Source organism: Mirounga leonina, unplaced genomic scaffold (assembly GCF_011800145.1).
Source record: "Mirounga leonina isolate KUSES-001 unplaced genomic scaffold, KU_Mleo_1.0 Mir_154, whole genome shotgun sequence".
NCBI lineage: Eukaryota > Metazoa > Chordata > Mammalia > Carnivora > Phocidae > Mirounga > Mirounga leonina.
Window position 1 is genome coordinate 54,737,797 of NW_023270389.1, and position 72,089 is coordinate 54,809,885.

The window sequence follows — 72,089 nt, forward strand, 5'->3', positions numbered from 1 at the left end:
TCCTCATTTGTAAAATGGGACATAATGCTATTCATTCTTGTGGGACATAGTAGGCATTCAATGAAGAATATCCACTTTTATGGGAAAAATGACTCTAGGAACGAAGGGGGAAATTGCACGGAGCACTATGATACTTTTAGCTGTGTGCAAAGCATGCTGGCCCTATAGAGACAGGGGGTCTGATTATAGCAAGATGCCTGGGCCCTCAGCAGGAGACCAGGAAACAAAGCAGTTTCCTTCCGTGTAAGGGGAGTATGTACAGCCATTTGCAGTAACTGGACTAAAAAAGAGCCTGGGTAATTTCCTGAGCTTGGCTCCACTGAAACTAGAGGTCAGCAGGGGGAGATCTAACTTCCCTGGAGAGAGGCTAGTCGGTGTCTATCTTGTATAATGTGTCCAGGGCAGGTCCCAGGCAGGAAGAATGGGCTCTTGGGAGAGCAAAAACCAGTGTGTATGTTTTGTTGACTAGGATGTTGTAGTTCAGGGACATACTGCTGAATGAAAGTACCATGCTGATTCTGTAAGAAGAAAGGCACCCATAACATTGTATGCCAATGACGCTTCAGTAATAAATTTAAAAAGAAGGAGAAGAAGGAGGAGGAGAAATGCATCCATTCCAACACTTAGCTTGGTCAGAGGGAGGACCAGCCAGAGACCTGGCTTCCTGTGAACTAACCGTGGAGGCCTTGGGCAAGAAAATCAGCTGTATTGGGCTCACTTTGCAAAAGAAGCTAAAGTGTTAACTCTTACTCCAAGGGCCTGACTCAGTTCTGTAAACATTTGCCTATAAACATTTGAGGGATCATTGCAAACAGAAGGATTAGATTTAAGGCCAGTGGGGGAACTGAAGACGTTAGATGAAGGTAAATTCTAGCTCAATATAAGCACTTCCTAGTATTTCAGGCTCTGATACTTGTTCAGATGGAGTCCGTATGATGATTTTTTTGGGGGGGAGAAATATTGTAAGTAGGAGATTAGGTAGAGGGTGGAATCAAATGCCCTATAGGGTTCTGTCAACTCAGATTCTGTGATTCATTCTCAGATTAGTTCAGCCATCAAACACTCAATGAGGGGCTTCTATGATCCTAAGTCCTAGGCAAGGTATTTGCGGTGCAAAAGATGAATAAGGTGTGATGCTTTCTTTAGAGTCGCTATCACTCTGGTGGAGAAGTCAGACTGATAAATAAATCATTACAACATTCTGTGTCTTGTGTTAAGACAGAGATGTGTATTCTGTACACATTGCAATAAAAGCATGAAGGAAGAGGCTCGTATTGTGACTTTGGGATGATGGGAAAGCAATACTGAGGAATACTAGTTGCTTTAGGGTTTAAAGAACCCTAGTGAACAGAACACCAGTGGGCAGAAGATGGGAAGAAATGAGCGCCAGAGACAGCAGCAAGAGTAGGGGCCAGAGATGGTCCATAACGTCATCTACCACTGCTCAGCTCCGTAACGAGCTTGTCATCCCCTTGATACCTACAGGAAGTAGCATATTCCCCACAAGAGGAGACTAACACGGTGTTGATTCACTGGAACATGTCTGTTAATCTTCTCTCTGCTTAAGGCTATACGTTTCCCCAAAATAGGACATTTTCTTTGACTCATCTCTTATTTTCCCTTTTTCTTATTTTCTAGAGTGGCACCCTTGGACTGTGCTCATAGTTGCATAAATACTAGGCAATGCGTTGATTTCCTGGTGGGTAAATGAATGAATTCATCACCATATACTCTCTGCAATGAAAAAAAAACTAATTGAGCAGATATTTACTGGGAGCTAATATCCTGGGTCAGAATTCCCTTCTTCAAAAGGACTATCAAATGCACAATAAACAGAAATCCTCTCCCTAGCCGTCATGGCAACTCAGCGTGGACCAGATCCAGCCAGCATCCTCTGAACGGTGTATCTCCTCACCAGACAGTCGGGAAGTTGGGAGTCAGACCTGGGTGAGAAGTTCAGTGCTGGCCAATTACCAGCATATGAGTTTAGGCCACTAATCTGTTTCAGTGTCTTGGTTTCCTTTTCTCTAAAGTGAAGCTAGAAGTAGAACCTGTTCTAAAATGAATCAACTAATGTATAAACAGCATTTAGCCCAGCATGTGGGACATATATGTTACTATGTTATTTTTACAGCTTCAGGAGATTTTTCCTTAATCTGACATTTTTGTAGATATCTACCCTGGCAATTTGGGGTTTATTTACAGAGACAAAGTTACAGCATATTTGGAATCAGATCTGTGAGGGTAAACTAGAAATGTGTATCTGAAGGTTGTCTCCCAGCAAGAGAAGGAAATGAGTAGGGAAATAGAGAAGGAGAGAAAAAGAAAAAGAAGAGCACAAAACAGGCTTCAAGGTCACCTCCTTTCCTGTGGTGTTTGTCTGATTCACATCTGCTTGCTATCTCCCCAAGGTGTCAGGAGGGTTGTTCCCATGTTTGCAAAGGCAAACTTGTAAGACCACATGAACACATCAGTGCACGAGGTAGTTGCTGCCTTCCAGTGCTGGGAACAAGGAGGGCTTCCCACCTCTTGGTCGAGTATGGGTGAATACATGAAACCAAAGCGTGATCAAAAAAATTTAAGTAGGGACACCTGGGTGGCTCAATCAGTTAAGCTTTGGCTCAGGCTTCCACGGGAAGCCTGCTTCTCCTCTCCCACTCCCCCTGCTTGTGTTCCTTCTCTTGCTGTCTGTCTCTGTCAAATAAATAAATAAAATCTTAAAAGAAATAAAAAAATAAAAAAAACTTGCCCTCTTTTATTTCAGACAGAGTGATCAACGACAGATAGGCAATTTCACTAGGGCGGAAAGGACACTGAAGCCACTGATTATGGGGGAGCTATTTTACATGCTAATGCAAAAAATGACATTTAAAATGTTGTTGCTCCTTATGTGAATATTCGGTAAAAACTGGGCCATTCCTTTGTTGGCAGGTTCTAAAGCAACATTATTATTATTTTTATGACGAAAGCCCCCTCAAAGCTGACTAAATCCAAAAGAAATAAACAATCAAAATTAAGAAAATATAACTGACTTGGCAAAGTAGGTCTAGTCACTGGTGGAAAGTTGAATTTATTTTTTATGAAGTGGGTTTATAAAAAATAACAAGTGAAATGACCTAAGCAACATGAAATTCCTAAGTGAATTGGGAATCCCTGTTAGTTGCATCAAAGTTCCCAATTTTTAAGCAGGGGCTTAGAAACTTGTTTTTTGTCCCCCTGGGCATTCTATACTGCTTCCTCTACTTCAAAGAAGGAAAAGGCAAATATGTAATGTGCCGAAGTCAGATGGAGTGTTCAGTTAGGTTTCCTAGGATAAGGTAGGGGGTCAGCAGATGAGGCTAGGCCTGCCAGTCCCAAAATGGTATGCAGAGGCTCTCCGAGTTATTTTATTATTTTTTTTTAAAAGATTTTTTATGTACTTATTTGGCAGAGAGAGAGGCACAAACGAGAGAGGGAACATAGCAGGGGGAGTGGGAGAGGGAGAGGGAGAAGCAGGCCTCCTGCTGAGCAGGGAGCCCGATGTGGGGCTCAATCCCAGGACCCTGGGATCATGACCCGAGCCAAAGGCAGATGCCCAACGACTGAGCCACCCAGGCGCCCCTCTCTGAGTTATTTTAAAATAGCAAGGAAAGCACATGTTTATTGAGTGAGGAGCAAAAGCAGAGATAGTTGATAGTTTGAGTATCAGTTAGGGCTGTGTTCCATCAGATGGCGGCACATCTTTGCAATGCTGGGTTGTTGGCAGTTGCAAGGTTAAAAAGCAAGTAGCGCATGAACATTGGTTGAGGTGGAAAGGGAAACGAAGGGACGATGTCCCATCTGATTCTAAGGATTGAGAAACTGTACTGTGTCTAGCAGGCACATACACGGCATTATTAAGTAATTGTGGTTATTCAAGAAGGAAATAAAATGATTATTTGTCTTTCAATTCGTGTATTATTTTTCAAAAACTACAAAGACATAAGAACAGAAATAATTTGTTTGGACCTGACTACTGACACACTATAGGGCCTCTTGGATCTAGAAAGTTTGGGAACCTCTGGGTTAGAGTCTTACCTTCCAGCTATATTTTATTGTATTTATTTTTTAAGTAGGCTCCATGCCCATTGTGGGGCTCGAACTCATGACCCTAGGACCAAGAGTAAGATGCCCTATCGACTGAGCCAGCCAGACATGCTGGATGTTTTTTTTTTTTTTTTTTTATTGACCTGGGGACCTTATCTATTGGTATCAGGAAAATGCAGGTGATCCCATATCTGAGTCTAGCACTGTGTCCATTAAGTAGTGTTTTTTAACTATCTCCATAACTTACCTGTATGTTTCCTAGCATGCCATCTCTACTGGTGCTGTCAGACTTGCATCCAGACCTTTACTTATACATTCCCCATCCCTCTCTCCTTCTTCCCTTTTCTCTCTGTCTCTGTCTCTGTCTCTCTCTTACACACACACACACCCCATCTTGGCCCATGGGTTCTGGCACTGACTGCACAATGATACACTATCCTTAAGGGCTGTGCATTTCAGGAGTAATCAGAGATAAGTACACTTAGCTGGATGGATGACAATCAGAGGTGCATGAGGGTGCCTACTTAGCCCCTGGGAACAAATGAGCACAAACTGGTAAGAAACTCAGGTCAGAGCAGCGCCATGCTCTGTGATTCCTATCTCCCAGCAGCCAAAGTTCCCTGCCTCCTCAAGCCCGTTCCTAACCACATAAGAAAAATTCTGCTACGATTTACATTTATCTTGCCAGTAACAAGGCTACAGATGTTCCCTAAGCTGGAGGAGAAACTAAGAAATAATACAGGACTGAGACTTAGTTTCTCTGTCTGTAAATCAGACAGCATTAAACTAGTTATCCACAAAAGATTTCCAAAACCTTTGAAACGTATAGTGAATTCAGCTGGGAGTGGGGTTAACAAAAGAGATCTGATAATAGAAACTCAAGAAACTTTGTCATAGCGCATAGAAGGGAGCACTTTTAACCACAGGGAGAAGGACAGCATACCGGCATAAATTAGATTCTAGAGGGGGGTTACCTCTCTCTCCCAACTTGGCCAAAGACAAACCCCCAGACCATGTCTGACACCATGTTAGAAGATATTATATTAATGGAAGCACTTATGAAAAATTACTGATTTCTCTTTGCATTAGGAATCCAAGTTTTCCCTTTTGATTCACTGCTTAATAATCTACCAGCGGCGTACTTACCAGTGTATGCAGAACTCTTGTATAAAGAAGACTTTACGGTCCCTTTGCAAATACTCAAGCTTTGAACAGTCTCTGTACTTGGGGGCAGGGAGGGGCTTTATAGTTCCTCCCAGGTCACAGACTGAGAGGGGGATGTGAGGGGGGACATTCTGCCGAAGTGATTCTGTCCTGAAGCACAATAACAAAACAGGAAGAGTCTGGGCCCCACCTCCCTGACTCAAAGAAATCAGAGATTGTATCTGGTCACTTACTTTATCTACTTACTTTATGTACGTGGAATTCTGAAAGCCCCCCATCACAATTTGGACTCTGGAGCTAGTAGAAATTCAAATGGGTGAGGGGGGAGCCAGTGTTGGCGTGGGAGTCCCCAGCACACAGGACAGCTGGGTTTAAGAGATAAGGAATGTCATGTGGAATTTGGGACCTAAGGTTAGTCATTGTTTACATTTTAATTTGACTAATGGTAATCATGAAATGCTAAGAGCAATATTGCCTGGTGGGTGATGATGTGGAGAACAAAGGTAAAAGAAATGTAGGAAAATTAAATTTCCTTACAACTTACAGCTCATTGACAAGTGCTAGAGACAGGCAGAGTGACCTTCCTCCAGGAACTCAACTGCCTTATCTTAGTATTTGCTAGAGGCAAAAGGCACCTCAGCTTGACGTTAGACTCATCTCCAGGATCCTGTAAGTCTTTTTTAATGTATAAAAAAATCTCTTTGGGGTGCCTGGGTGGCTCAGTCTAAGTGTCCCAACTGTTGATCTCAGTTTAGGTCATGAGTTCAAGTCCCATGTTGGGCTCTGCATTGGGTGTGGAGCCTACTTAAAAAAATCCCTTTGGAAACTTACTTTGTCTCTGCCCCCCAAGATATATGTTAGCAATCATCCTCTTTCTGCCCACGGGTCCTGTCCCCACGCTTTAATAAAACCACCTTTTTTGCACTGAAGATGTCTCAAGAATTCTTTCTTGACTGTTCACTCCCAGACCCCAACATTTCACATTGGGTGATATGCTCTTTAGGCGCACACTTCTCCCTGAAAAATAGAAATTAACTTAAGGAGTCACAGCAGCATCTTCATTGTTCATCAATTTCACTCTTCAAAGGGAGCAAATAAAATAAGATAATCATGTCAGCAGCTGCTACACCAAATATTCACCTTTAAGGTTTTGGTCCATTTCACATTTAGAGAGAATTGTTATTTTTAAACCACATTGTCAAATTAATCTTTAAAAGCCTTTTTTTTTTAAGTGCAGATGATTGCCCAGACATTTGGGAAATGTAACAAATACATGGGCAGATCATGACCTTTGGAGTCACAAGTCCTGGATTCGAGTATTGTCTTTACCAGTTGTTATCAGAATAATCTTGGGAAAATTATATAACTTTTTGAAGTTTCAGTTTCCTCAATTAAATTATGATAATACCCAATTCAGAAGTTGTGGTGGGGATCAAGTGGGAGAAGCCATGCAGAGTCTTGTACCTAGTAAACACCGTGATCGTCTATGAGGATGATGATGTCATTTCCAGGCCAGATAAGGTGTCTTGATTATTGAATCATAATATTGAAATGACTTCCACAGGCACAGAGAGTAAACTCCAGGATAGATGGGTCAGACTGAAGCAGGGGGAAGGTTCTGGAAGAATAAATCTCTTTTTCCTGATTTCATTATAGTATAACCGTTAAGCTCTGTATCCAGAGGGACTTGCATATCACGAATCTGTTGCTTGCTCATTAGGCGTACCTTTTACCTTATTTCTGGCTAATTGAAGACTTGGCATGGAGACAGCATCGCTCACTGTGTTGAGTTCAGCTGCCTTCCTGCAGCTACGAAGATGATAATATTTGGATGATTTCAAAGCTTAGTTTTCACCCAGAAAGAAAACCTTCAAAACTATTATTAGTTCAAGCATGTTTCTAAAAACCAAAATATCTTTGACATTGAGTCAGGGACACCTTGAGAGCTGGGGCCACAATTAGTGTCTGGAACCCCAGTACTCAGGCACTTACCCTGATACGCACATGCATCTTTGGTACACACCTAGTGGGTCACCGGGCCTGACCAGGCATGTTGCTCATATCAGTAGAAACAAAGAACTTAAAATGTTGGTTGAGCACAAACATGATCATTTATCAGATCGTCTCGTTTTCTGTAATTAGCAAGAGACATGTAGTAATTATAAATTGGAAGACTGGGTTTCAGCGGCACCTTTTTCTGCCATTTTTAGCGCTTATTGTAAATCAGCTGTCCTTGAGGCCATGGGATGGGGAAAGCTATCCAGGCCCCTTTTTGAAGTGGACCTATACCCTCAGAAGCCAGATTGGTAGACAATAATGCTCTTTAGAAAATATTTTGGACTTTTTGCCTTCCCAGTGCATAGTAGGATTGAACTTCTTGTCTGTTAGGGTTTGGCTGGGAACATGGGACTAGCTCTGGCCAGTGAACTGTGAGCGAAGGTAATATATGTCCTTTCTGGGCTCAGAGCGGTTAATTGCCAGTATGAGACCCTAGAGCATTTTGTTTGTCTTCAGTGTGTCAACAGCTACTTTCATCAGGGCTGTTCCATTAGCCTGGATGCCTGAGTGACTCTGTTGAGCAGAGCCTGGCCCCAGTGGATACATAACACGAAAAAGAAAGAATCTTTGTCTTATTTCAAGGTTTTGAGATTTGGGAATTGGTGGTTAGTGTACCACACCTAGCTTCTATTGATGGATGCACCAGAGGGATCTTTCTGGCTTTCACTGTATTTCTAAATCATCTTCTGAAGTCTCCCCTCCCTTCCTTCCCCCACCCTGCTCTGATGCATAGCTAGAGCTAGAGAATCTGAGAGCTGAAGGTGAAAATTTACTTAGTTTTAGTCCCAGTTGAAATTAGAACTACCCAGTGCAATTTTTTTCTTTCTCCCTCTAAAAAAGAAACTTAAAACAACCACAAGTCCCTACCTATCATCCCCCACCTGCTAAAAAAAAGTATCAAGAGGCTGCCTACCTAGACAGGTCTTCTCCACAGGTGACTTTCTCGATGGTGATTGATTGATTGATTTTTTTTTTTTTTTGAGAAAGGGCAGAAACTCATGTTTATTTCAATTTAAGGGCCAGTCACTTAAAAATTTTGACTAAAACCAATTTTTTTCTTATTTCAAAAGTATATTTTTAAGGAAGCAGTAGTAGATTTGTTAGTTATGGCTTTGTTTTGTGAAAAATTATAGTGATTTTATCAACAGTATATTGGTAGAATTTTTGTGGAATATTTAAAAACACACAAAAAGTTCAAACTATATAAAATATATTTACTTTTATTAGTAAGATTAAAATAATGTATATTGAGGGGTGCCTGGGTGGCACAGTTGTTAAGTGTCTGCCTTCGGCTCAGGTCATGATCCCAGGGTCCCGGGATCAAGCCCCGCATCAGGCTCCCTGCTCTGCAGGAAGCCTGCTTCTCCCTCTCCCACTCCCCCTGCTTGTGTTCCCTCTCTTGCTATGTCTCTTTCTGTCAAATAAATAAAATCTTAAAAAATATATATATATTAATGGGAGATGGAATTACAGTTGGATTAAGAGCCTACAAAGTACTTTATTTTTTATTTTTATTTTAAAATTTTTATTTAAATTCAATTAATTAACATATAATGTATTATTAGTTTCAGAGAGGCAGAGGTCAGTGATTTATCAGTCTTATATAAAACCCAGTGCTCGGGGTGCCTGGGTGGCTCAGTTGGTTGGACAACTGCCTTCGGCTCGGGTCATGATCTGGGAGTCCCTGGATTGAGTCCCGCATCGGGCTCCCTGCTTGGCGGGGAGTCTGCTTCACCCTCTGACCCTATCCCCTCTCATGTGTTCTTTCTCTCTCATTCTCTCTCTCTCAAATAAATAAATAAAATCTTAAAAAAACAAAAACAAAAACAAAACCCAGTGCTCATTCCATCACGTGCCCTCCTTAATGTCCATCACCCAGTTATCCTATCCACCACCCCACTCCCCTCTAGCAACCCTTAGTTTGTTCCTATGATTAAGAGTCTCTTAAAGTTCATCTCCCTCTCTGATTTCATCTTGTTTTATTTTTTCTTCTCTTCCCCTATGATCCTCTGTTTTGTTTCTTAAGTTCCACATATGAGTGAAATCATATGATAATTATCCTTCTCTGATTGGCTTATTTCACTTAGCATAATACCCTCTAGTTCCACCTATGTCCTTGCAAATGGCAAGATGTCATTTTTTTGATGGCTGAGTAGTATTCCATTGTATATAGGTACCACATCTTTATCCATTCATCTGTTGATGGACATCTGAGCTCTTTCCACAGTTTGGCTATTGTGGACATTGCTGCTATAAACATTGGGATGCAGGTGCCCCTTTGGATCACTACATTTGTATCTTTGGGGTAAATACCCAGTTGTGCAATTGCTGGGTCATAGGGTAGCTCTATTTTCAACTTTTTGAGGAATCTCCATAGTGTTTTCCAGAGTGGCTGCACCAGCTTGCATTCCCACCAACAGTTTAAGAGGGTTCCCCTTTCTCTGCATCCTCGCCAACATCTGTTGTTTCCTGAGTTGTTAATTTTAGCCATTCTGACTGGTGTGAGGTGGTATCTCATTGTCGTTTTGATTTGTATTTCCCTGATGCTGAGTGATGTCGACCATTTTTTCATGTGTCTGTTGGCCACTTGTATGTCTTCTTTGCAGAAATGTCTGTTCATGTCTTCTGCCCATTTTTTGATTGGATTATTTATTCTTTGGGTGTTAAGTTTGATATGTTTATTATAGATTTTGGATAATAGCCCTTTATCTGACATGTCATTTGCAAATATCTTCTCCCATTCTGTCAGTTGTCTTTTGGTTTTGTCAACTGTTTCCTTTGCTGGCCAAAAGCTTTTTATCTTGATGAAGTCCCAATAGTTCATTTTTGTCTTTGTTTCCCTTGCCTTTGGAGATGTGTCTAGCAAGAAGTTGCTGCAGCTGAGGTCATCGAGGTTGCTGCCTGTGTTTTCTTCTAGGATTTTGATGGATTCCTGTCTCATATTTAGGTCTTTCACCCATTTTGAGTCTATTTTTGAGTATGGTGTAAAGAAATGGTCCAGTTTCATTCTTTTTCATGAGACTGTCCAATTTCCCCAACACCATCTGTTGAAGAGACTGTCTTTTTTCTATTGGATATTCTTTCCTGCTTTGTCGAAGATTAGTTGACCATATAGTTGAGGGTCCATTTCTGGGCTCTCTATTCTGTTCCATTGATCTACGTGTCTGTTTTTGTGCCAGTACTGTCTTGATGAGTACAGATTTGTAATAGAGCTTGAAGTCCCAGGTTGTGATGCCATCAGCTTTGGTTTTCCTTTTCAACATTCCTTTGTCTATTTGGGATCTTTTCGGGTTCCATACAAATATTAGGATTATTCCAGCTCTGTGAAAAAAGTTGATGGTATTTTGACAGGGATTGCATTAAATATGTAGATTGCTCTAGGTAGCATAGACTAATTTAACAATATTTATTCTTGGGACGCCTGGGTGGCTCAGTCAGTTAAGCGGCTGCCTTTGGCTCAGGTCATGATCCCGGGGTCCTGGGATCGAGTCCCACATCAGGCTCCTTGCTCAGCAGGGAGCCTGCTTCTCCCTCTGCCTCTGCCTCTCCCCCCTGCTTGTGCTCTCTCTCTCTCTCTCTGACAAATAAATAAAATCTTTAAAAAAAAAAACCAACACAATATTTATTCTTCCAATCCGTGAGCATGGAATGTTTTTCCATTTCTTTGTGTCTTCTTCAATTTCTTTCATGAATGTTCTATAGTTTTATGAATACAGATCCTTTGCCTCTTTGATTAGGTTTATTCCTGGTATCTTACGTTTTTTGGTGCAATTGTAAATGGGATCGCCTCCTTAATTTCTCTTTCTTCTGTCTCATTGTTGGTATAGAAATGCAATTGATTTCTGTGCATTGATTTAATATCCTGCCACTTTACTGAATTCCTGTATGAGTTCTAACAATTTTGGGGTGGAATCTTTTGGGTTATCATGTCTTTTGTGAAGAGTGAGAGTTTGACTTCTTCTTTCCCAATTTGGATGCATTTTATTTCTCTTTGTTGTCTGATTGCTAAGGCTAGGACTTCTAGTACTATGTTGAATAGCAGTGGTGATAGTGGACATCCCTGCCGTGTTCTTGACCTTAGGAGAAAAGCTCTCAGTTTTTCCCTGTTGAGGATGATATTCACTGTGCACTTTTTGTAGATGGCTTTTATGATATTGAGGTATGTTCCCTCTATCCCTAACACTGTGAAGAGTTTTAATCAAGAAAGGATGCTTTCCTTTGTCAAATATTTTTTCTGCACCTATTGAGAGGATCATATGGTTCTTGTCCTTTCTTTTATTAATGTATTGTATCATGGTGATTGATTGTGGATATTGAACCATCCTTGCAGCCCAGAAATAAATCCCACTTGGTTGTGGTGAATAATCCTTTTAATGTACTGTTGGATCCATTGGCTAGTATCTTGGTGAGAATTTTGGCATCCATGTTCATCAGAGATATTGATCTGTAATTCTTTTTGGTGGAGTCTTTGGTTGTCAGATCAAAGTAATGCTGGCTTCATAGAATGAGTTTGAAATTTCTTTCCATTTCTATTTTTTTGAAACAGCTTCAGAAGAATAGGTATTAATTCTTCTTTAAATGTTTAGTAGAATTCCCCTGGGAAGCCATCCAGCCCTGGACTTTTGTTTGTTGGGAGATGTTTGATTACTGCTTCAATTTCTTTGCTGGTTATGGGTCTGTTCAAGTTTTCTATTTCTTCCTGTTTCAGTTTTGGTAGTTTTTTTTTGTCTCTAGGAAAGCATCATTTTCTTCCAGATTGCCTAATTTGTTGGCATGTAGTTGCTCATAATATGTTCTTATAATTGTTTGTATTTCTTTAGTGTTGGTTGTGATCTCTCCTCTTTCATTCATGATTTTATTTATTTGGGTCCTTTCTCTTTTCTGGTCAGGGGTTTATCAATCTTATTAATTCTTTCAGAGAACCAGCTCCTAGTTTCATTGATCTGTTCTACTGTTCATTTGGTTTCTATGTCTCTGATTTCTGCTCTAATCTTTATTTATTCTCTTCTCCTGCTGAGTTTAGGCTTTATTTGCTGTTCTTTCTCCAGCTCCTTTAGGTGTAGGGTTAGGTTGTGTATTTGAGACCTTTCTTGTTTCTTGAGAAAGGCTTGTAGTGCTATATCCTTCTCTCTTAGGACTGCCTTTGCTACATCCCAAAGATTTTGAACAATTGTGTTTTCATTTTCATTTGTTTCCATAATTTAAAAAAAATTCCTTTTTAATTTCCTGGTTGACCTGTTCATTCTTTAGTAGGATGCTCTTTAGCCTTCATGCATTTGAGTTCCTTCCAAATTTCCTCTTGTGATTGAGTTCAAGTTTCAAACATTATGGTCTGAAAATATGCAGGAAATGATCCCAATCTTTTGGTACCAGTTGAGACCTGATTTGTGACTCAGTATGTGATCTATTCTGGAGAACGTTCCATGTGCACTTGAGGAGAATTTGTTTTCTGTTGCTTTAGGATGGAATGCTCTGAATATATCTGTGAAGTCCATCTGGTCCAGTGTACCATTCAAAGCCCTTGTTTCCTTTTGATCTTCTGCTTAGATGATCTGTCCATTACAGGGAGGGGGGTGTTAAAGTCCCCTACTGTTATTGTATTATCATCAATGTGTTTCCTTAATTTTGTTATTAATTGTTTTATATAATTGGCTACTCCCATGTTAGGGGCATAAATATTTACAATTGTTAGATTGTCTTTTTGGAGAGACCCTTTAAGTAGGATATAGTGTCCTTCCTCATCTCTTATTACAGTCTTTGGTTTAAAATCTAATTTTCTCTGCAAGCTTCGTGAAGGCCGTGGGAGTGTTCTGCTGCTCCACAGCCGGCTGGAATCTGGGTCCATCCGTCCTTCCCAAGCCCACGCAGACCCAGCCAAGTTTGCCATGCCTGAGAACGTGGCACCTCGGAGTGGGAGTGCTAAGCTGGGACCCCTCCTTTGTAACCCGGCCTCGCCCTTCTTCCATCCGACCTTCCTTTCTCCTCTTTCTGTTTGTTCTTCATTCAATAAATGTTTCTTGAGCTCCTAAAAAAAAAAAAAAACAAAAAAAAAACAAAAAAAAACCGCTCGGAGTGGGAGTGCCTGCTGGGACTGCCAGCGGTGGCAGCAAAAGTGCCTATCAGGGCCGTGACAAGCTGGCCCAGATCCGCTTCAGCAGCATCTCTATGGCCAAAGCTGTTGCTGATGCTATTAGAACAAGCCTTGGACCAAAAGGAATGGATAAAATGATTCAAGATGGAAAAGGTGGTGTGACCATTACAAATGATGGGGCCACCATTCTGAAACAAATGCAGGTGTTACATTCAGCAGCCAGAATGCTGGTGGAGCTGTCTAAGGCACAAGATATAGAAGCAGGAGATGGCACCACATCAGTAGTCATCATTGCTGGCTCTCTCTTAGATTCCTGTACCAAGCTTCTTCAGAAAGGGATTCATCCAACCATCATTTCTGAGTCATTCCAGAAGGCTTTGGAAAAGGGTATAGAAATCTTGACTGACATGTCTCGACCTGTGCAACTGAGTGACAGAGAATCTTTATTAAATAGTGCCATCACTTCACTGAACTCAAAGGTTGTCTCTCAGTATTCAAGTCTGCTTTCTCCAATGAGTGTAAATGGAGTGATGAAAGTGATTGACCCAGCCATGGCTACTAGTGTAGATCTTAGAGACATTAAAATCGTTAAGAAACTTGGTGGGACAATTGATGACTGTGAACTGGTTGAAAGGCTGGTACTTACTCAAAAGGTGGCAAATTCTGGCATAACCAGAGTTGAAAAGGCTAAGATTGGGCTTACCCAGTTTTGCTTATCTGCTCCCAAAACAGATATGGATAATCAAATAGTAGTTTCTGACTATGTCCAGATGGACCAAGTGCTGTGGGAGGAGAGAGCCTATATTCTCAATTTAGTGAAGCAAATTAAAAAAACAGGATGTAATGTCCTTCTCATACAGAAGTCTATTCTGAGAGGTGCTCTTAGTGATCTTGCATTACATTTCCTAAACAAAATGAAGATTATGGTGGTTAAGGATATTGAAAGAGAAGACATCGAATTCATTTGTAAGACAATTGGAACCAAGCCAGTTGCTCATATTGACCAATTCACTGCTGACGTGCTGGGATCAGCTGAGTTAGCTGAGGAAGTCAATTTAAATGGTTCTGGCAAACTGCTCAAGATTACAGGCTGTACAAGCCCTGGAAAAACAGTTACAGTTGTTGTTTGTGGATCTAACAAATAGGTGATTGAAGAAGCTGAACACTCCATTTATGATGCCCTATGTGTTATTCGCTGTTTAGTGAAGAAGAGAGATCTTATTGCAGGAGGTGGTGCTCCAGAGATAGAATTGGCCCTATGGTTAACTGAATATTCATGAACATTGAGTGGCATGGAATCCTACTGCGTTCGTGCTTTTGCAGATGCTATGGAAGTCATTCCATCTACACTAGCTGAAAATGCAGGCCTGAATCCCATAACAGAACTAAGAAACAGGAATGCCCAAGGAGAAAAAACTACTGGCATTAATGTCCGAAAGGGTGGTATTTCCAACATTTTGGAGGAACTGGTTGTCCAGCCTTTGTTGGTTTCAGTCAGTGCACTGACTCTAGCAACTGAAACTGTCCGGAGCATTCTGAAAATTGATGATGTGGTAAACACTCGGTAACTGGATAAACGCTGGCCAGCTGGCACCACTGTGGCCACTAATAATGCATCTGAAGTGGAAGATCACCTTGGTGTTCCTTGCTGTTTGGAAGATTGTTTCCTTTGTGAATTCCTAGGCCTGGTCTTCAGTTGGTACTTGCTTGAAATTGTATTGACAAAACTTAATTAAAATATTAAATGTTTGGTTTAAAAAAAATAAAATCTAATTTTCTGGTATAAGGATTGCTACCCCAGCTTTCTTTTGATGTCCAGTATCATGATAAATCTGGAGGTGTCTTTGGGTCCAAAATTTGGAAGGAACTCACATACCTGAAGGGATAAGGGTTACTTATTAAGGGATAAGGGATCCTTCCAAATTTCCTCTTGTGATTGAGTTCAAGTTTCAAACATTATGGTCTGAAAATATGCAGGAAATGATCCCAATCTTTTGGTACCAGTTGAGACCTGATTAAAATTAAAATTTTATCTTGGATATAAGACAGATACTGAAAAACAAATAATAAATGACTCCCCCCCTACCCCCCGACTCATTATCTGGTACACTGTCAGATAGCGTAGACTGCAGAGGCCGTGGTGACAGGAAAACCCAGCTGGACCCACTTACAGACCACATAACTTGGGAAGGTCATTTAACTACTCTGAGTCTCCATCTCCTGATGCATAAAATGAGTTTGAAGATTAAAGAAATAAAACTGATTTCATTATAGCACCTACAACATAATAAATGATGAGTAAGTGATGGCTTTTAATTATTTTATCCAAGTTACTTAGGTTGTTAGAAGTAGTTCAACACCAAGAGAAATTGACATCAATTACTTTCCACTGCCCAGCAGCACAAAGTACAGCAATGTCTAAGAATAAAACTGTTTTTAATAGTTGCAATTAAAATCCCTCTCCCAGAATATGTGACATATATAGGTGGACAGTTAGGTGTAAAAATACAAGTTTTAGATACCCATCCACAAGGGTGAAGCAACCAGTCTTTACCGTGGTATGTTCGACCTGTTATTGGAAGAAACATCAGGGACATGACTTGCTATGTGGCCCTAAACAATGCCCAGTTTTCTTATCTGAGAGCATTCTGTTTATCCCCTCCATCCTTAAAATGACCTAAGGACTTGGAGTAACCCTTTGGTTCCAAAGTATAAATCCTATTATTGCATGACCCTGAAGAGTGATAAAGTGTCTTAAGCTCTCTATTTTCCAGAAGTTGGATTTGGTGGCTCCTAGGCATAAAATTGTCATTTTTGCCATTAGTGCCAGCAAAAAGGCAAGAGTGTAAACATTATTGCAGAATTGAAACAAAATAGTTTGGTAATAAAGAGGTGGAGGAGAGGTCTTTTGGCTGGAGGGACTGAGGAAAGCTTGAGGAGAATACCCTCTCACCTAGTGTTGCAGGAATCTCAACTATTGGGGTCTGGGAGGCCATAGTGGGTAGCATGAAGCAAGCCTAAGTGCAGCACTTTTTAGAATGGTGAGGCAGTGGTTAGGTGGTGGGCAGGTATGGGGGCAAAATGGCGGGAGGTAGGGCTGGAAAGGTAGGTTACAGCTAGTGTAGAGAATCTTGAATGACAAAGGAGGTGATGAGGAGCTGCTGAAGGTTTCTGAGAAAAGGAGTCAGAAAGGAAGACCTTACAGCACCTCTTTGTTGGTGCCCTCACAAACACCTTCAGGTCTTGGCTTCTAGGGAACTGGAAGCTTTGGATTAAGGGGAAGGCACACCGATGTCTTAGAGTAGCTGTGGAAGCGACAAATGACTAGGTAGGCAAATTAATTTAAAGCTTGTAATTCAATTAGTTAAAAAATACAAAAAATGACATTATGAGCCTGAGAGTGTGCTTCATGGATCTCTAAGCACAGGTTGTGTAATTGACTAAGGGCTTTAGCTGTTGTGTGTGAGATACATTGTTGCACTTGTGCCCAGGCCCCCTTCCCAGGAGTTGCTGCCAGCCATACACGTGGGAGAGTCAGGATTCTTTGATGGCTTGAGGACTCCCCAGTGGCTCTGCTGCATCTTCCTTGGACTGCACAGCAGTCAGGGATGTTTCTACCCCAACCTTCTTTTGTCTCTCCTTCATTCAGAGGCAGACTCTCTGATGATTACTTCCTGCACTTTCCCTATTTTCCCCCTCATACAGGCATTTTCCTTAATAAAGCCTTGCATGTTCAATCTCATTTCGGCTTCTGACCTGGATTACAAGAATCTAATCCCAGGAGACTTTTTTTTTTTTTTTAAGCTTCATTGATCCATAATCTGGTCATAAGGCAGACCAGACAAGAAAGTGAGTTATGTTCTGTGTAAACACATTCCGCCTCCAGAAAATGGCCAACAGCTCTGCATTGGGGGTTGTACTGGTGTAGCAGCATCTTCCAGGACGAAGGAAGCAGCCAGTTATAAGGAAGGATCTTCCTTTGCCATCCTTACTGTAATATGAACATTGGATTCTTTGTGGGTTAAGCTTTTGAAATCTTTATTATTAGAAATTTTGTTACATGTCGCAGTCCAAGAGTTTTATTTTTAAAATATCTTAACTTTTCTGCAATGAGCAAATGGGACATATTTGGCTTTTGGTAAGAAAAACTGAGTAGCTATCACAGAGAGAAGGGTAGTTAAAATGAAAGGTTAGTAAAGGGAACATCGCAGGGGGAGATTTGGGAGGAGGGTGATAACGTTAACATTCTTTACAGGAGAAGAACATCGTAAATTGCAACTAGAAGCACCAAGGCTGAACCGAAGGGAGAATTTGGCCCTGAGGAGCGGAAAAAGTCATGGACTGATCTCTGAAAGCAGCTTTTTTGGTGATACCTCAAACCAATGGTTTTTAAATTTAATGTGCACAGGAATCTTCTAGGGAGCTTGTCAAGACTGGAAATTCCAGGGGAGACTCTCATTCAGCAGGTCTGAATTATTACTGCATTTGTATTTAAAAATCTGCACTTCTATAAGCTCCCTGAGATATTCTGATGCAGGTAGTCTGTGGGTCGTAGTTTGGAACAAACTATCCTAGTTGGTTTGTCTGGGATAGTTTCCTGTTTCCTGGTGTATAGAGGCAGAAGAATAAACTTGGATGAGTCTTTCTTAGTCATCTCAGACTCTGGAAATGAACTGTTTATGTTTTTTAAAAGATAGAATATTTGGAAAACTTTCAAGAGTTTAAGCTCTTTCTAAAAATTTCAAGGTTATACATTTAATAATAATTTTGTCCTAATGGAGCTATTTTTCCCCACTGATTCGGTATCAACCCGACACTTGTTTCCCAATCTAGTCCACTGTAGGAGTAGGATAATGACCATAGTTACTTCCCTGGGTAGTGGTAATGATGAATGAAGCAAGTCCATTTCAATGGACTTTAAAGAAATAAAGCTTCCACTGACAGAGATTGCCATTACATTGGTCTGGGCACTTTAGAGACAAATCCAGGCCAAAGGAAAGAACAATGTCTGCACAGACTTTGGAAGAGTAAGAGGAGAAATTTGCCTAAATCTTTAATCTCTGACCTTTTCCCTCTTCAAAAGTCCTTGGGCTGGGTTTAGGGCATAGCTTATCTTCCAAAGCACAGTTCATGGAAAGAATGGCTGTAGTGGGTTGATAAACCATCTGTTTATTCTGTTGCTCAATGTCTATTGACACTGAATTGCTTGTATCTTTTTTAGATTTCAGTTCCAAGAAAATGTGTCTAACAAACTGGTATGCTTCCTTTTATCAAATGACGGAGATTACATATTGTTTCACTTTTTGCCTTGTTTACCTATAGGTGAGAGCTAAATACAAGGCTCAATCATTATAATGCTTTTCATCTACTTGGGACATATACTTCGTCCTCAATGCTTGTTTTTTCAAAATGTCAATGATCATCTTAAATGTTCTTGTATAGGTATGTTTCTTTTTTTTTTTTTTTAAAGATTTTATTTATTTATTTGAGAGAGAGAATGAGAGACAGCACAAGAGGGAAGAGGGTCAGAGGGAGAAGCAGACTCCCTGCCGAGCAGGGAGCCCGATGCGGGACTCGATCCCGGGACTCCAGGATCATGACCTGAGCCGAAGGCAGTCGCTTAACCAACTGAGCCACCCAGGCGCCCTAGGTATGTTTCATTGTAAATTCCATCAAATGCTTTTTAGATCTGACTGGACTATAAACCAAAATATTATGAATAAAATTAATTGATCATATTTGCAAGAAGTGTGCTGTTATCTGTGTTAAGTTCCTCCAAAAGCAACATATATGTGATTATAAATAAAATAAACTGTTAGTAAGTACTTTATCTGCAATAGTTGTTTTGTAAATAAGTATATTCTGGGGAAAGGTTATGATCCACAGTTCCAGAATCAAGCAAAACTGGGTTCTAATCCTGGCTGCCCGGCAAGACCAGCTGTATGGTCTTGAACATGTTACCCAACTGCTCTGAGTCTCAGTTTCATCATCTATAAAATGGGTAGAATAGCCTCATCCATCTCACAGAATTATTGTGAGATTTAAATGAAGTTAATACATACAGTGTGCACTGAGCACAATGTCTGGTCTATGGAAAGTACTGAATGTGTATATAGCTGTTACTGCAGGTTTATTTTTATTTTTATAGCAGTGTTTCTGTCAAAACATAAGAAATGTGCCTATTGGCTTTGCTTTCACCATGAGGCCCAAGGAGTCTGTCTGATCATCACCATCGCTTTCGAGTCTAGCCTCTCATATTTTCCTCCAGGATTTTTGAGTGATTCCCTGATAAGGATATGGAGCATGACCTAACACCTGAGAACTTTGTTACCAAAAGAGTCCGGGTAGGAAGACTATCAAGAACATCATGCAAGAGTTTAAATATTTACCCACCATTGAAATTTTCCAATGTTTTAAACCATGGGGCTTGCTTTTCATTCTGCGTATTTCTATTTTTTCCACACAACCCTCTTATATGGGGCCTGGCAACACTATTTAGCCAGTGCTATTTAATTGTCCTTTTGGAGAGTCTGATGAACTTGAGGGAAGGGTGGAGTGGCAAAGAAATTTCATGACACCATTTTAGTGTTTTAACATGGACCTAATTCTGCTAATTCTCTACAACCGCCTCTCTCTGTTCCTCTCGACTCTGAAATATAGAATCTAGATTTCATATTTTTTCTTTGTCTTTTTTTTTTAAGAGGAACTGACTGACACTAAAATCAAAAGCTTTATGCTGACCAATTAGAACCACTGAAGCTGAAAAAAAAGGGCTACAACAATAGCAAGAAGCCCCACAATTTTCAACAGAAAGGAAACCGGGAAATCAGATGAAGCTTTTAGTGCCCGTGTCTTTAAAGGCTTCAGTATCCGTTGTTTCTGGGTGAGGATGGCCCTCTTGGCTCCCTTCCACTGCCCGGGCCCAGTGAGGCGGTACTGGTAGGAGTTGCAGGGTCCAAAATAGAGCTTCACAGCCAGTTTGGGGTCTTTCAGCAAGAGAGATAGGACGTCTGGCTTCGCACCTATCTCTAAGGCGAGCTCATCCAAGTAGTCGATGTAATTGGTCTGAAGTATCTGGCTCTGGTTCTTTCCAAACCTTAATGAAGAAAGTGAAAAAGGGCAGATTTGCAAAATAGGGATGAGTGAGTGAGTAAATGAGGTTTCAGTGAATCTCTGGTGGAAGGTATGAGCTTATCCCATCAGAAGGCCCAGTTCTCAGATTGAGAGTAGGCTGTAAAATAAATAGCCATGAATTCATGGAAGTTTTAGGAATGTGACAAGGTTTATAACCATGATTATTATTTGATATTTAGTAAGCCAGGATTGCTGCAAAGATTCATGAGCTAACACAGATGAAAGCCTAGCTCAGTGTCTTGCACAGAGGAGATGCTTACTATTTGCTTGTTAAATTATTAAAGTAGTTGGCACTCTGGCTGGCATATAATAGGTACTCAATAAATGTTAGATTAATTAGAATTTGACCATGAGACAACCCCTACATGTGATGTCAGGCCCCCAAGTCTACTCTCCAAGGTGCTTGATCACTTTTGAACCCCATTTTACCGTATCACAAAGCATACATCTACTTTCACTTCACACCAATTCCTTCTAATTTCCTTTGATAGGACATCCCCAAACTGACTTTTCAGAGACACCTGGTCACTGTCACTACTGCTGCTCCCAACTCATTTCCTCTCTCACCACAGAAAGTGGGCAGCCTGAGAAGATGTGGAATCTAACACGGACATCATGCAAAACTGAAATAAAATTAAGTCCAGGAAAAATGTCCTGATTTGGTAAAATTTCTATCTTTATGTAGTTGGTTCTTTTTTGTTTTAAAGATTTTATTTATTTACTTGAGAGAGAAAGTGAGAGAGAGCAGAAGCAAGGGGAGGGGTACAGGAAGAAGCAGAAGCAGGCTCCCGGCTGAGCAGGGAACCCGATGCGGATCATGACCTGAACTGAAGGCAGGTGCTTAACCGACTGAGCCACCCAGGCTCATGTAGTTGGTTCTTAAACTAGTATGTATAAGAATCACCTAGGGAGAACATAAAAATACAAATTTCCAGTTTCATCCTGGGGTTCCAATTCAGTTGGTCTGGGTTGTGACCCAGGAATTTGCATTTTTAAGAAACAGGTAGGTGGTTCTTGTGGGTAGTTAGGTCACTATACCCTGAGAAACATTGCTTTATGTAAAGAATTAAAAAAAAATTCTTACAGATCGATTCTTTTTTCATTCCTCTTGATAATGTCTGCCATCATAGTCCTCGCTGAGGGCAAGGTACACAAGCCTAGAAATAAAAGGCTGGTTTGAGTAGTGGGTTTGATTCAATATCATTGCTTTATCTAGTAGTTGGTTCCTACCATTAAACTTGGCCATTTACCCATGTTATGCCAATCAGGGCTGCTGTTTTGTTGAACTCCAGGGTGGGACGAGTTCTATGTGATGCTGCCCTTAAGGTTACAGTGTGAACTCTGAAGTGGAGGGTGTAAGAGAAGAGACTGGAGTAGGAAGGTGAGCCTGAAGAGCTGGAAATCATGTCAGGTGGCTTGAGCTCTATTTTGAAGGTGATGGGAAGCCATGGGAGGGTTTTCTGCAGGTGGTGACAAGATCAGGTTTGCCTTTTGGAAAGATCCTTCTAGTTGGCGAATTTCGGGACATGGGCTCTAGGAAAGAGTCTAAAGGTACCAAGACCAGTTGAGAGGCTGTTGAAGTAAACCTTGTGGGAGTAAAGTTGATCAGTGGGGACAGAGAAGGTAGATTGATGCAGGATTTATCAGTGTGCTTGTGATTCCATCCTTGTCTATGGGTATTCTCAGACATGGTGAAATGTTCAGTTTCTCCTGGATATAGCTAGTCATCAGATATACCAGAGTCAATGAGTCCAAAACAGAGCCCATCACAGAAGCTCTCCTGGTCAGACTTGCATCTTCTTCCATGTCCTCTCCTTATTCCTGGCCCTACTGTCTACCCAGTTCCCATGGCCAGAGATCTGTAAGTCATCTGTGATTCCTCTCTCTCTCTGATTTTCTACATTCAGCTGATCATTATGTCCTGTGGATTTTATCCCTAACTATTTCTCACATTTCTATTGTCTTCTCCACTTTGTCTCTCTGCCTGGCTCAGCTACATCACGTTTCAGCCGGGACTTGCTGTGGCCTTCTCACTGGTCTCAGAGACCCCATTCTTTTCTGCTTTCAAATCTATCTTTCACACTAATGCTGAAATATCTATTGAAAATGTAAATTTGTGATGTCTATTCCTTTCTTATAACCTTTCATTGGGTCCTCCGCCTGAAGAGCTTTCTTTCTTTCTTTCTTTTTTTTTTTTTTGATGATTTTATTTATTTATTTGACAGAGAGAGACCCAGCAAGAGAGGGAACACAAGCAGGGGCAGCAGGAGAGGAAGAAGCAGGCCTCCCGCCAAGCAGGGAGCCCAATGCGGGGCTCAAACCCAGGACTCTGGGATCATGACCTGAGCCGAAGGCAGACACCCAACGACTGAGCCACCCAGGCAGCCCTGAAGAGCTTTCTAAAATGGAGATTCTAGGTCCTCAGGTCAGACTTAATCAGGGTCCCTAAGGATCCAGATGATTTTTTTTTAAAGATTTTATTTATTTATTTATTTGAGAGAGAGAGAATGAGAGAGAGCATGAGAGGGAGGAGGGTCAGAGGGAGAAGCAGACTCCCTGCTGAGCAGGGAGCCCGATGCAGGACTCGGTCCTGGGACTCCAGGATTATGACCTGAGCCGAAGGCAGTCGCTTAACCAACTGAGCCACCCAGGTGCCCAAGATCCAGATGATTTTTATGTGTGGCCAGATTTGGAAAGAACTGATCTACATTTTGTATTGTAAGCCTTTTAGCATGCCTTACAAGGCTCCTGTGGCCTGGCCTTTCTACTGAAAGATTATTCTTTAATAATCTCTCACCCCTCTCTGCCTCACATGTCATGTTCTGGGAATGTCAGATAGCTTGTAATTCTCCATATCCATCATGCCTCTGTGTTTGGCTCAAGTGATTATCTCCTCTGCACCCGAGAAACTTGGTCATCTAGCAAGTTTTCCTTGGCCGCATGCCCTCCTTTATCCCAACATGCTGCAAAGCACCCTTTTTCTTCTTCCCATGCACTCCATGCATCCCTCTACCAAAGCATTTATCTTAGTATGTGGTAATGATCTGTTTAAATTGCTCTCTATCCCACCAGGTTCCAGAACAAAGCTAGGTATTCAATGAGTTCTGGTTGAGCTGAATTGAACCCTGGCGTCAGGGAGATAATAGCCTCCTGAGGAATGCAAAGTGCTATACAGGTACTTAGACAGAAACCTTTCAATAAGTTTATAACTTTCTAAGGATCCGTGAGGTTGAGCTTCTTAACATATTAAGAGTTAATTTGAAGTTAATGTAGAGGCCCTGGGTCTCTAGATTTGCACATATTCAGAGGAAATTATAAACATCATATAGGTAAAACCAGGAGTCAGAGATCTTTCTCTTCTCAACTATTCTTTCATGATTCCAGGAAAAGATATGTATTTAGCTTTATGAAAATTGAAGTTCTCTGAACTTTCTAATATTTCAAAGGGTTGATTACAGCTCTTTATTATTATTATTATCTTATCTCTGTATTTGTTATTTTTCAAATTCTCCACTAACTTTTTAGGATGTTAATCTTGCGAGAGCTGCCTAAGGTGGACCAACTTCTTCCTGGCAGCCTCCTTATCTAAACTTGTTATTGAGCAAACTCCATCAGGTATAAAACCCTCAGCCCCTCACTTTCCCACTCACATACCTTTGAAAACCCTGGTTGCCCAACGAGCTTGAAGTTCAGCAGTTGGGAAAATGGAACCTAGGGGCTGGATGAGACCAATGCACGCCAGAGTTGACTTCTCCAGGTGAGGAGGGAACATGTATTTATACAGTGAGACCATCTTATCCTCTACTTTAACAAGTGAATCTTCAAGGAATGGAAAAGAGAAAGTATATCCCGTTGCAAAGACAATAACATCAATATTCTCCTCCACTGTTCCATCTTCAAAGATGGCAGAAGTTTCTGTGAGCTCTTTCACTCTTGGTTTCACCTTGATGGCTCCATAGAGTATATGACTTGGAAGATCATCATTTATTACAGGTTCTTTCATAAGATATCTAAAACACCAAAAAGAAAACACTTAGAAGGAATATTTAATGATGTTGAGTGAGTCTTGAAACTCTCTTGATATTTTATGGGGTTGGCTTTTCGAATAAAGAGGTTTCTCAAATATCCATAAAGCTTTCTAACTTAACCAGTTGGCCTACCCCAAACCTTACTATCTGACTTCATTCTCATGTCACAAATCTCCCCCTCAACAAAGAAGAGAAAACATGTAGGTGATGTGGGAAAAAGACATTTCAAAAAAGGAGGTTAAACAAATACCAGCGCCTATGGTCAATCCATGAATATTCCAGTCATTGATAGCCCATCGATGTTTCCACTATTGTTTTAATTATCTTGTTGCTCCAATTAATCTCTATCTGATCATAAGTAAGAAAGGAAAATTTTGTTAAATCCCCAATAATTTTGAAAGTTTTATTAAGGGATCAGCATAAAAACTAATGTATAAAATTAAGTTTGGGGATATTTGTTGATCCCAAATATCCATGGAGTCTCTGTATGTGATGGCATGGGTGATAGAGCAAAGTCTGGTTGTATTTATGGAATTCCCCTTTTTGTAGATTTGAGAACCTTTTTTTTTAAAAAAAATAATACATGCCACATGTATCAGATCTCAGAACTGAGTAGTCACATGGCATTTTGTTGAAAGATTCCAAAGTTCTTCTGTTTTTGTATTTTTTTAACGGGAAGGAGTCTGTTATCAACTAAAGAAAAATAAACATTCATACTGTTTGCTTGTGTTTATAAGATCAGTGATATATAACAGTGAGCTCAGTAGAGATTTATTTTTTGGCAAAGAGATAGTGAGTATGTTCTCAAAAGCTGCTCATGGGAAGAATCCTTATGGTGTACAGAATTAACAAAGCATGAGTTATCACATGGAGAATTTGGGACACATTTCCCAACACACCCCTCTGAAAGGAAGGCTGCAATCTCTTAAAGCAGCCTTTTCCAATGTTGGACAGCTTTGGGTATTAGGAAATTCTTCCCATGATCCTAGTTCTGCTTTCTAGAGCAGCTCATAATATTTCTTTTTTAAATTTATTTTTTTATTCATGTATAATTAATATACAGTGTTATATGAGTTTCAGATGTACAATATAATGATTCAAGAATTCTATACATTTCTCAGTGCTCATCTAAGATAAGTGTACTCTTAATTCCTTTTGTCTATTTCATCCATCCCCCCCCGACTCATCTCCTCTCTGGCAACTGTTCTCTGTATTCAAAGTCTGGTTTTTTGTTTCTTTTGTGTCTTAAGTTCCACACCTGAGTCAAATCATATGGTATTTGTCTTCTTCTGACTGACTTATTTCACCTAGCATTACACCCTCTAGGTCCATCAGTGTTGTTGCAAATGGCAGGATTTCATTCTTTTTATGACTGAGTAATCCAATTAAAAATGGGCAGAAGAGCTGAATAGGTGTTTTTCCAAAGAAGACTTACAGATAGCCAATAGACACATGAAAATAAACTTAACATCACTAATCATCAGGGAAAGACAAATTAAAACCACAATGAGATATCATTTTACACCTGTCAGAATGGCTAAGATCAAAAACACAAGAAATAACAATTGTTGGTAAGAATGTGGAGAAAAAGGAACCCTAATGCACTGTTGGTGGGAATGCAAATTGGTGCAACCACTGTGGGAAACAGTGTGCAGGTTCCTCAAAAAATTAAAAATAGAATTTATATGACCCAGTAGTTCCACTACTGGGTATTTACCCAAAGAAAATGAAAACACTAATTTGAAAAGACATATGCACCCCCATGTTCATTGCAGCATTATTTACAATAGCCAAAATATGGAAGCAACCTAATTGTCCATTGATAAATGAGTGGATACAAAACATGTGGTGTATATACACAATGGAATTTTACTCAGCCATAAAAAAGTTCATAATATTTCTACTTCATCTTCTTAAGCATTTACTTTTTAAAAGGTATACAGAACAAATTTGGAATTCAAATTCCAGGATGTCTATGATATTCATACTGTTAGGTTGTAGTTTGAAATACCGCATTAGCAATTTGACTATAAAGAGGAGCCTCTGACAATCTTGCTTACCATACCATAAAAAAGCAAAATAACTCTACTTGTTTTGAAGCTCAAGGCCATAATTTTCATGGTTGAACCACTGATTCATCTGCTGTTCCATCATCCATTTTCGAATTGTTTGTGGCAGGACATTTCGGAGCATGGACCTAAACCGGGTGTGGAACACAATGTCCCAGGGATAGCCATCTTCAGAGATACGGCCCATGACCCAGGAACCATGTCTGGTGCTGATAAATACCTGGTAAGCAAAAAGGAATGCTGTTTAAATCAGGGCATTGTCCCTTTTGGGAGGAATCTACTGTGTAGATGATATATCACATGTATGGCTCGGAGAAGTAAAAGACTTGCTCTGGATTACATGCTGATCAGTGCAGGGCTGGGAGGTAAACCTTGGCTTCCTGATTTCCAGATTTTTTATGATATCTCACTATAGTAACCAACCAATCAACCAACCAACCAAACAACCAACCAACCAATTAATGAGTAATGGAGCCTTGGTTATGTGGCTGGGATTTTCCAATATGCCCTTCCTCCTTTCTCTCCTCCATGGTACAAGAGAAGCAGAGAGCATCATACCTGAGCAGCCTTCTTACTCAGCTCAATGGCAATATCTGAGGCCGAGTTTCCTAGTCCAATCACCAGGATATGTTTCCCTTCAAGTCCCTCTGGGTGCTTGTATTGGCGGCTATGGAAACACTGGCCTTTGAACCTCTCAATACCTTCAGGGGGAAGAAGAGAGAAGTCCATGAATTATGTCAATTTCAATAAAAGTGCACTGTCAGATTTTCTTTTCTGGAGTCAATTATTTGTTTTGCCTCCTCACCTCTTAGGGGAGTTACAATGGCAAGGCCAATTGGCAAACTCAAAGCATAAAGTATATGAGCAATGTTAGCTTATGCATATGGAACAGGACCAAAAGAGTTGATTTCAGAGGTTGCAGCTTACATATTTATTAGAGATTAAACAAATTGTTTTGATGAATAGAGCAGTCAGATGCTGGCTTCCAACTATCCATTATCTTATTTTGGACTGTACAGTAATACTTTAATATCATATAGCACATGTATTCTTTTAAATGTTTTTGAACATATTATGAAGTGTTATTATTGTACTTGTACAGTTGTACTAATATAATTCTAATTATATTAGAATAATATTTATCATTCTCATTTTGTAGAAGCAAACAAAAACTAAAATAAACTGAAAAGCAGGCACATAGATATTGAAGGATGGCTTCCACATCGCAGTATAAGTCAGTAACTTACTGGATAAGCCATTTTTAAAAAATTTTTTTATTGTTATGTTAATTACCATACATTACATCATTAGTTTTAGATGTAGTGTTCCATGATTCATTGCTTATGCATAACACCCAGTACCCCATGCAGAACATGCCCTCTTTAATATCCATCACCAGGCTAACCCATCCTCCAACCCCCCTCCCCTCTAGAACCCTCAGTTTGTTTTTCAGAGTCCATCATCTCTCATGGTTCATCTCCCCCTCTGATTTCCCCCCCTTCATTCTTCCCCTCCTGCTATCTTCTTTTTTTTTTCTTAACATATATTGCATTATTTGTTTCAGAGGTACAGATCTGAGATTCAATAGTTTTGCACAATTCACAGTGCTTACCAGAACATATACCCCCCCAGTGTCTATCACCCAGCCACCCCATCCCTCCCACCTCACCCCCCACTCCAGCAACCCTCAGTTTGTTTCCTGAGATTAAGAATTCCTATCAGTGAGGTCATATGATACATGTCTTTCTCTGATTGACTTATTTCGCTCAGCATAATACCCTCCAGTTCCATCCACGTCATTGCAAATGGCAAGATCTCATTCCTTTTGATGGCTGCATAATGTTCCATTGTTTATATATACCACATCTTCTTTATCCATTCATCTGTCAATGGATATCTTGGCTCTTTCCACAGTTTGGCTATTGTGGACATTGCTGCTATAAACATTGGGGTGCACATACCTCTTCGGATCCCTACATTTGTATTTTTGGGGTAAATACCCAGTAGTGCATTGCTGGATTGTATGGTAGCTGTATTTTCAACTTTTTGACGAGCCTCCATACTGTTTTCCAGAGTGGCTGCACCAGCTTGCATTCCCACCAACTGTATAGGAGGGTTCCCCTTTCTCTGCATCCCTGCAAACATCTATCATTTCCTGACTTGTTAATTTTAGCCATTCTGACTGGTGTGAGGTGGTATCTCATTGAGGTTTTGATTTGGATTTCCCTGATGCCGAGCGATGTTGAGCACTTTTTCATGTGTCTGTTGGCCATTTGGATGTCTTCTTTGGAAAAATGTCTGTTCATGTCTTCTGGCCATTTCTTGATTGTATTCTTTGTTCTTTGGGTGTTGAGTTTGATAAGTTCTTTATAGATTTTGGATACTAGCCCTTTATCTGATATGTCATTTGCAAATATCTTCTCCCATTCTGTCGGTTGTCTTTTGGTTTTGTTGACTGTTTCTTTTGCTGTGCAAAAGCTTTTTATCTTGATGAAGTCCCAATAGTTCATTTTTGCCCTTGCTTCCCTTGCCTTTGGTGATGTTTCAAGGAAGAAGTTGCTGTGGCTGAGGTCGAAGACATTGCTGTCTGTGTTCTCCTTTAGGATTTTGATGGACTCCTGTCTCACATTTAGGTCTTTCAACCATTTGGAGTCTATTTTTGTGTGTGGTGTAAGGAAATGGTCCAGTTTCATTCTTCTGCATGTGGCTGTCCAATTTTCCCAACACCATTTGTTGAAGAGACTGTCTTTTTTTCATTGGACATTCTTTCCTGCTTTGTCAAAGATTAGTTGACTATAGAGTTGAGGGTCCATTTCTGAGCTCTCTATTCTGTTCCATTGATCTATGTGTCTGTTTTTGTGCCAGTACCATACTGTCTTGACAATGACAACTTTGTAATAGAGCTGGAAGTCCGGAATTGTGATGCCACCAGCTTTGCTTTTCTTTTTCAACATTCCTCTGGCTATGTGGGGTCTTTTCTGGTTCCATACAAATTTTGGGATTATTTGTTCCATTTCTTTGAAAAAAGTGGATGGTATTTTGGATGGGGATTGCATTGAATGTGTAGATTGCTCTAGGTAGCATGGACATCTTCACAATATTTGTTCTTCCAATCCATGAGCATGGAAGGTTTTTCCATTTCTTTGTGTCTTCCTCAATTTCTTTCATGAGTATTTTATAGTTTTCTGAGTACAGATCCTTTGTCTCTTTGGTTAGATTTATTCCTAGGTATCTTATGGTTTTGGGTGCAATTGTAAATGGGATCGACTCCTTAATTTCTCTTTCTTCTGTCTTGTTGTTGGTGTATAGGAATGCCACTGATTTCTGTGCATTGATTTTATATCCTGCCACTTTACTGAATTCCTGTATGAGTTCTAGCAGTTTTGGGGTGGAGTCTTGGGTTTTCCACATAAAGTATCATATCATCTGCAAAGAGTGAGAGTTTGACTTCTTCTTTGCTGATTTGGATGCCTTTGATTTCTTTTTGTTGTCTGATTGCTGTGGCTAGGACTTCTAATTCTATGTTGAATAGCAGTGGTGATAGTGGACATCCCTGCCACGTTTCTGACCTTAGGGGGAAAGCTCTCAGTTTTTCCCCATGGAGAATGATATTTGTTGTAGGTTTTTCATAGATGGCCTTTATTATATTGAGGTATGTCCCCTCTATCCCTATACTCTGAAGAGTTTTGATCAAGAAAGGATGCTGTACTTTGTCAAATGCTTTTTCTGCACCTACTGAGAGGATCATATGATTCTTGTTCTCTCTTTCGATAATTTATTGTATCATGTTGATTGATTTGCGGATGTTGAACCAACCTTGCAGCCCAGGGATAAATCTCACTTGGTTGTGGTGAATAATCCTTTTAATGTAAGGTTGGATTCTATTGGCTAGTATTTTGGTGAGAATTTTTGCATCCATGTTCATCAGGAATATTGGTCTGTAATTCTCCTTTTTGATGGGGTCTTTGTCTGGTTTGGGGATCAAGGTAATGCTGGCCTCATAAAATGAGTTTGGGAGTTTCCCTTCCATTTCTATTTTTTGGAACAGTTTCAGAAGAATAGGTATTAATTCTTCTTGAAATGTTTGGTAGAATTCCCCTGGGAAGCCATCTGGCCCTCGGCTTTTGTTTTTTGGGAGATTTTTGATGACTGCTTCAATTTCCTTAGTGGTTATAGGTCTGTTCAGGTTTTCTATTTCATCCTGGTTCAGTTTTGGTAGTTGATACATCTCTAGGAATGCATCCATTTCCTCCAGGTTATCTAATTTGCTGGCATAGAGTTGCTCATAATATGTTCTTATAATTGTGTGTATTTCTTTGGTGTTGGTTGTAATCTCTCTTCTTTCATTGATGATTTTGTTGATTTGGGTCATTTCTTTTTTCTTTTTGTTAAGTCTGGCCAGGGGTTTATCAATCTTGTTAATTCTTTCAAAGAACTAGCTCCTAGTTTCTTTGATCTGTTCTACTGTTCTTTTAGTTTCTATTTCATTGATTTCTGCTCTGATCTTTATTATTTCTCTTCTCCTGCTGGGTTTAGGCTTTATTTGCTGTTCTTTCTCCAGCTCCTCTAGGTGTAGGGTTAGGTTGCGTACTTGAGACCTTTCTTGTTTTTTGAGAAAGGCTTGTATTGCTATATACTTTCCTCTTAGGACTGCCTTTGCTTCATCGCAAAGATTTTGAATAGAAGAATGTGTATTCCATTGCTTTGGGATGGAATGTTCTGAATATGTCTGTGAAGTCCATTTGGTTCAGTGTGTCATTTAAAGTCTATATTTCCTCGTTGATCTTTTGCCTAGTTGATCTGTCCATTTCAGTGAGGGGGTGTTAAAGTCCCCCACTATTATTGTATTGTTGTCGATGTGTTTCTTTGCTTTTGTTATCAATTGCCTTATATAATTGGCTGCTCCCATGTTAGGGGCATAGATATTTACAATTGTTAGATTTAAAGGGAGAGACCCTTTAAGTAGGATATAGTGTCCTTCCTCATCTCTTATTACAGTCTTTGGTTTAAAATCTAATTTGTCTGATATAAGGATTGCCACCCCAGCTTTCTTTTGGTGTCCATTAGCATGGTAAATGGTTTTCCACCCCCTCACTTTCAATCTGGGGGTGTCTTTGGTTCTAAAATGAGTCTCTTGCAGACAGCATATCGATGGGTTTTGTTTTTTAATCCAATCTGATAGTCTGTATTTTTTGATTGGGGCATTTAGCCCATTTACATTCAGGGTAACTATTGAAAGATATGAATTTAATGCCATTGTATTGCCCGTAAGGTGACTGTTACTGTATGTTGTCTGTGTTCCTTTCTGGTCTATGTTGCTTTTAGGCTCTCTCTTTGCTTAGAGGGCCCCTTTCAATATTTCTTGTAGGGCTGGTTTCATGTTTGCAAATTCCTTTAGTTTTTGTTTGTCCTGGAAGCTTTTTATCTCTCCTTCTATTTTCAATGACAGCCTAGCTGGATATAGTATTCTTGGCTGCATATTTTTCTCATTTAGTGCTCTGAATATATCCTGCCAGTCCTTTCTGGCCTGCCAGGTCTCTGTGGATAGGTCTGTTGCCAATGTAATGTTTCTACCCTTGTAGGTTACATATCTCTTGTCCTGAGCTGCTTTCAGAATTGTCTCTTTGTCTCTGAGACTTGTAAGTTTTACTATTAGATGTCAGAGTGTTGACCTATTTTTATTGATTTTGAGAGGGGTTCTCTGTGCTTCCTGGATTTTGATGCCTGTTTCCTTCCCCAAATTAGGGAAGTTCTCTGCTATAATATGCTCCAATATACCTTCTGCCCCTCTCTCTCTTTCTTTCTCTTCTGGGATCCCAATTATTCTAATATTGTTTCGTCTTATGGTATCGCTTATCTCTCGAATTCTGCCCTCGTGATCCAGTAGTTGTTTATCTCTCTTTTTCTCAGCTTCTTTATTTTCCATCGTTTGGTCTTCTATATCACTGATTCTCTCTTCTGCCTCATTTATCCTAGCAGTTAGTGCCCCCATTTTTGATTGCACCTCATTAATAGCCTTTTTGATTTCTACTTGGTTGGATTTTAGTTCTTTTACTTCTCCAGAAAGGGTTTCTCTAATAACTTCCATATTTTTTTCAAGCCCAGCTAGTATCTTTAAATTGATGATTCTGAACTTTAGATCTGACATCGTACTAATGTCTGTATTGAGTAGGTCCCTGGCAGTCGGTACTACCTCTTGTTCTTTTTGTTGAGGTGATTTCTTCCATCTTGTCATTTTGTCCAGAGGAGAATAGATTAATGAGAGAACAAAATGCTAACAGGGTAACAAAGTCCCCAGAAAATATACTCTAAACAAATCAGAAAAGACCTGAAGCAGGGGGAAAAAACGGAAAGAGAGAAAAAAGAAAAAGAAAAAAAAAAGAAAAAGAAAAAGATAAAGATAAAAACAAACGAAAACAGAACAAAACAATAAAAAATCAGAATATGATCAAATATGATCAGGCTGGTACATAGATCAGTGCCACACACTAGATTTTGGGTGTATTTTGGTCTGTTAGAAGAAAGTGCCTCCCAAAATTTTAAAGAAAGAAAAACTTATATATGTACACAAATAAGGGTTGATATGATGAAGGGATGGAATATGACTGTAAAGATGGAAATTATAAAAAATTTTATAAAAGGAATTGATAAGAAGTTGTTTGAAAAAAGAAAGAAGAGGATTTAAAAAAAAAGAAAAGAAAAAAAGGGAGAGAATGTGATCAGGCAGGAGAGTAGAAAAAAACCATACACTAGAGATTTAGGGTATATTTTGATCTGTTAGAAGAAACTATCTCAAAATTTTAAAGAGAGAAAAACTTATATATATATATGCCAAAAATACGGTCACTACTATGAAGGGATAGACTATGACTCTAAAAATGAAAAATAAAAATGTTTTTTAAAAAAGGGATTGATAAGATATTGGTTGAAAAAGGGAAAAAGAAAAGTTCAAAAAAAAAAAAAGACAGTTAAAAAAAAAATTAACTTTGAAAGACTAAAGAATCATGGTAAAAAAGCCATGGATTCTATGTGCAGTATTCCCCTAGCGCTGGAGTTCTGCCGTTCTCATTGATCGGTAAACTTGGTCTTGTCTGGCTGTTCTCATTGATCTTCTGGGGGAGGGGCCGGTTGCTGTGGTTCCCAAATGTCTTTGCTGGAGGTCAAACTGCCCCACCCTTTCCCAGTTGGGCTAAGTAATCTGCTCGCGTTTGCTCTCAGGAGCTTTTGTTACCTGCAAGCTTTCCGTACAGCTTTGGAGGAAGAGAGTGAAAATGGCGGACTCCCAATCTCCACCCTGGAGGAGCCGAGAACTCAGGGCCCCACTCCTCAGTGCGCCCCAGAGAAAAGCAGTCAGTCACTCCCGTCTCCCCGGTCTCTGGCTACACTCCGTGCTCACCTGGCCTGTGACCGAGTGTTTCTATCTCTGGCACCCGACCCCGTGTGGAGTCTCCAAACCCAGCAGATCCCTGTGGTGTGCTCCCGCGCTGCTCCTCCCGGGGGAGGAAGGGGAGTCTCCCTGGATCTGCCGCTTGTTGGGTCCCTGCTGAAGGAGCAGTGGTCCGACTGTGGTGCAGATCATGGTTTATGGCAACCCCGAGCTGAGAGCCCGTGCCTCAGCTCCATCTCTGCAGCCAGCTTCCCCGCTCCGATACCTGGGAGCTCTGCCACACTCAGGTACTCCCGGTCTTTCTGTGACCCCAAGGGTCCTGAGACCACACTGTCCCGCGAGGGTTCCACCCCCAGCTTAGCCACCGGAGTGATGTCCCTCAGCGGAGCCGACTTCTAAAAGTTCTGATTTTGTGCTCCACGGCTCTATCACTTGCCAGAAGTGGCCGACGGAGGCCCTTCCCCCGCCGTCTATCCTCCCGAATATCGCCTCAGATTCACTTCTCCACATGTCCTACCTTCCAGAAAGTGGTTGCTTTTCTGATGAGAGAGTTGTTGCTATTTTTTTCTTCGATCTCCTGTTGAGTTTGTAGGTGTTCAGAATGGTTTGATCCCTATCCATCTGAATTCCTGAGAGGAGACGAAATCCAGGTCTCCTACTCCTCCACCATCGTGTTCCGCCCCCCTGGATAAGCCATTTTGAAGATAAGCTTCGCTGTATCTTTCCCAGGAAAATATGACTTTATTAAATAATTGTCTTTGATGGTGGGTTTCTTGAAAGAACCTTTAGATCATTAGTTTTCAAAGTGTGGTCCTTGGACCAGTGTTTTTAGCTGGAACCTGGGAACTTGTTGGAAAGGCAGAATCTCAGCTTCATGATACCATATCTACTGAGTTGGAAATGCCAGAGGTGGAGCCTTGCAAGTTGTTTTTAAAAGTCCTTCAGGTAATTCTTTTTGAGAATCAATGCTTTAGGGTAAAAGATCTCACACCTGGCTGCATATTTTTTTTTTAAATTTATTTATTTGAGAGAGAGCACGAGTGGGGGTTGGGGTTTGAGGGAGGGGCAGAAGGAGAGGGAGTGAGATTTTCAGGCAGGATCTTCACTGAGCATGGAGCCCTAGTTGGGATTGGGGGGGTGGGGGCTTGACCTCACGACCCCGAGATCATGATCTGAGCTGAAACCAAGAGAGGCTTAACCAACTGTGTCATCCAGGTATCCCTTACCTGGCTGCATATTAAAATCCCTTGAGTAACCCTTAAATGATCTAAGCCTACCCTATACTAATTGAACTTTGGAAGTCATAAGGATGTTAGAAGCTCAACAGATGGTTTGAATGTGAGGCCTGGACTGTGAACCACTGTATTAGATGTTTCCCTGAGGGCCTTCAGAAGGAAGTACGCTCTCTGAGAGAAGGGTCTGGGAGTTACCAGGACAGATGGTTGTGGGGTTCCCTTGTTTGCACTCCTCTCCTTCTCTCTGTCCAGTAGGAACACTTATTTCCAGGGAATCTCCTCAATAACCCATCTGTAAGCATGGCTCTGAGGAAAAGTCTTCAAGGACATAAAAAAGTCATGGTGTTTGGCAGGATAGATAAAGGCCATGGTAGGCATATGGCTATAAGGGCCTCTCCAACAGAGAACCAATTTGGGTGAAAATTCTCTGAAGTTCTGCGGAAGGTTTAGTGACTTTGGAGGATGTTGCTGAAGTCCTGGTGTCATGAAGACCCAAAGAGGTCAACAGAAACAAAGATGGTATGTGGAGACTTTCATCCTTCTAGCTCTATCCAGATCTTAATATTACGCCCAGTTGCAGTAGCTAATTCTGCTTGTCAATCCAACCTCCATATAAAATACCTGAACACTGTAGGGGAGCAAAATTTGTCACCTCAAAATGTGTCTCCTTGGCATGTGGATTATTTTAGGCTAATAATTTTTAAGAAACAGAAGGCTTAGAAAAACTTTGACTTTCCCCCCAACTGCCTAAAAGAATTTAGATAGAGGATCTGCTCCAGGAAGGGAGCTGTCATCATAGACAACTACAGTATAATAGAATTAGGTGAGGTAGACAGGGAGGAGCAGTCTGTTAAAATTCCTCTCTGTGTCCCACTGTTTCTGAGTGGTCCAGGAAACATTAGTTTACCAAACATTTATCCTTTTTCATCTTCCTGTGAATTGTCATCCTTCCCTTTGTAGTCCCCAGCCCCTACATCCTTCTCTTTAGCTCAGAATGGCATGTAAGCTGCAATTGCTTGCCTGCCTGTGGGCTTCATATTCTTATGGAGTCTCTATATGCATGGTTGCATTTTATTTTTTTCTTATTAATCTGTCTCATGTCAATTTAACTCTTAGACTAAGCCCAAAGAATGTTGAAAGGTAAGGAAAAAATTTTCCTCCCCAACAACACCCTCTCTGTAAAGCTGGGAATCCCCACAGGCCTCACCTGGAAATGACTCCAGTGGGATGTGAGGGAGGATGTGATGGCCGCTGCAAACCATAACTGCGTCAAAGACAGCACTTTGCTTCTTGCTGTTGCTCTCAGTAACAACCTCCCATTGGCCAGAAGATGAGAAATCCGTGTATTTTTTCACACTGAGGACAGTTGTCTTGAACAAACACAGAGAAGGCATAATTGAACATTACTCTGGCATAACAGGGGCTTCACACAGTACCCTGGGAGTGGGAATGGGTAGAATGCAAGGTGTGACTCCATTTAGGTTCCATATGAATCCAGTTCAAAATGCTTAAAGCAAAGACTGCTAAGTGTCCCCTTCTCATTCTTCTTTGGTGGGGAGCTACCAAGGATATGGTACTTTGTGCAAGACTCAGCCATGGGAACCAGTCTGCTAAAAACTGAATAAGGACTCGAGAGAGAGACATAAAAGACACAAAGTCTGGGCAAGATATAGAACACATGTCCATCATTCAAATGGTCACATAGTCAGTATTTATTAAGAATCTTTTATGTGTCCACCTCTGTGCAGACTCTGTATTAGAGAAGATATTTCATGTGAAGCACTTTGCATCGTGTCTGGCACATTGTCAGCATCCTATGAATGGTAGTTGTTCATGTTATTATTTTTCAAACAGAGTACATCATGTTAGCAATATAGTTCATGATCTCATTTGGATGAAATAATTTATGTTCATTAATTTTTTTTTATGTAGCTCACTGTCTGAAGGGCTATGAATTTTTTAAAGTATCCATAAAGGTTTTACATCTTTGATGTTTAAGAAACAATGTCAAGTGGAAGCAAAGTTTTTCTCACTCCTAGAGTAATGGCATGTTCCTCCTGCTTATAAGTATTTGAGTCCCATATACATGCTTTTCAAATTTTCAGATATTTAAAAAAAATGCTGGTTTGGCAATTTTTGAAGTTGTTTCCATTAAAAAAATATATACAGACTATTAGCATAAAGCTTGCAAAGGACTATAAAATGTCTGGGCAATTTTGGCTGAGATTAAAGATTTCAGATTTACAGTTTAGGGTAGTAGATTAGCTAAAGTACTGTGGATTATTGCTATTCAAGATATGGTTTGAGAACCAACACCTTCAGTATTCACTCAGGAGTTTATTAGAAATGCAACAGAACCTTTTACAGCCTAACATCTTATGGCTAATACCAACTCAGAGACCAATAATGGAAATGAGTGTCCCTAACTCCTCTCTAACCTTCAGGAAACTGAACAGCAGTAATACAATAAATAAGAGAAATAGCTCTCTTACAACTTTAACCTGATCTTTCAAAGAACAGATAATAAAAAGTACATACCATAAGAGGGCAGTATATCTGTTAAATAAATTGATAATCGAATGGACAAAGACCCACTTCTGGTATAAAAAGATCTGTTATTCATAAGATGGATCCCCCAGGAGATGGGTAATAGTTTTCTAATGTAGTACCTTAGATACATTTTAATGGCATTTATAAATATAGATTTCCACCACAATCAGCTATTATAAATTCATATAATACAAACCTGGAACAAAACTGAAATTACTGAGAAAATGAGAAGTGTTACAAAAAAAATTAGTTCACTGAAAGACCTAAATGTGAGACAGGAATCCAATAAAATCCTAGAGGAGAACACAGACAGCAACCTCTTTGACCTTGGCCACAGCAACTTCTTGCTAGACACATCTCCAGAGGCAAGGGAAACAAAAGCAAAAATGAACTATTAGGACTTCATCAGGATTAAAAGCTTTTTTACAGCAAAGGAAATAATCAACAAAACTAAAAGGCAACCAATAGAATGGGAGAAGATATTTGCAAATGACATATCAGATAAAGGGCTAGTATCCAAAATCAATAAAGAACTTATCAAACTCAACACCCAAAACCCAAAAACTCCAGTCAGGAAATGGGCAGAAGACATGAACAGATATTTCTCTAAGAAGACACACAAATGGCTAACAGACACATGAAAAAAATGCTCACCATCACTCAGTATTGGGGAAATAAAAATCAAAACCACAGTGAGATACCACCTCACAGGGATCAGAATGGATAAAATTAATAACTCAAGAAACAACAAATGTTGGTGAGGAGGTGGAGAAAGGGGAACCCTCTTACACTGTTGGTGGAAATGCAAGCTGGTGCAGCCACTCTGGAAAATGGTATGGAGGTTCCTCAAAAAGTTAAAAATAGAACTACCCTATGACCCAGGAATTGCACTACTAGGTATTTACCCAAAGGATACAAACATAGTGATTTGAAGTGGCACATTCACCCCAATGTTTATAGCAGCAATGTCCATAATAGCCAAACTATGGAAAGAGCCCAGATGTCCATTGACAGATGAAAGGATAAAGAAGATGTAGTTATGTACACACAATGCAATATTACTCAGCCATCAAAAAAGAATGAAATCTTGCCATTTGCAGTGATGTGGATGGAACTAGAGCATATTATGCTAAGTGAAATAAATCAGTCAGAGAAAGACAAATACCATATGATTTCATTCATATGTGGAATTTAAGAAACAAAACAGATGAACATCGAGGAAGGGGAGGAAAAATAAAATAAGATAAAAACAGAGAGGGAGAAAAACCATAAGATACTCTTAACCACAGGTAACAAACTGAGAGTTGCTGGAGGGGAGGTATGTGGGGACATGGGGTAATTAGGTGATGGGAATTAAGGAGGGCACTTGATGTAATGAGCACTGGATGTTATATGCAACTGATGAATCACTAAATTCTACCCCTGAACTAAATTGAATTTAAATTAAAAAAAAATTTTAACTCACTAACATTTATTCAGAGATATAATTTAATTTTATTTACTAAGCACAGTTACTAGTTTTCAGAGTGTAGGTTATTGATAAAAATTCAGCATATTTAGTGAGAATATTGTTTTCTTGTTGATTATTTGTTTTTGAGGTAACACAGGAAAGGTAGTTATAATTGTATTTCAAAATGATCCTGCCATCCTTATGTTGCTAGAGAATGCATCATGCCCACCCCCCGCCCCCAAATACCAAAAATAGTTTCTACAGGCTTATGAAATGGAGAACTGTGAGCTTATTTAGTACATTTTTTTCTTAGAAATTCCATTTCTACAGAGAAGATCAGGAAATGAAATAGTAGTTTGATTTTTTTCTTCTGTCCTTTCAAGGGAAATGAGGCTAGGAGTCTGCAGTGGTTATAGGTATTAGCTTAATTGCAGTTTCATCAATATCATCATTATTCAAACCCTTAGTTTTAACAGGTGATTTTCCTCTTTGCTAATGTGTACATAATCTTTAATATCACTGCCTTTTAGGTCTTCTATCATGCTCTTATCTTCCAGGAAAGAATTGGATTGGAACACTTGGTTTTATTCACAATTTCTTTCATTACCAGAGTAACTTCTCTATTTAAATGTGAGCTGAACCCATGTAGAGAAAACCATTCTCCCCAAAATACAATACCTGGAACTGAATATATTTTAGGAGATCAAACTTTCTGGCAAAAATTCTGAAATATTCCAGGAGCTTAGAATTGTGCAGGAAGTTTGGAAAGTCTTCAGGCATTGGAAAATCACTGAAACAAGACATTTCTTTGCTGGTGTTGGTGATGACAGATTGGTAGATATTTGCTCGGCCATCTTCAACATTTTCCTGAAGAATCAAATAAAAAAGAATGATAGTCATGTTGCATTTATAACAATCCCTTAGTGTTTTACACTTTTTCCAAATCTAACCCTTGGGAGATGTGATTCTCTTTCATTGTTGTAGCGTGATGGCAGTGTCTGGGTAATGGGGTATAACATCATCATCCCATGAGATAGCGCCCAGTTAGGGCCCTCCAGTGTTGCTCCCTGGAGGGGCTATTACCATTGGTGGGAATGGGAGTGGGGACAATCCTCCTTTTGGCACATTGCAGGATATTTAGCATCCTAGGTCTCTACCTATTTAATGCCAGCCATTGTGACAATTAGACCCATTCCAAAAATCTCCCTGGGAGACTATACCCACCTTCCTTTAGGAACCAATAAATTCTGGGGCACTGGTCAGAAAACATAATGGAGAATTTCAATTAAAATGAATACTTCTGGGGCACCTCTGTGGCTCAGTCAGTTTAGCCTCTGCATTTGGCTCAGGTCATGATCTCAGGATCCTGGGATTGAGCCCTGTGGGGTTCCCTGCTCAGCGGGGAGTCTGCTTCTCCTTCTGTCTCCTCCCCCCCCCGCTCATGCTCATGCTCTGTCTCTTTCTCTCTCTCTCTAATAAATAAATAAAAAATTTTTAAAAAATGAATACTTCTGGGGGCAGGTAGTTTTCACATCTTAATTTGAATGCCCTCCCTTCATTTTATGCTTTATGCAAATCAACCTTCCTCAAGTGATAAAAGTGAAAGCATTAGTACCAATCAGATCTTAAACTTGAATATAAATGTTGGTGAGTATTCTTTGTTAAAACTGGAGGAAGCTCATAATATGGTTGAGTTTATAATTTCCTCTAAGCACACTGAAATCAGCAGGTTATCAAAGAGGCTTGCATAAGAAAATTTAAATAATGTCACCCAAGAAATCCTCAGTAAATGCTTCTGAGCAATTTGAGGCTAGTGGTTGAAAATTAAAATACCATGATTTATTCATCCAGAGTTCAGGGTCATTGTATCCTTGTGTATGAGAGGGAAACCCCTTCATATTTTAATGCAAACTCCCTTAGCATTCAAACACTTACACACAGTTAACACCACACTGAACTCTAATCACCTAGAAAGCTGGCTGACCCTGATCTCAAAGCCTTAAAAAAGAGTAAACCATGGGATCTCACCTCTTTTATCAGCAAAGTTTTTTATATGCATTGGGCCTCACTATGTGCTAAGTTCAAGATTATTAGTACCAATATGAGTACCAAAGCTAAAACAATGTTTGTACTCAGATTATGTCATTTAAGAGCGGTATGTAGAATACTTGCTAAATAAGTCTTTGTTTATAAGGATTCTCCTGAAACTGTAACAACAGTATCATCGGAGCCTTGATTCTGGACTAGGAAAGTTAAAGGCATTGCTCCTGTTCATGTTCAAAAGGCCTCATCTTGGCCTGGGGTAGGCATGGATGAATGAATGGATGAGTGAATGAATGAGAAAGAGAGATAGAAGGAATGCGGAAGGCAGGAGCTTCAAATTGCATAATACTAGAGTCATACTGATATGTAAACTATTTCTGGATGTTTCAACATGGTCAAATACAATGTCCTTGGTAAGACTAAGTGCCTGACTTCCCTACCCAACCAAATTCTCAAACTTGGAAATACAGTTGACCCTCAAACAACATGGGTTTGAACTGCGTGGGTCCACTTATACTTGGGTGTTTCACAGTACTTAGGATTTTCTAATAACATTTCTTTTCTCAGCTTGCTTTAGTGTAAGAATACAGTATATAATACACATAACATACAAGGTATGTGTTAATCGACTATGTTATCGGTAGGGCTTCTTGTCAACAGTAGGCTATTAGTAGTTATGTTCTGGGGGAGCCAAAAGTTATACATAGATTTTCACCTGTGTGGGGTTCAGCGCCCCAACCCTTGTGATGATCAAGGGTCAACTGTATTTCATGAGGCAAAGAAATACCAATTTTTTTTCTCAAGACCAGGTAATTTTATTAGTACAGAGTAGAATTAAACATGAGAGCCCTGGTGTCAGATGGGGTTTATATCCTGATTCTACCACCCTTAATGACTTTATAGCCATGGGCAAGTCACTTAAGTCAATTTCCTCAGTTTCTCCTGTAAAATGGGGTTCATTAATAATCACAACATTGAACAATTGTTATCAGGCTGAGATTAGACAAAGTGCTTAGCACAAAGCCTGACTTCAAATAAGTGCTCAACACATGTTTGCCTCTGTTGCTAGGATTATAGGTCATGAGGGTAAATCTTACTAAACCAGTCATAGATTTGGAATAGCTAAACTAAGATTGTTGTACTATAGCCAACATGTTAGTTTTTTCGAGCACCAATAAAGTGGCTTTGAAATGTGGTTGGCTCCTCTGTCAGGTCACTTTTAAGGGCACTTGGAGTGATGAGAACTGGTTCTGATGTCTGAGCTCCTATAGTAATTTCAGAGTCCAGGCAAGACTCTCCTCTGAGAGTTGTACTGGTGTAATTTGTCAATAATTGATGGTGACATCACAAATTTCTTTCCTGAAGATCATGTAATAATCTTAATTATGGTTGATTGGTATACAGCTATTAAAAAAGAGCTTTATTTCTATATGTACTTCTTCCTATGTTGGCTGAAGCAGATGTCTATGTGTTTAGATAAATCTGGGTAAAACTGGGGTTTGCTGAGGGTAATAAAGGGAGAATGATTTTTATTAATAAACAAATACATATCAATCATCTCTCTTGTCCAGGCCCTGAGCTTGGAGTTAGGGACAAAAATAGGACACACAATTTCTATCTCTAGGGAGCTTGGGTGTTTCACAGTACATTGAATAAAAATGCATTTGGACTTTTAGGATGGAAAGGTGGAGACAGAATAAGATGACAAGCCAAAAAGAGAAAGACACAGCTTTCAAAATAGATAAATGTAACTTACATACATAATTTAAAATATAAGCAGTGCCAAGGGTGTCTGGGTGGCTCAGTGTCTGGCTCTTTTTTTTTTTTTTTAAGTGTCTGACTCTTGGTTTCAGCTCAGGTCTTGATCTCAGGGTCTTGAGTTCAAGCCCCACATTGGGCTCCACACCCAGCGTGGAGCCAACTTTAAAAATATACGTTTAAGCACAAATACTGATAGTCTGAATTTCCTAGCAGACAGAATATGCTACAATTTATCTGTTTAAAATAAATGATCATATGATGAAGTATTTTCCTAATATGGAATTTTCTGAATATCAGAGGACTATATAGCAAAATCAAGTTAGTTCAGACAGCACTGATTTAGAATTTACGATCTTTTGATCAAAGGTTGGACTGAAGTTTATCTTTGACTCTATAAAAATAAAAACATTGTGAAGACTAATCTAAGTTTAAGAAAGATTATAAGGGTGAGGCACCTGAGTGGCTCAGTTGTTAGGCGTCTGCCTTCTGCTCAGGTCATGATCCCAGGGTCATGGGATCGAGCCCTGCATCGGGCTCCCAGCTTGGCGGGAAGCCTGCTTCTCCATCTCCCACTCCCCCTGCTTGTGTTCTCTCTCTCACTGTGTCTCTCTCTGTCCAATAAGTGAATAAAATCTTAAAAAAAGGAGAAAGATTATAAGGGTAATATTTAATCTACTAGAGGGAGCAAGCTTATATAGCAAAAATAGATTACCTTATTACAAATGTGAATTACAAAAACTTACTAATTAGTCATTTTCATTGTGAAGCATTATTATATTGACCTCTACCAATCAATATTTTGTTCACATGGCTAGTTACTCTAAGCAGTTGGAAATAATAAAATTGTATTTCTTTAAAAATATTCTATCATTCCAAATTTTTACTCTTTCAGGTGGACCTTATATCTATCTGCTCCATTGCTTGAAATGAGTAAGACAAACTATTTTTATGTTCTTGTCCTACAGTTTGGGATAAAATTGTGGTTCCCAAATACCATTCAGGGGACCAGTTGCATTATAAGAACTCAGGGGAGCTTTGAAAAAAAATATAAAGTCCAAGTAGGTCTGGTTTGGGTCCAGACATCTGTATTTTAGAAGTGCTCCCCTGCTGATTCTTATGCATATAAACATGGGGAGCCACCACATTTATTAGACCATCACTGCATTCTGCTCTCTCTCCATTAGCTGGTATCTCTAGATCTCTGGCTTTGATCATCAATAGTGACCCCCAGTTAAACTCCCTGACCCCAATATTGCCCACTTTCTTTACTGCCTTCAGGGTAAAGAGTATATTCCTTGGCATGGGACACACATTTCTCATGATGAGACCCTGGCTATCTTCTCTAGCCTCATCAGTTACCACCCACCAGTCTGCATTCTTCATTCTATCTGTATCACATGACTTTATCTTCTCTAAGTGTGTCAGGCTTCTCGAGCTTCTGTATTTTTGCACATGCCACTTGCTCTGCCTAGAACACTCTTTCTCCATATTCACATGCCTGATCTCTGCTTATTGTCAAGACAAATGAAAGCATTACACCCTCTAGGAAGCTTGCCCTATTCTGTACTGCATGAGATTCTGTGCTTTCCATAACACTTAGTGTAAGAACCCTTACAAAATTGACTCTGATATGGATTTTCTTTAGTATTTCCTCTCATGAACTATAAGCCCTGAGACTGTGGGAGTGTTGTGCATTTTTAGTACTGTGAAAATTAGCAACAGAAAACCTCACTAAAATGGAGTTGGGAGGTTTTGGCCCCAACACTTCTTGTCAGTTGCAGACCCAGCAGGAAGAGATGGGCTTGACCTTGCATATGGATACTACTCTACTCTTCCATCTGGAGGAAGAGATGCTTTCCTCATCCTCCTGGGAAACAGTTCAGCCAATGAAAAGCTACCATACCCCAAATTCCCAGTTTACTCCAATGGACTTTTAGTTTATAACAGTCTCCCAACTTACCCCTTTTCTCCTTAAAAAAAAAAAAAAATCCCTTTACTTTTTTCCCTGACTTGCCTATGGTTTTGCCACAGCTTGTTTGTCCCAGATTGCAATTCTCTTTTATTCCTGAGCAAACCCATCGTTTGCTGGTAAAATCTTATTTTATTTTTAAGGTCAACAGTACCTAGCATATGCCTGGGATATTGTACAAAATCATTTAATATGTTGAAAGAATGAAAGAATATGTAATGTTAACCAGAAGCATTTTTCATCACTGCAAATAGGGCTTAATGATACCTAAGTGGACATTCAGTAGCATAGTGGGAATAAGTAAATGTTTTGCTAGTAGTATGCTTTAAACTTTTTTCTGTTCTATTACATGCAAACATTACTTCTTTAAAAGTATTATGGCAAGTTAACTAATGTATATCTTAAACTACTGGTGAATAGGCTTAATTAAGGACCATGCATAGTATTTTATATTTCATTGCCTGGAAAGTTACAAATATCTAATATGTTAAACTTGCTTCCATTAAATGGGCAGCAAGGTACAAATGTCTAAATTATATTGAATTATGCTGTGATAGATTCTTGGGTTAAATTTACCTAAGGGAATGCCCAAAAGTAAAACAAGGGAAAGGAGGTTATCTCTTCTGGAGAGCAAATGGCTGTTCTAAACCAATGAAGAGGAGCAGAGTTTGCCACTCTAGAATATGTCCGTTTAGCATGGGGATTATTTTAAACTGGTTTATTTATTTTTATTTAAATTCAATTAGCCAGCATATAGTGCATCATTAGTTTTTGATATAATGTTCAATGATTCATTAGTTGTGTATAACACCCAGTGCTCATCACATCACATGCCCTCTTTCATGCCCATCACTCAGTTAACCCCATCCCCCCACCCACCTCCCTTTCCGCAACCCTCAGTTTGTTTCCCGGAGTGAAGAGTCTCTCATGGTTTGTCTCCCTTTCTGACTTCTTCACATTCAGTTTTCCCTCCCATCCCATATTGTCGCTTGCACTATTCCTTATGTTCCACATATGAGTGAAACCATATGATAATTATCTTTCTCTGACTGGCTTATTTCACTCAGCATAATACCCTCCAGTTCCATCCACACTGATGTAAATGGTGGGTATTCATCCTTTCTGATGGCTGAGTAATATTCCATTGTATATATGAACCACAGCATCTTTATCCATTCATCTGTTGAAGGACATCTCAGCTCCTTCCACATTTTAGCTATTGCAGACATTGCCGCTATGAACATTGGGGTGCATGTGCCCCTTCTTTCACTACATCTGTATCTTTGGGGTAAATACCCAGTAGTGCATTTGCTGGGTCATAGGGTAGCTCCATTTTCAACTTTTTGAGGAAACTTCATACTGTTTTCCAAAGTGGCTGCACCAGCTTGCATTCCCACCAACAGTGTAAGAGGGTTCCCCTTTCTCTGCATCCTTGCCAGCATTTGTCGTTTCCTGTTTTGTAAATTTTAGCCATTCTAATTGGTGTAAGGTGGTATCTCATTGTGGTTTTGATTTGTATTTCCCTGATGGCAAGTGATGTGGAGCATTTTTTCATGTGTCTGTTATTTTTAAGAAACAGGAGACACAGGGGAAGCTCTGAAGACTGAGTAGAAGTTACCCTTCTGTAAGAGATACTTACATGTAGAAGGGAAATCTCCACTTGTAAGGGTGTCCCCTCAAAGTACCAGGATGAAGGGGGTGAGTCAGTCTCTAGAAACTCTTATCAAAGGAGAAGGCAATGACTTAAATCTGCACAACAACCTTCCCCTTACTTACTGCTTTTCCTGGTCACCTTCTGTAACTGACTCCCCACCCTCAACATCTTCTTTTGTCTTTAGCTGAAGATGGTATTTAAAGTGATGGCCACTTCAGGGAGTTGCTCAGTTTTCCTGGGTCTCTCCCATGTACAGAGGAGATAGACATGTTATTAAATGTTTGTTCTTTTTCCTCCTGTTACTCTTTCTTATATCAGTTTGATTACTAGACCAGACAAAGAACCTAGAAGGGAAGAAGGGGAAACTTTTCTGTGCCTACACTGGTCCTGTATAATGCTAAACTTCAAGTGAACAGAATGTGCTGTTAAAAAGAACAAGCTGTTTGTGGGTGTTCTCAGTCAGTTAAGCATCTGCCTTCAGCTCAGGTCATGATCCCAGGTCCTGGGATGGGCCCCACATCAGGCTTCCTGCTCAGCGGGGAGCCTGCTTTTCTCTCTGCCTGCCACTCCTTCTTCTTGTGTGCGCGCTCTCTCTCTCTATTGGACAAATAAATAAAATCTTAAAAAAAGAAAAAAGAACAAGCTGTTTGAAACAAAAGAGAGACTGTGAGCCATAGGAAAGATAAACAGGAGTGCATGTTCAGGTCAGTGCAGAGATGGTATCATGTGGGAAGTTCCATTTGGTGCTACCCCAGGTGTCTGTTTCACATTTTTATCTTCCTATTTTCAACATTTAAGTCAATAGTTTTGATGGACACAAGTACAGATGATCAAATTTATGTGTACCCAAAGCATAGAATTGAAAGAATTGAAATAGAATAGACAGAATTGAAATTTCAAATAAACATTTCTTGACCAAGGATAAAACCAACAAAATACTGTTTAACATTCACAAATGTGATTTCCTATAAACTGGATTAAAAATTCAGTTTCATAAGGATAGAATAATAGTGACCCGGGTCATCAATGGTTCAAATAAAAAAGACCCAGAACTTTTTTTAAAAAAAGATTTTATTTATTTGTCAGAGAGAGAGAGAGCGAGAGAGAAAGCACAAGCAGGGGAAGCAGCAGGAGGCTTTTTTTTGAGCAAGGAACCCGATGTGGGACTCAATCCCAGGACCATGGGATCATGACCCAAGCCGAAAGCAGATACTTAACCAACTGAGCCACCCAGGCATCCCAAGATCTAGAACTTTTAATTGATCTCAAACTCAATATAAATGATTAGAGTTATGTGAGACAAAGCATGATGGAGAACTTATGTATATTTAATTTCACTATTGTGGCTACTTCTAAGACCTATCAACCATTTATTAGTCACTATGGGTAAGCCATTTACCCTTGGTTTTCTTATATTTAAGTTGAAATTAATAATAAATAATGTAAAAGAGTATTGTGAGTATAAAATGATATAATTCATGTGAAAATAATATGAATGATAGCTTTAATTTTGCAAATGCAGAAAAAGCTAATGCAACATTAAATTTGTTTTAGTAGGAGCCAGACCATTCAGGCCAAGTGAAGCGTCAGTCATAGAGGGCAATTGTTAGAGCAGTTGATTATAAATTCTTTGAGGGCCGTGATTGTGTCCAATTCATTCTCCATTGTCTAAAGCAATGCCAAGCACCTCTTTAGTTCTGAAAAATATATATTTTATAAAAATAAATTGGTTTGGAATATTGGATCTTGTGGGAGTCACATTTTAAGAGAGAAAGTAAAATTTCAGATTGAATCTAGAGGAAGGAAACCAAGATGGAGAGATATTTAGAGACTATTATATGAAGATTAATTAAAATAATTGAGTATACATAGCTAGGAAAAGATATATTTATATCCAAATGTAAAAAACAAACAAGCAAAAAACCAATGTATATTGGTAACTTTCCTGTGAACGCAGGTATCAGGAACAATGAAAGAGGCAGAGAAGATTAGTGGCTCAAGGAAGATAGTGCTTTCCTCTCTTAACACCTCAGTAAGATGATCAACTATGCGGGTTCAGGTATCTTACAGACCTTCATTTTTGTGCTTTTTCCACCACCTATGTTCCCCTGGACAAGTTGTTCATTCCAAATCTCAGCTTCCTTTTCACATGTCCTTGAGGATAATCATAATACCTACTGAAGGGGTTTAGGACAGCCCCCCGCCCCAAACATGCACTTTGGTATGAGGATTATTTTGAGCTGGAAGTACTTGAGATCTGATGGGCTCAAGAGAAACTTTTGTACTCCCTTAACCACACAGAAGAATCTAAATTGTGGGTATTTCCCAGAGTAAGGGTTATTAACAGAGATAAATTTTATCTGAGTGACCCATCTGAATGGTAGGGCAAGTATCTAATTACCAAGCATCTATTCTTCTTATGGCCCTGTGAAATGTATTCCTTTCCTCTGAAGTCCCAGAACCACACCCCCTTCTCCTTAGTTCGGAATGACATACACACCTCATTTTGCCTGTCTTTGGAATTCACGTCTATGTGGATTCCCTGTGCTACACCTGTTAAATTTGATTTTCTCCTGTTAATCTGTCTTACGACAATCTGACTCAGTCCAGCTGGAAGGACTTTTGAGGGGGCAGGAGTTCTTGCTTCCCCAACACTACTTTTTAGGAGTATTGTGAAGAAAAAATAAGAGGATGCATGGCAAGTACTTTTCCATTGCTGGAAAAATGCTAAAAATATGTTAATTACCCACCCTGCCCATGTTCCAAAGTTGCCACTAGGGGCTGCTGGAGAACCTTTCGGAAGAATTCAGCACTCTGAGCTGGGCATGGGGCAAGGATTCTTAAATTTTGTTTTAACTTGTCAGCACTAAATATATTAAGTGACCTTAGAAGGATTGTGTGTAAATATAGAAATTAAAGAATAACCTATTTCCAAAATTGATTCTGGATGGTAGAGTACTGAAGAGGCAAAGCTTCCTGGGGGAGTGTGCATGGTGGCTCCAGCATCCTTTTCAGTACCTCTTCCCTTGGGCAGCCCAGTCTGTTGGTAATCAAGACCTTCACATGGCTCCAGTGGCCACCTGTGAAATTTTGCATCCTGTATGTTTCACATTGCGGGAGATTATTTGTCTTGTTTGAGTTGAGAAAATTGTTTATGTTTCTTTATTGGACATAGTTTTGAGAGGTTTGAAATGTGATATTGTTACAGGTTTCAGGAAATTATATACTTAGCATTTTATATCTAATAAGATTTAATTAATTCAAATTGTAATCTAACTTTTCTAACCCATAGGAAGATATCTCTAATTCTGAAATATTAGACACTGGGAACTGTGTAGGAAAAATATTTTGGGGCAGAAAGAAATCCTCCTGGAATTCATCAAATCATATTTTGCCAGATCATTCAAAATAACTCTCACCTCTTCTGTTGCCAAATTGATGATAATCAAGTAAGGGACATTAGCCTTTTTGATATTAAGTCCCAGATCAGGTAATAAAAGAGTAAAAATTTATTATTAAATATTAATTTGTTATAACTTCACATTTCTTCCTTAGGTTAAAAAATCTACCTGCGGGGAAAAAAACCTCAGTGGAGTCTGTTTGTGAACCTAGAGTTGAACAACAACAAAAAATACATCTTTGGTTAAGACAGGAATGACCACCTTATTATATCACCCTCTCAGGAAAAGCTATAATGTTTCTAATGATCAGCTGTTAGTAAGCAATGAATGTAATTCAAGCTGTTTTTCCAGTTTCCTCTCTGCAAGTTACCTGTCCTATATAAGGATCAACATCTCCATCATTAGCTCTGATTGTGTTTGTATAGTTGAATGAATAGATTTTTATTCGGCTTATAGGCAGAGCTCTTTGGATGGTCTCTGCTGATGTCAGAATCTGCTTTTAGCATATTCAAACCTTTTGCTTTTGTCTAGAGTGTTCTCACCTGTTCTATCCCTCACTTAGATGTACCTGATACACAATCCTAAAGTTATTGCTCTGGAGTTCTGAGCTGGAACTTCTGTATAAACTTTCTGAGCAAAAATGCAAGTTGGGCATGGTTATAAGTAGGGGGTTAGCTGTTTAGAAGTCATAGAGACCTGGGTTTGAATGCCAATTCCTCTAGCTGTGTGACCATGATCAAGTTATTTAACTTCCCTCAGTTTCTGTTTGCTTATCTATAAAATATAAATATAATTATTGTAGCTAACATTTATTGCACTCTAAGTTTTTTACATGAATTATCTCCCTTAATCTTCAAAACAGCACTGTGAAATAATTACACTATTCTATTATTATCCCGGTTACACTTAGAAAACTAAGACATAGGGATGTAAATAAGTTTGCCCAAGATCTTGCACTGAGGAGGTGGCAAGCTAGTACTTAAACTCAAAAGACTGTGGGAAAGAATAATTATGAATCCATACAGCTGTCTATCTATATATCTTTCTAATTTTTATGTAAAAACTGTTGAATGGATAGCATTATCAATATTTAGATTTGGCTAATAGAATGAAATGAATGAATATATTTAATAATATCTTTTTATTTTATTTTATTTTTCTTAATGATTTATTTATTTATCTGAGAGAAAGAGAGAGAGCATAAGTAGGAAGGGCAAAGGGAGAGAGAATCTCAAACAGACCCCACGCTGAGCATGGAGCCAGATATTGGGCTCGATCTTAGGACCCCGAGATCACAACCTGAGCTGAAACAGAGTTGGACGCTTAACCTACTGCACTACCCTGGCACCCCAATAATATCTTTAAAGAGTTTCCCAGCAGTTACCCTAGAGTGTCATCAGTAAAGCTAAGCAAACAAACATGGTTTATTTGTCAGAGAAAAATAGTCAGTAGTAGTAAGAGCACACTCTCTGAAAAAGCAGCTGCTCAGTGATTGGAATGGAAGTGACATCTTGAAAAGAATTTCTGTCACTTCTGTTTTGTAATATGCTCTCCAATATTAGTATGTGGCTTTGAGAATCACAAGAATGTGGGCTGGAAATTGCAGGATCCATAAGGAAAGGTCCTTTGCATGCCTGGGTTGGCCACCTGGGGTAGGATAGTAATGATCTGGGAGAGATGACAGCCTATTTCTTTAGTTCCTGTGTAGCTGCATGAGATAAGTCTGATCAAAGTTGCTTAGAAAATCCCCAATAAGGCCCATCTGTAGGCACAATCTGCTCAAGAAACATGAAGATCTTACTTACTTTGAACCTCCACAGCCCTCCAATATCTTCAGTTCGCTCAAAGCAAGTGGGCTCCAGCCCCTCATCCACACAGCACTTCAGAGAGACCAGGCCACTGACCCCGGCTCCAATCACTGCCACCTTCTTTGCCATGGTCTTCTGTCAAGAAGTTGATCAATCAGTACTGCTTCACTGGGACAAGAGGTAAGAAAGCTCTCACAGTGTGATCAGTAATCAGCTGGAAACACCGTAGCAGTGGCAATATAATAATAAGCAGGAACTTAATAAAACACTTCACTAGTCAAGTCACAGACTCCTCATCCCTTTCCTTGGAAGAGGCCAAATTGTTTCACGGACTTGGCTGCAGACTTTGTTTATGATGTCTTGGTTTAGCATTTAAAACCAACTCATTTAACAATGCCAAACCATTTAATAACGTAGTGCCATATGAGCCAAATCTCTCTACATTCTTTGGCGTGCTGAGCATTTCCTTTTCAGCTACTACCCCCAGCTATTATCCTCACCTTCCTTTTGCCTTTTGGTGCTGTCCCTTTGACACAATGGTTTTCTCTGTTGGGTGTGGGCTGGGAAGCAGTCAGAAGTGCTTTAAATATTGGAGGAGGCCGTGAGAAATAGGAGGAGCTTCTCACTCCTTCAGCATTTTGCAGCCTGAAACTCCTGGGCCTTCCTTAGGAGCTCTGAAATTAAGCAAGAGGCTTATATTCTGAGGTCCAGGATAATGATCTTTACAGTAACACCATTATACACTTACACATATCATACACATAGTATAAAAAAAACCTTTTTATAATGGATGTGACCAATGTTCATCAACAAAGCTGCAAATATGAATAAATAAAGAAAGAAGTTAAAATTATCCCTAACCCCACTGTACAGAGATAATTATAACCAACATGGACATTTTAGTATATCTTTCCAGATATTTGTATATCTACACATATACATACCTGAACAAAAATGGAATGACACTCCAAGTGTCATTCCCAATTTGACTTTTCACTTTCTGGTATATCAATACCTTTATATCTATAGCAACACTTTAATGGCTGCATGAATTCTATCTATTTAGTTGATGGATTAGTTATCTATCTAACAAATCTTCATTTCTACGAGTTAGGCACTATTTTTGGCATATGACTGTACGCAAATGAACGAAACAGATTATGTCCCTGGTCTCCTGGAATTTACATTTCTGCTCTGGCCTGGCTTTCTTAGACTTGACAACATCCAGATCCTTGCATACTACGCTCACATGTTCCTAGATTACTTACCCTGCCCAGAACTATATCTGATCTTCATGTTTCTGCTTGTGTGTGTGCTGGTTTAGACAAACCTACTGGGACGGCCAAGATCTTCCTGTCCATTGACCTCTTTTTGGCTTGATATAGAAATGACTAACTTATTTTTCATAAATAAAACTTCTTTTTATTTTGGATAACTTCCTTTTGTTTACAATCTCAGTTATTGGCACTAACAATTAAGAAGTCTAAATCAAGGGGCTGGAAATCTTTGTGTATCTTGGATATTGTCTAAATGATGAAGATGAAGGACTCTGTTGTTCAACAAGACCAGTGGATCTAAGGACCCTGAGATTTTTTTTTATTTTTCTTTATTTTATTTTTATTTTTGTTTTATTATGTTACATTAATTGCCATACATTACATTAGTTTTTGATGTAGTGTTCCATGATTCATTCTTTGTGTATAACACCCAGTGCTCCATTCAATACGTGCCCTCTTTAATACCCATCACCAGGCTAACCCATCCCCCGAACCCCCTCCCCTCTAGAACCCTCAGTTTGTTTCTGAGTCCATCGTCTCTCATTGTTCGTCTCCCCCTCCAATTTCCTCCCCTTCATTTTTCCCTTCCTACAATCTTTTTTTTTTTTTTAACATATAATGTATTATTTGTTTCAGAGGTAGAGGTCTGTGATTCAACAGTCTTACACAATTCGCAGCGCTTACCAGAGCACATACCAATGTCTATCACCCAGCCACCCCATGCCTCCCACCCCCCACCACTCCAGCAATCCTCAGTTTGTTTCCTGTGATTAAGAATTCCTCATATCAGTGAGATCATATGATACCTGTCTTTCTCTGATTGACTTACTTCGCTCAGCATAATACCCTCCAGTTCCATCCACGTCATTGCAAATGGCAAGATCTCATTCCTTTTGATGGCTGCATAATATTCCATTGTATATATATACCACCTCTTCTTTATCCATTCATCTGTCAATGGACATCTTGGCTCTTTCCACAGTTTGGCTATTGTGGACACTGCTGCTATAAACATCGGGGTGCACGTACCCCTTCGGATCCCTACATTTGTATCTTTGGGATAAATACCCAGTAGTGCAATTGCTGGGTTGTAGGGTAGCTCTATTTTCAACTTTTTGAGGAACCTCCATACTGCTTTCCAGAGTGGCTGCACCAGCTTGCATTCCCACCAACAGTATAGGAGGGTCCCCTTTCTCCACATCCCCACCAACATCTGTCATTTCCTGACTTGTTAATTTTAGCCTTTCTGACTGGTGTGAGGTGGTATCTCATTGAGGTTTTGATTTGGATTTCCCTGATGCCAAGTGATGTTGAGCACTTTTTCATGTGTCTGTTGGCCATTTGGATGTCTTCTTTGGAAAAATGTCTGTTCATGTCTTCTGCCCATTTCTTGATTGGATTCTTTGTTCTTTGGGTGTTGAGTTTGATAAGTTCTTTATAGATTTTGGATACTAGCCTTTTATTTGATATGTCATTTGCAAATATCGTCTCCCATTCTGTCAGTTGTCTTTTGTTTTTTTTGACTGTTTCTTTTGCTGTGCAAAAGCTTTTTATCTTGATGAAGTCCCAATAGTTCATTTTTGCCCTTGCTTCCCTTGCCTTTGGCGATGTTTCTAGGAAGAACTTGCTGTGGCTGAGGTCGAAGAGGTTGCTGTCTGTGTTCTCCTTTAGGATTTTGATGGACTCCTGTCTCACATTTAGGTCTTTCAACCATTTGGAGTCTATTTTTTTTTAAAGATTTTATTTATTTATTTATTCATAAGAGACAGAGAGAGAGAGGCAGAGGGAGAAGCAGGCTCCCCGCTGAGCAGGGAGCCCGATGAGGGACTTGATCCCAGGTCCTGGGATCATGACCTGAACGGAAGGCAGATGCTTAACCATCTGAGCCACCCAGGCGCCCCTGGAGTCTATTTTTGTGTGTGGTGTAAGGAAATGGTCCAGTTTCATTCTTCTGCATGTGGCTGTCCAATTTTCCCAACACCATTTGTTGAAGAGACTGTCTTTTTTTCAATGGACATTCTTTCCTGCTTTGTCAAAGATTAGTTGACCATAGAGTTGAGGGGCCACTTCTGGGCTCTCTATTCTGTTCCATTGATCTATGTGTCTGTTTTTGTGCCAGTACCATACTGTCTTGATGATGACAGCTTTGTAATAGAGCTTGAAGTCCGGAATTGTGATGCCGCCAGCTTTGCTCTTCTTTTTCAACATTCCTCTGGCTGTTTGGGGTCTTTTCTGGTTCCATACAAATTTTAGGATGATTTGTTCCATTTCTTTGAAAAAAGTGGATGGTATTTTGATAGGGATTGCATTAAATGTGTAGATTGCTCTAGGTAGCATTGACATCTTCACAATATTTGTTCTTCCAATCCATGAGCAAGGAAGGTTTTTCCATTTCTTTGTGTCTTCCTCAATTTCTTTCATGAGTATTCTATAGTTTTCTGCATACAGATTCTTTGCCTCTTTGGTTAGATTTATTCCTAGGTATCTTATGGTTTTGGGTGCAATTGTAAATGGGATTGACTCCTTAATTTCTCTTTCTTCTGTCTTGTTGGTGTATAGGAATGCCACTGATCTGTGCATTGATTTTATATCTCTGCCACTTTACTGAATTCTTGTGTGAGTTCTAGCAGCTTTGGGGTGGAGTCCTTTTGGTTTTCCACATAAAGTATCATATCATCTGCAAAGAATGAGAGTTTGACTTCTTCTTTGCCAATTCGGATGCCTTTTATTTCTTTTTGTTGTCTGATTGCTGCGGCTAGGACTTCTAATACTATGTTGAATAGCAGTGGTGATAGTGGACATCCCTGCTGCATTCCTGACCTTAGGGGGAAAGCTCTCAGTTTTTCCCCATGGAGAATGATATTTGTTGTAGGTTTTTCATAGATGGCTTTTATGATATTGAGGTATGTCCCCTCTATCCCTATACTCTGAAGAGTTTTGATCAAGAAAGGATGCTGTACTTTGTCAAATGCTTTTTCTGCATCTATTGAGAGGATCATATGATTCTTGTTCTCTCTTTTGTTAATGTATTGTATCACGTTGATTGATTTGCGGATGTTGAACCAACCTTGCAGCCCAGGGATAAATCTCACTTGGTCGTGGTGAATAATCCTTTTAATGTACTGTTGGATCCTATTGGCTAGTATTTTGGTGAGAATTTTTGCATCCATGTTCATCAGGGATATTGGTCTGTAATTCTCCTTTTTGATGGGGCAAAAATGAACTATTGGGACTTCATCAAGATAAAAAGCTTTTGCACAGCAAAAGAAACAGTCAACAATACCAAAGGACAACCGACAGAATGGGAGCAGATATTTGCAAATGACATATCAGATAAAAGGCTAGTATCCAAAATCTATAAAGAACTTATCAAACTCAACACCCAAAGAACAAAGAATCCAATCAAGAAATGGGCAGAAGACATGAACAGACATTTTTCCAAAGAAGACATCCAACTGGCCAACAGACACATGAAAAAGTGCTCAACATCGCTTGGCATCAGGGAAATCCAAATCAAAACCTCAATGAGATACCACCTCACACCAGTCAGAAAGGCTAAAATTAACAAGTCAGGAAATGACAGATGTTGGCGGGGATGCGGAGAAAGGGGAACCCTCCTATACTGTTGGTGGGAATGCAAGCTGGTACAGCCACTCTGGAAAACAGTATGGAGGTTCCTCAAAAAGTTGAAAATAGAGCTACCATATGGTCCAGCCATTGCACTACTGGGTATTTACCCCAAAGATACAAATGTAGGGATCCGAAGGGGTACGTGCACCCCGATGTTTATAGCAGCAGTGTCCACAATAGCCAAACTGTGGAAAGAGCCAAGATGTCCATCGACAGATGAATGGATAAAGAAGAGGTGGTATATATATGCAATGGAATATTATGCAGCCATTAAAAGGAATGAGATCTTGCCATTTGCAATGACCCGGATGGAATTGGAGGGTATTATGCTGAGTGAAATAAGTCAATCAGAGAAAGACATGTATCATATGACCTCACTGAGATGAGGAATTCTTACTCTCAGGAAACAACCTGAGGGTTGCTGGGGTGGGGGGTGGGGTGGGAGGGATGAGGTGGCTAGGTGATAGACATTGGGGAGGGTATGTGTTATGATGAGTGCTGTGAATTGTGCAAGACTTTTGAATCACAGATCTGTACCTCTGAAATAAATATATGTTAGGAAAAAAAAAATAGCAGGAGGGGAAGAATGAAGGGGAAATCGGAGTGGGACATGAACCATGAGAGATTATGGACTCTGAAAAACAAACTGAGGGTTCTAGGGGGAAGGGTGGTGGGGGGATGGGTTAGCCTGGTGGTGGGTATTAAAGAGGGCACGTTCTGCATGGAGCACTTGGTGTTATGCACAAACAATGAATCATGGAACACTACATCAAAAACTAATGATGTAATGTATGGTGATTAACATAACAATAAAAAATTTAAAAAAAATCAGTTGCATTTCTATATACAAACAGTGAGCCAAGGAAATGACAAAAGGAAATGATAAAAACAACTTCATTTATAATAGCATCAAAAAGAATAAATACTTATGATTTAACCAAGGAGATGAAAAACTTGTACAATGAAAACTATAAAACATTGCTAAAAGAAATTAAAGAGGACAGAAATAAATGGAAACACATCCCATGTTCATGGATTGGGAGGACTTATATTGTTAAATTCTAATACAATAAACATTTTTTTGGAGAAATAGAAAAACCCATACTAAAATTCTTATGGAATCTTCAAGGAACCTTGAATAGCCAAAACAATCTTGAAAAAGAATAAAACTGGAGGATTTATGTGTCCCGATTTAAAAAACTACTACAAATCTACAGTAATCAAAACAGCATGGTATTGGAATAGAGGCAGACATATAGACCAATGGAATAGAAGAGAGAGTCCAGAAATATACCATTGAATATATGATCAAATGCATTTTGACAAGGATGTGAAGTCCATTCAGTGGGGAAAGGAGAGTCTTTTCAACAAATGGTGTTGGGAAAATTAGATATTCACATGCAAAAGAACAAAGGTAGATCTTTACCTAACACCATATACAAAAATTACCTCAAAATGGATCAAGGACTTATATGTAAGATCTAAAACAATGAAACTCTCAGGTGAAAACATAGGACAAAACTTCATGACATTGGCTTTGGCAATGATTTCTTGGATATGACACCAAAGGCACAGGCAATGAAAGAAAAAATAGGCAAATTGGACTTCATAAAAATTTTAAAAATTTGCATATGAAGAAACACTGTCCACAGAGTAAAAAGGCAATCCACAGACTGTGAGAAAATATTTGCGAATCCTGTATCTGATAAAAGATTAGTATCCAGAATACATAGAGAACTCCTAACACTCAACAACAAAAAACATGCAACCTAATTAAAAAATGGGAAGGATTTCAACAGATTTTCCTCCAAACAAAATACATGGATGACCAATAAGCACATGCAAAAATGCCAATCATCACGAAGCATTAGGGAAATGCAAATCAAAACTATGATGAGATACCATCTCACAGCCAGTAGGATGGCTACTATCAAAAAGCCCAGAAAATAGCAAGTGTTGGTGAGGATGTAGAGAAATTGGAACTCTTGTGAACTGTTGGTAGAAATGTAAAATGGTATAGTCACTGTGGAAAACAGTATGGAACCTCCTCAAAAAATTAAAAATAGAATTACCATATGACCCAGCAACTCTACTTCTAGGTATATAACCCAAAGAATTTAAATCTGTGTCTCAAAGAGATGTTTGTACACCCATGTTCACAGCAGTATTATTTACAATAGTTAAAACATGGAAGCAACTCAAGTGTCCATCAACTGATGAATGGATAAACAAAACGTTTATATATTTTGTGTATACACACACACACACACACACACACACAAACGTATATATGGAATATCATTCAGACTTAATAGGAACGGAGTTTTGTAGCATGCTACAATATGGATGAACCTTGAGGATGTTATACTAAGTGAAATAGACATGTATTAAATGACTCCACTTACATGAGGTACTTAGAGTAGTCAAATCATACAGACAGAAATTAAATGGTGGATGCTAAGGGCTTGAAGGACGGGAGAATGGGGAGTTATTGTCTAATAGAGAATTTCAGATTTACTAAGTGAAAAGCATTATGGGGATGGACAGTAGTGATGGCTGCACAACAATGTGAATGTATTTAATACCACTGAACCCTGCACTTAAAAATGGCTAAGATGGTAAGTTTTATTTTATTTTATTTTATTTTATTTTATTTTAACTCATTAAGCAAAACAAAACAAAAACTAAAACTAAAACAAAACAAAAACTAAACCATGTCTCACTCCCTGAGGACAGGAATTACTGAGCTGGGAGGACAAGTTCTCTCATTAAGTTGCTTTGGACCTTAGGCAAATGACAAACTGAACAAGTTTTATTGTCTTTACCATGACTCAGTTTCTTCTGTTTGAATGAATTAATCTGTATCTCCTGTGTGATGTATACAGTCCCATCACTTCTATATGCTCTATATTTCCTGGGGCAGTTCAGATAAGGAAATGTTCTTTGGACCAGATTTTTTAAAAATAGCTTTATTGAGATATAATTCATATACTATATAATTCACCCATTTAAAATATGAAATTTGGTGGTTTTTAGTGTATTCACAGAGTTGTGTAACCATTACCACAACCAATTTTAGAACATTTTTATCACCCCCAAAAGAACTCTTGTACCCATTAGCAATTACCCAAACACCCTTGGTCATAGACATCCACCAATTTCTGTTTTCACTTTCTGTTGCTATAGATTTTCCAACTCTGAACATTCCATAAAAATGGAATCATATATGTTTTTTTTGTGTGTGACTGGCTCTTCTTTTGCTTAGCATAACGTTTTCAAGGCTTATCCATTTATAACATGTGTCAGTATTTCCTTTTATTGATGAACAATATTTCATTGTATAGATACTGCAGCTTATTTATCCATTCACCAGTTGATGGACATTCAGGTTGTTTTTACCCTTTGGCTATCATGAATAATGCTGCTATATGTATTCATGTGCAAGACTTTGCCTATCTCTGGACCAGAGTACTAGAATGAGAATATAATAGAATAATGGTATACTGTTAGAATGACAGTAGGGCTATCCCAAAGTTGGAGTTATGGAGCTTCAACACCATGTGGGCAACCCCAACAGTTGGATATTTTTCTATTTTACTTTTTCCTCTCAGGGAAGGACTAAATGTTCCTTTTTGCTATATTCTCATTTCTACTTTTGTATGCTGGAAGCTAAATCATAAATAAAAAGAAGCTCACATATCATGCAACAACTGGTTTTAAGCCTAAGTTGGTCTAGCTCCAGATTTATGAAAAATCAAAGCAAAACAAAAAACCAATGCCAAACATTTCGCTAGTTCTGAAGGATCACAGCTTTGCTAAAACACTCAATTTATATTTCTAAACAAAACATTTAATCCTACAAATAGAGTTGAATACTATGAGAAATGATCTGTGTACAAGATTATTCATTGAAGAAAAGTGTCAGAACATTGGAAACAAACAAAATGTCCATTAGGAGACTAGTTCAATAAATTACAGTGCCTGCATGCAGTTGGATAATATGCAGCTTTTAAAAGAATGAGAAAGTTCTCTGTACACTTATTGCCACTTATTATTAAATAAAAAAGCAAGGTATAGAACAGTGTATATATTTTGCTGCACTTTGTGTAAGACAAGGGGAAATAAGAAAGTACATTTTAATTTTCTCATATTTGCATAAATAAACTCTGAAAAATTATTCAGGACATTAATAAAAGTGACTACCTGAGGGGACCAGAGAGAAGATGGGGACTAAAAAGGAGATCAGGACCTGGGCAGATAGAGGTCAGGAGTGAAAGCAGGATTTTTCACCTTTATTTTAAAGTTTTTGAATCATGAAAATATATAATTATTATAACAAAACAAACACACACATAAGCTCAACGCTTATTATTAGTCCATGATCAAAACAACATCTTCATTTAGGTTACTTCCTCCAGGCTTGCCTAAGTAAGGTGTGAACACTTGTCCTGCATTATCATTGCTGAAACATGGGACAATAGGGGTGCCTTGGTGGCTCAGTTGGTTTAGCAAGCAACTCTTGATTTCGCTTAGGTCATGATCTCAGGGTTGTGAGATAGAGTTGGTGTGGGGCTCTGCGCTGAGCATGGAGCCTGCTTAAGATTCTCTCTCTCCCCCTGCTCCTCTCCCCACTTGTGCACCCCCCCACATGTTTTCTCTCTCTCTCTCTCAAGAAATAAATAAATGAAAGGATAGGCAATGAGCTAAAGGACAAAGGGAACAGTGGGAAGGTCTGCTTTAAGAGGCAAATGATGGGCGCCTGGGTGGCTCAGTTGGTTGAGCGACTGCCTTCGGCTCAGGTCATGATCCTGGAGTCCTGGGATGGAGTACCGCATCAGGCTCCCTGCTCAGCGGGAAGTCTGCTTCTCCCTCTGATCCTCCCCCATCTCATGCTCTCTCTCTCTGTCTCATTCTCTCTCTCAAATAAATAAATAAATAAAATCTTTAAAAAAAAGAGGCAAATGATATAGTCTCAATTCAGCAAGATAGAAAATGACTGTATCTGTCAAAATAGCAGTTTTCTCAGTTTCAAACTATTCTAAGGTCTAGTCTTTGCAGAACACTTGTTAAAAGTAAATGGTAATGGTCACCTTTTTAAGAATGTCCTGCCTCCACTTCCAACTATCAAACTCCTACCCGTCTTTGAGGGTCTTGCTGATCACCCCAGCCAGAAATTAGAATTTATGGTTGCTACTGTTGAATTGAACCTGCACAACCTGATTACAGTACCTATTAGATTGCTCCTTTACAACTAATCACTAACTCCAGCTCTATCAATTTGGTTTCTCTCAAACTTGTCCTCTTCCTTATTTCTGCTACCATCGGAGGTTAGATCGTCATCACTTTGAACCGGAAGTCTCTCTCGTCTCCCTACTCGCTGTGTTAGCCCATCACTGCCAACCACCTTATCACTTCCCCTCATTCATTCTTCACACTACAGGTGTAATTGAGAAGACTCTAGGTTAGATATAGTGGACTGAACATATATTTCTCTCTGCTTCCTTTTGAATTCCCACAAAAACGAGAATTAAAAAAAAAAAAGCCTAAAGGATACCAAAAACAAGAGAGATTATAGTTGAGAAGAAATGTCAGCACGTTTTCTGAAGATGGGAAGTGAGTTGATGAGTCATCAGAAATGAGAGAGTTAACTCTGAGTGCCTGCAAGGGGGATGCTAACACCTAAAGGTGAATTTATACCACATGAAGTCTGGAGGCTTAGGGGTTGGAGGCATCAGGAGCTGCAAAGGTGTTAGTAAAAAGACACAATATGAGTGGTTGAAAGTTTGTTTACAGAACAGATATTTCTCACCTCCATCCTGTACAACTGCGGGAGGGACATTCCTCCATCCTGGATGGATACTGGAGGTTTGATCTTTGTAGAAATTGAACTGATGAAGTTCCGGATCTAGAGATTTGAAAAGCCTCCAAACCAGGGCACTTCCCCATGGAATTTACTGCAGGGATAAAAATAAAGTCCCATGACCTTCCAGAAAAAGAGATACAAGTCATGTATAAAAGACAGAGAAAATAACTTGAATTTTTGATGGTTATCTTCTCTGCAGACACATCCATAACTTCTAATCCTACTATATTTTGTGTAATTTAAAATTATATAGTTTGTAAGTCAAGATAATTTTTGGTCTATTCTTAAATATTCTAAAATACATGCTGGGATTATAGATCATGCTTTATTCTATGAGAATATTTCATGGGTAGAAGACTTAATTTGTAGAAATTAAGGTGGGGGGATAAAGTCAGTTAACTGGTATAACAACTGAATGAAGAGTTATTTTAATTTGATTTTAATTTAATTTTTATTTTTTAAAAAGATTTATTTATTTATTTGAGGGAGAGGGGAGGGGGAGGGAGAGGGAGAGAGCATCTCAGACGACTCCTCCTCAAGTGTGGAGCCCAATGCAGGGCTCCATCTCATGACCCTGAGGTCATGACCTGAGCCAAAATCAAGTTGGTTGCTTAACCAACTAAGCTACCCAGGCGCCCCTGAATGAGGTTATTTTAAAAAAATTGATGAATATGTCTGTTTACTTAGTAAATATTTATTGAGTATAAAGCATGTGCCAGGTATTGCACATACTTGTACTCCCGGACAAATTGTTGCGCAAAGTCTTTCAAGAATGTTCTTTAAAAAATAAGTAATTGTAACTAGCACATTGTCATGGGAACATGACTGCTTCCAAAGTATTTAAACTATTTTGTATTTTATAGTAGTTAAAGCTATCTCTTACAATTTTGTTGATGGTATCAAAGTTCATGGAACTCCACTTCTATAGATAAAATAAAGGGACACTTCAGCCAAAACTTTCTTGAAATTATCACAACTTCAGAACTGTTGAAAATAAGGCCTAGATTATTGCAGTGGCCTTCTGACTGATCTTGTTTCTACTCTTGCGCACTTAGAATAAATTCCCCACCCTGAAGCCAGATTTTTTTCTTATATTGTTAATTTAATTTAATTGATACCACTTCCCTGCTTAAAAGCCCCCATTGGTTTCCCATTAAGATTTTTTGTCTTTTAATATTTGTTAAAAATTTTTTTAGACCAGTTGCATTTTGTCAGGTGTAACATATTTACAGAACAAAAGAATGTTACAATATATGTAAATGAACAGTGAAATCTAATCAACAATAAGCTCTGTCACAACCAGATATTTAAAAGGAATGTGAACACCTGCATAAGTTAAGAGTTTTAAGATAAATAGAGGCCCAGAATTATAACACATCCAGAAAAGAAATGTGGAGAAAATCCCTAAATTTCAGAACAAAATTCAAGCTTTTAACCACAGCCTTTTTGGCAGTAAGTTCTAGAGAAAGCAAAGTGACTACGCTTTTGCTCTTTGCTGTGCTATTTCTCTTAGTTGCAAACTTCTTTGGGTCTCCTTTAACCTTTCGAGGCTGCCTTTGATTTCCCCTGACAGGGCACAGTTATGACACATGGAAAATGTGCAAAGGTAGTTGTTATGGATAATTGTCAAATGTTTTCAGTAGAGGATCCTTTATTTGTTGACTGAGATGATAGGTGTGAGGATGCTGGTTGCAGAAGCCAGAGAAAACAGAATCGTTTCAATAATCAAAGAGAGGAAAGTTGGTGGGGAGAAGACAGGGGAGGCAGTTGGTTTGGAACCAGGGGATGGAGCAGCTGTGGGAAGAGCTGAGAAGAGGGTGGGGGTGACATGTCATCAAAGAGGAACTTTGAGAGAAAAAAGAGATGTCTAATGAAGATTTTTAATTAAGTTTTGCCTTATAGGGTCAGGTATATTTCTTTGTTTTCCCACAGAAACATCTGAATTATTTGCTAACACTTCAGAGAATTAGATGTATTTTTAAGGAATAGTAGGAACAAGAACAGAGGTTGCCAACAGAATTAATTTATTTAGGAATGCCTGGGTGGCTCAGTTGGTTAAGTGTCTGCCTTTGGCTGGAGTCATGGTCTCAGGGTCCTGGGATCGAGTCCCACATCAGGCTCCTTGCTCAGCAGCAAGCCTGCTTCTCCCTCTGCCTGCCACTCCCCCTGCTTGTGCTCTCTCTTTCTGACAAAGTAAAATGAATCTTAAAAAAAAGAATTAATTTATTTACTTTAAGGCAGTACAATGTACTCCATGCTCAGATTTGCATATGTGCATGGAGGGAGGAGTGCAGGATGAATATGTATATCTTGTGCCTTGATCTTCTTTCTCCTATTCCTCTGGATGTCTCTGTTTTCAGAACTTGGTGACTTAATAGCTGCAAATAGCTAAGGAGACAGAGATAATACAGATTATTTGTAAGATTTTAAGCCTTATGGACCAACCTATACTAGGAACAAGAGCCTTCTCGGGGTAGCCTATTTGAAATCCAGTCTTAGAAGTGGTGCTAGGATACCTGAGGCAGCAGAATATGAAGGTTGGATCTAAACAATAGCAAGAGTGAGAACCAAAAACTAGATGTGGGGCCATAAGAACAGAGCTGAGATTTATGGCAGAGAGAAGATGGCTTACAGCAGAATGAACGTTTGAACAGGTGGAGGTCAGATGTAGGAGAAGACCCTTCTTGAAGGATATGATTCAGGAGTGGTGGGAGGCTCTGGCCAGACAAATGCTTCTCCATCTGTTGACTGGTACATGAAATCCCACTTTTGGGTCTTTATCCATTTCATTTAGGTGATCCTTTGATACTTCTGTCCCTCCTGTTGTGTAAGCACAGGGCCTCACATGCTGGTTGCTAAATCCTGATAAAATCTAGATGACCAGGGGATAGGGATGCCAGATAAAATACAAATTCTGCACAGTTGCACTTACTCTAAAACATTATTTATTGTTCATCTGCATTTTAAAATTAACTGGTTGTCCTGTATTTATATTTGCTAAGTCTGGCAACTTTGTCTGGAAAGGGTTATTAATCATTTAAAACTGAGTGTGGGGGCGCCTGGGTGGCTCAGTCGGTTAAGCATCTGCCTTTGGCTCAGGTCATGATCCCAGAGTCCTGGGATGGAGCCCCACATCAGGCTTCCAGCTCAGCAGGGAGCCTGCTTCTCCTTCTCCCTCTACCCATCCCTACCTCTCGTCTCTCTCTCTCCCACTCAAATAAATAAATAAATAAATATCTTAAAAAATTGAGTGTAAATTAATTTGTCAGATTTGTTTTCTATGGAAAAAGGAGTCAGGATGATGGCCTTCAGAGAAAGTCATTATGGAGAAAGAATAAATAACCAAAAAGCAGAAGTTATCCAAGGGGGTGATAGTGGAGATGTGTGTGGGGTGAAGGGTATCTGTGACAAAGGGAGTAGCATGGCCAAAGCAGAGAAGTGAGAATCATAATGGTATGAGTTTAGGAACTAGGACCCAATATCGGGAGTATAAAGAGGGAAGCAGGGAGAAATAAGAATGAGAGAGAAGGCCAGTTCATGGAGGCCCTTGTATGCCCTCGAGCTTGGGCATTGTCCAAAGAGTGATGGGAAGCTTTTGAAGGGTTTTGAGGATGGACTCGCCAAGCCACACTTGCAGCAGTGTGGACGGTAGATGGGGGTGACAGGGTATTAACTTCCTTATGTTTACTTTGCCAGTAGAATGATTGATATACAATCTGCCTGCTTCCCTCATGTATTTATGAGTCTAGTCCCTGAAGGCATCCAGGTTGGGATGTTTAAGGATTTCTGTAATGCATTAAGGCAGGTTTGTCATATGAGTCAGTCCCTTAATAGGTGCAAAACTCATCAAATGCTTAGCAGTGTGGGTTAGTGAAGGCCCTGTGATGAAGTAATTCTTCAAATGCCTGAAGATGACTTTTTTTTCCCCCTGCAGGGAGGAGTACCTAACAAACATAGACATTAAGGCTCTAGTTATACTTCTTTTATGTAAGGTAAGAAAAGGTAATCAGTGAAGCTAAACCTTATTAAATCTAAGCAGAGGACCATTGAATGAGCTCGTAATGCAAGATGTAAACTTTAAATTGCACAGGAATTTCAGTTATCACTTCCTTGTGGCTTTAAAAAACTTTCCCCTAGTATTCATTTTGCCTCCAACTATTTTTTTTTTCCTAAAAGCCATATTAGAATACTGCATCCAGATACATCTTTGTTGATTATAGAAGTATTATATTACCAGGTTGTGGTCTTATCTCTTTAAAGAAATCAGTAGACACAGCCCAGGGTGTTATGTCCAAGGGGCTGCCATTGGTCCCAATAGCAGCCTGGTAACTTGGTCTCTTCATTCTAGATCTTCTACTCAAAGCCCAGATACTTGCTAAGTCTTCAGAAAGAGAATCTCCCTTTTACTGCTGGGTCCTGCTTTCTTCCCCAGACTCATCCCTTGTCTTTCCCCCTCCAACTCTCCCTGAAATCATGAAGAATTTCCACCATTTCTTCAAATCTGCCCTGCTTCTTTGTATCTCCTGAACTTTGCAGATGGTCTCTCAGTAGGGATGGTTCCTTTTGTTCCCTCCCATGACATGAAGAATATAGTCCGCATCAAATGACACTTCCTCAGAGAAACCTTTCTAAAAATTCCCTGGAAAAATCTTTCTTCCCTATACACTACTCCCTTCACATCTCTTTCCTTTATAATCTTGATCATATCTTGCTGTGTATTATATATGTACACATATATGCACACCCCTCTCTCTATATACACACGTCACATATAAAGTAGGTAGTACTCTTTGGAAATTTGACTAAATGCACTGTGCCTACCATATACACATATGTATGCATATGCATATTGTATATATGCATGTATACGTATGTATTTATGTACACTTACATGCATTACAGACATATAAAGTGAACAATGCATGTAATCATATTTCTGAGGAGTATTCCCATATACGAAGACTATTTTATGGGTGGTGATGTAAATATGTCCTTTTTGTTCTTGATGCCCTCATGTGCTGTTGTTTATTTTTATTATTATTTTTAAGATTTTATTTATTTATTTGACACACAGAGAGAGATAGCGAGAGCAGGAACACACAAGCAGGGGGAGCAGGAGAGGTTGTGGTCTTATCTCTTTAAAGAAAGAGAAAGCAGGAGAGGGAGAAGCAGGCTTCCCTCCATGCAGGCAGACCAATAGGGGGCTCCATCCCAGGAGCCTGGGATCATGACCTGAGCCAAAGGCAGACTCTTAACGACTGAGCCACCTAGGCACCCCTCATGTGCTCTTTAGAAGAGATGGTAGGAACTGGTCAAATAGCTCTTGGAGAGAACTCTGGATTGGAGAGGGAGGGGCAAAGGGAGAGAGAGAATCTTCAAGCAGACTCCCCACTCAGCATGGAGTCCGATGTGGGGCTCAATCCCAAAACCTGGAGATCATGACCTGAGTCAAAATCAAGAGATGGATACTTAATGGACTCAGCCAACCAGGTGGGCTGCCCATTTTATTTTGCGTAATTAGTAAAGATGATGGGAAGGGACAAATGTATGTCTATTTATTACCTAGGACCAAGTACACAGAGGTTGTAAGTAACATTCCATCAAATTTAGTTAGTGAAAAGTAATGTGGTTGTCCATTTAATTTGCTAAAGATCTAATTGGTTTTATTTAATGATTCATGAATTGGGCAGCATCCCATCTAGCAAATCGAAAAGAGCTCTGAAGAGCTGTACACAATGAAAGGGCAGCCAAGAGGTATAAGCAGTATTGTATAATCCTCTGTGTTTATGTCTCCCAAAGCAAGTATCCATTATATTTTTAAAATAGTTTTATTGAGGTACAGTTGACATGTAGTAAGCTACATAAATTTAAATGTACAATTAGACAAGTTTTGGCATATGCATACATCTGTGAAACCATCACCACAATCAACATAACAAATGTATCCATCACCCTTCAGAATTTCCTCTACCCCTTGGTAATCCCTCCTGCCTACCTTTCCCTAGCTCCCAGCTTCCCACCATCCCTAAGAAAGCATTGATTTGACTTCTTTCACTCTAGATGGATTTGAACCTTCTAGCATCTTATATAATTGGAATACAGTATGTATTTATTTTTGTCTGGCTTTTTTCCCTCAGTATGATGATTTTGAGATTCATTTACATTGCTGTGGGTAATAATAGTTCATTCATTTTTATTGCTGAGTAGTATTACATTGTGTGAATGTTCCACACTTTATCTATTAATATTTGTTAAAGATTTATTTATTCTAGAGAGAGAGAGAGTGCATGTGCACGTGCAAGCAGGGGGAGGGGCAGAGGAAGAGGGAGACAAGCAGACTCCCCACTGAGTGGGAAGCCCAATGCAGGGACTCGATCCCAGGGCCCTGAGATCATGACCTGAGCCACAATCGAGTCATTTGCTCAACCGATTGAGCCACCTAGATGCCCCATCCATTAACATTTTGATTACATTAGCTTGTGCATAGATTTTGGATATTACAAATAAACCTGCTATGAATATTTATATATCAGTTTTTGTATAGACATATATTTTTATTTTTTCTAGGTTAATAAATATCTGAGTTGAATTATTAAATCATATGGCAGATATATGTTTAACTTTTAAGAGACTGGTACACTGTTTTCTAAAGTGGTTATACCATTTCACATTTCTATCAGCAGCATATGAGCTCTAGCTACTTTACTTCTTTGGTAATGCTTGTTATGGTCAGGGCAGCTATGTATTAACATTTTATTTTGCATTTTCTTAATGACTTGATGTTTAATATCTTTTCATATGATTATTTGCCATCTGTATGTCTTCCTTGGTTAAGCATCTGTTTAAATCCTACCCATTTTTAAATTGGGTTGTGTCTTATTATTGAATTTTGAGCTTTCTTTATATATTCTGAATACACATCTTCTATGAGATATAGTATTTGCAAATGTTTTCTCCCCATCTGTAGTCTGTCTTTTCATTCTCTTAACATTGTCTTTTCAAGAGTGGAAGTTCTTAATTTTGATAAAGCCTAATTTATAAAATTTCTTTTTCGTGGATTGCACATTTGACATTATATCTAAGACATCTTTGCCTAATTGAAAGACTTTCTTTTATGTTTTCTTCTGGAAGTCTTATACATTTAGTTTTTTAAAATTGTGTTATGTTAGTCACCATACAGTATATCATTAGTTTTTGATGTAGTGTTCCATGATTCATTGTTTGTGTATAACACCCAGTGCTTCATGCTATACTTTTAGGTTTTACATTTAGTTCTATGATCCATTTTGAGTTAATTTTTGTATATGGTGCAAAGTATTAATTGAATTTTCTTCATGTCATATAAATATCCAGTAGCTCTAGTATCATTTGTTGATAAGACTGTCATATCTCCACTGAATTCCCTTAGATAAAGTGAATGAATGCTTAAAAAACACATACTGCCAAAACTCTCTCAAGAAGAAACACGTAACCTGAGTAGTCCTATATTATTAAAGAACTTGAATTTGTAGTTTAAAAACTTTTCCACAAAGAACTAGAGACCAAAATGGTTTCACTGGTGAATTCTAAGGAAACAATAATGCCAATTATAAACAAACTCTTCTGGAAAATTTAAGAGGACAGAATACTCTCTAACTCATTCCATGGGACCACTGTTACATTGATACCAAAACCAAGCCAAAATATTACAAAAAATAAAATACGGATCAATATCCATCATAAACATACATGCAAAAATCTTCAACAAATGTTAACAAATATAACCCTACAACATAAAAAATGGATAATATATCATGACCAGGTGGGGTTTATTTCAGCAATGCAAGATTGGGTTAATAGTCAATGTAATCCAGGGGGCGGAGCAAGATGGTGGAGGAGTAGGAGACCTGGATTTCGTCTCCTCTCAGGAATTCAGCTGGATAGGGATCAAACCATTCTGAACGCCTACAAACTCAACAGGAGATCAAAGAAAAAAATAGCAACAACTCTCTCATCAGAAAAGCGACCACTTTCTGGAAGGTAGGACGTGCGGAGAAGTGAATCTGAGGCGATATTTGGGAGGATAGACAGCGGGGGAGGGGCCTCTGTCTCCACTTCTGGCAAGTGATAGAACCACGGAGCACAAAATTGGAACTTTTAAAAGTCTGCTCCGCTGAGGGACGTCACTCTGGTGGCTAAGTGGGGGGTGGAACCCTCCAGGACAGTGTGGTCTCAGGACCCTCAGGGTCACAGAAAGACCGGGGGTGCCTGAGTGTGGCAGAGCTCCCAGGTAACGGAGCAGGGAAGCTGGCTGCAGAGGCGGAGCCCAGGCGCGGGCTCTCAGCTTGGGGTGGCCATAAACCGTGATCCGTGGCACAGTCGGGCCCCTGCTCCTCCAGCAGGGACCCAACAAGCAGCAGATCTGGGGAGACTCACCTTCCTCCCCTGGGAGGAGCTGCACGGGAGTGCACCGCAGGGATCTGATGGGTTTGGAGACTCCACCCGGGGTCGGGTGCCAGAGATAGAAACGCGCGGTCACAGGCCAGGTGAGCACGGAGTGCGGCCGGAGAGCGGGGAGACGGGAGTGACTGACAACTTTTCTCTGGGGACTCACTGAGGAGCGGGGCCCCGAGTTCTCCGCTCCTCCGGGGCGGAGATTGGGAGGCCGCCATTTTCACCCTCCGCCTCCAAAGCTGTACGGAAAGCTCGCAGGGAACAAAAGCCCCGGAGACCAAACCCGAACAGATTACTTATCCGGGAGGGGGCAAGGGCGGGGCAATTCTGCCTCCGACAAAGACATTTGGAAACCACGGCAACAGGCCCCTCCCCAGAAGATCAGCAAGAACAGCCAGCCAAGACCAAGTTCACCGATCAATGAGAACGGCAGAACTCCAGCGCTAGGGGAATACTACACATAGAATTCATGGCTTTTTTACCATGATTCTTTAGTCTTTCAAAGTTAAGTTTTTTTTTAACTGTCTTTTTTTCTTTTTTTTAACTGTCTTTTTTTCTTTTTGAATTTTTCTATTTCCCTTTTTCAACCAACATCTTATCAATCCCTCTTTTTAAAAAAAACATTTTTATTTTTCATTTTTAGAGTCATATTCTATCCCTTCATAGTAGTTACCTGTATTTTTGGCTTATATATATAAGTTGTTCTCTCTTTAAAATTTTGAGATAGTTTCTTCTAACAGATTAAAATGTACCCTAAATCTCTAGTATATGGTGTTTTCTATTCCCCTCCCTGATCACATCCTTTCCCTTTTTTCCCCCTTTTTTTAAATCCTCTTCTTTCTTTTTTCAAACTTCTTATCAATTCCCTTTATAAAATTTTTTATAATTTCCATCTTTACAGTCATATTCCATCCCTTCATCATATCAACCCTTATTTTTGTACATATATAAGTTTTTCTTTCTTTAAAATTTTGGGAGGCACTTTCTTCTAAAAGACCAAAATACACCCCAAATCTAGT

The 72,089-nt window shown here is 39.4% G+C and overlaps 2 protein-coding genes across 2 annotated transcripts; one reads left to right on the forward strand and one right to left on the reverse strand.

The window, feature by feature from the left end:
* The first annotated feature begins 7,632 nt into the window (after nucleotides 1–7,632).
* On the forward strand, nucleotides 7,633–15,100 carry LOC118014579 (T-complex protein 1 subunit delta-like). The gene is given in 2 exon segments (XM_035011030.1): nucleotides 7,633–7,658; nucleotides 13,386–15,100. Coding segments are annotated over 2 exon segments (1,587 nt in total). The 3' UTR covers nucleotides 14,947–15,100.
* A 4,972-nt stretch (nucleotides 15,101–20,072) lies between these two features.
* On the reverse strand, nucleotides 20,073–52,404 carry FMO2 (flavin containing dimethylaniline monoxygenase 2). Its single transcript, XM_035010830.1, has 9 exons — nucleotides 52,368–52,404; nucleotides 51,865–52,002; nucleotides 39,910–40,098; nucleotides 36,439–36,601; nucleotides 27,168–27,310; nucleotides 26,630–26,829; nucleotides 24,167–24,522; nucleotides 21,597–21,669; nucleotides 20,073–20,474 (listed from the first exon to the last, which is right to left on the reverse strand). The coding sequence occupies exons 2-9, from the start codon at nucleotides 51,994–51,996 to the stop codon at nucleotides 20,123–20,125; spliced, it is 1,608 nt and encodes a 535-aa protein (XP_034866721.1). The 5' UTR covers nucleotides 51,997–52,002; nucleotides 52,368–52,404; the 3' UTR covers nucleotides 20,073–20,122.
* Between the last annotated feature and the right edge of the window lie 19,685 nt (nucleotides 52,405–72,089).

Excerpts from the sequence above, each read along its gene's own strand:
- FMO2 (XM_035010830.1), bottom strand. The coding sequence starts at position 51,996 with ATGGCAAAGAAGGTGGCAGTGATTGGAGCCGGGGTCAGTGGCCTGGTC. Across the intron at positions 40,099-51,864 it reads GAGGGCTGTGGAGGTTCAAA|GAAAATGTTGAAGATGGCCG; the intron begins GTAAGTAAGATC and ends TTGATTCTTCAG. Across the intron at positions 21,670-24,166 it reads GGCAACCAGGGTTTTCAAAG|GCTTGTGTACCTTGCCCTCA; the intron begins GTATGTGAGTGG and ends TTTTATTTCTAG.